The following is a 71,685-nucleotide window of genomic DNA, read 5'->3' as shown; positions in this document are numbered from 1 at the left end:
TCATCATTAGTCATTTGGGTCAACATTGGATCATTCAGAGATCCTCACTAAACTTCTGGAGAGAGTTTGCTGCACTGAAAGTAAAGGGGCTGAATAATTTTGCACGCCCAATTTTTCAGTTTTTGATTTGTTAAAAAAGTTTCAAATATCCAATAAATGTTGTTCCACTTCATGATTGTGTCCCACTTGTTGTTGATTCTTCACAAAAAAAATACAGTTTTATATCTTTATATTTGAAGCCTGAAATGTAGCAAAAGGTCGCAAAGTTCAAGGGGGCCGAATACTTTCGCAAGGCACTGTAGATAACATATGCCAGTCCTGGCTGCCTCGTGTTAATTGTATATTATTGTCATCAAAGTGGAGGACATGGACTATACCGGAACAGGTGACCATATTGCAGATAATGGCGGGGGTGAATAGCGCCTTAAATAGAGCTTGATCCTGGGACATCTGACCCTTAAACAGGGTTTCCCAACCCTGTCCACTGGCCCCCCCCAGAAGTTTCACATTTTTGTTTTAACCCTAAATTGCCACACCTGATTTAATTAGTCAAAGGCTTGATGATTAGTTGACTAATTGAACCATGTGTGCCAGTTAAGGGTTAAAACAAACATGTGAAACGTCTGGAGGGGCCAAGGAGAGGTTTGGGAAACCCTGCCCTAAAGGAACCCCAAGGGAGATGCCGAGACAGCTCCAGATACTCAACTAGTCTAAAGAAGGCCAGTTTTATTTCTTCTTTAATCAGGACAACAGTTTTCAGCTGTGCTAACATAATTGCAAAAGGGTTTTCTTATGATCAATTAGCCTTTTAAAATGATAAACTTGGATTAGCTAACACAATGTGCCATTGGAACACAGAAGTGATGGTTGCTGATAATGGGCCTCTGTATGCCTATGTAGATATTCCATTAAAAAATCTGCTGTTTCCAGCTACAAGTCATTTACAACATTAACAATGTCTACACTGTATTTCTGATCAAGTTGATGTTATTTTAATGGACGAAAAATGTGCTTTTCTTTCAAAACAAGGACCTTTCTAAGTGACCCCAAACTTTTGAACGGTAGTGTATATCTAATATAATGACTTAGATCAGGTATTCCCAAACTGGGGTATGAGTACGTGCAATGCAGTTTTCTAAAAATAATTGTAATTTTTCTTCACATTTTCAAACAGTACGTTTATATTTTCCAATGGGACTATACATTTGGGTGAGGTTTTTTTCTCGCCTGAGTAGCCTCATTTCACTGCCAAAAATAAAATTAAAACATCTAGTGTTTAGAGAAATAACAACACAATGTCAAATACAGGTAGCCTAGTCAAATAATTAACATCAAATCCCATTAACCGTTACTCTCTTGCGAGAAACCTTCCCTCTTGCTCAGACATTTAGACACAAAACATGACCATTTGAAAAATAAGCCACAGGAGTTTTTTGAGTGAGAATAAGGACAACTTTCGAGTAGTAAGACATATATAAAAGCAATAGATACCATTAATAAGAAGGGGCTAGAAGCGTATTTTATGGTAAGCTACAGAGTGGCTAGGACAGGCAGGCCCCATACTATTGTGGAGGACTAAATTCTTTCTGCTGCCGCGTATATGGCTGGGACAATGCTGGGGAAAAGGCTAAAAAAAAAATATACAGACAATGCCTTCATCAAACAACACGGTTTCACAACGTATCAGTGACATGGCAGGAGATGTTTTGAAACAATTACTGCTTCGCATCCAAGCCAGTGAATTATATGCGTACATATGGATGCTGGATGAGTCAACAGAGGTGGCGGGCCTGGCACAGCTCCTGGTATATGTCCATTAAGTTTATGGGGGGTCAATTAAGGAAGACATCCTCTTCTGGAACCAGGACAACATGAGAGGATATTTTTAAAGTACTGGACAGCTTTTGTGACATCAAATGGACCTTGGTGGCCAAGATGTGTTGGTATCTGTACTGATGGCGCGAAAGCCATGACAGGGAGACAGAGTGGTAACGCATGTGCATGCAGTTGCTCCCAACGCCACTTGGGTAGTACACTGCAGTATCCACCGAGAGGCTCTTGCTGCCAAGGGAATGCCTGACAGCTTGAAAGACGTTTTGGACACTACAGTGAAAATGGTTAACTTTGTTAAAGCAAGGCCCCTGAAATCTCTTGTATTTTCTGCATTATGCAATGATATGGGCAGCGACCATGGTCAGGGCGTGAGTTGGGGTGGGCAGTCTATGTTTTGGGTTTCTATGTTTGGGTTTCTGTTTCGGCCTAGTATGGTTCTCAATCAGAGGTAGGTGTCGTTAGTTGTCTCTGATTGAGAATCATACTTAGGTAGCCTGGGTTTCACTGTTGGTTTATGGGTGTTTGTTTCCTGTGTCAGTGCCACAGGAAATCTGCCATTACAATACTGAAGTGTGCTGGTTATCAAGGGGCAAAGTATTGACACGTTTTTTTTTAATTGAGTGACGAGCTTAAAGTTTTCTTTACTGGCCATAATTTTCACTTGTCTGACAGTTTGCATAGTGACGAGTTTATCACACGACTGGCCTATCTGGGTGATGTTTTTTCTGCCTGAATTATCTGAATCTAGGGACTCTGCAACTATATTACATTTTTCAATGTGCAGGACAAAATTGAGGCTATGATTAAGAAGTTGGAGCTATTTTCTGTCTGCATTAACAAGGACAACACACAGTCTTTCCATCATTGTATGATTTTTTTGTGTGCAAATGAACTCAAGCTTACTGACTATGTCAAATGTGATATAGCAAAGCACCTGAGTGAGCTGGGTGAGCAATTACGCAGGTACTTTCCCAAAGCTGATGACACAAACAACTGGATTTGTTATATCTTTCATTTCCTGCCTCCAGTCCACTTACCGATATCTGAACAAGAGAGTCTCATCGAAATTGCAACAAGCGGTTTTGTGTAAATTGAATTTAATCACTGCCAGATTTCTGCGCTCAGAGTTTCTTGCCTTGGCAAATCGCGCTGGTAAGACACTGATACCCGTACCTAGGTGAGAGTGGATTCTCAGCCCTCACTCGCATGGAAACTAAATACAGGCACAGAATGTGTACGGAACATGATTTAGGACTGAGACTCTCCAATACAACCAAACATTTCAGAGTTATGTGCATCCTTTCAAGCACACCTTTCTCATTAACCGTTGGTGAGCTATTCACAATTTTTGATTAACAAATAATGTTTTATATATAAGATGGATAAATAAATAGCAAAATAATGAATTATTATTACATTATTTGTGCCCTGGTCATATAAAACTCTTTGTCACTTCCTACGAGCCGGGCTGTGATAAACTTGTGTTTCTTATGTTTAATACATTTATCGTATAGTGTGTGTGTGGCAGGCTTACAATTATGCCAACAACAAAAAAACATTTGAGAGTGCGCTGACCCTGGTGCTAGAGCCAGTACGCAGCTGGAGGTTGAATGTTTGAAAGGGTACGGGACTATAAAAAGTTTGGGAACCACCACCACTGACACATAACATAAAATGATAACATACAGTACCAGTCAAAGGTTTGGACACCGACTCATTCAATGGTTCTTCTTTATTTTTACTATTTTCTACATTGTAGAATAATAGTGAAGACATCAACACTATGAAATAACAGATATGGAATCATGTAGTAACCAAAAAAGTGTTAAACATATCAAAATATCTTTTAGATTCTTCAAAGTATTTGTATTTATCATGGATCCCCATTAGCTTCTGCCAAGGCAGTTTATACAATTTTAAAAACATTACAATACATTCACAGATTTCACGACACTGTGTGCCCTCAGGCCCCTACTCCAATGCATATCTACAGTACTAAATCCATGTGTATGTATAGTGCGTATGTTGTTGTGTGTGTGTATGCATGTGTCTGGGCCTATGTTTGTGTTGCTTCACAGTCCCCGCTGTTCCATAAGGTGTTTTTTAAAAATCTGTTATTTTGAATCAAATTTTACTGCTTGCGTCAGCTACTTGATGTGGAATAGAGTTCCATGTAGTCATGGCTTTATGTAGTACTGTGTGCTTCCCATAATCTATTCTGGATTTGGGGACTGTGAAGAGACCTCGTGGCATGTCTTGTGCGGTATGCATGGGTGACCGAGCTGTGTGCCAGTAGTTTAGACAGACAGCTCGTTGCATTCAACATGTCAATACCTCCTCATAAATAAAAGTAGTGATGAAGTCAATCTCTCCTCCACTTTCAGCCAGGAGAGATTGACATGCATATTATTAATGTTAGCTCTCTGTGTATATTCAAGGGCCAGACGTGCTGCCCTGTTCTGAACCAATTGCAATTTTCCTAAGTCCTTTTTTGTGGCACCTGACCACACGACTGAACAGTAGTTAAGGTGCGACTAAACTAGGGCCTTTAGGACCTGCCTTGTTGATAGTGTTGTTAAGAAGGCAGAGCATCGCTTTATTATAGACAAACTTCTCCCCATCTTAGCTACTACTGCATCAATATGTTTTGACCATGACAGTTTACAATCTAGGGTTACTCCAAGCAGTTTAGTCATCTCAACTTGCTCAATTTCCACATTATTTATATGAGATTTAGTTGAGGTTTAAGGTGTATTTATGTGTATTGAGTGTTTTGTTCCAAATATGCTTTTAGTTTTAGAAATATTTAGGGCTAACTTATTCCTTGCCACCCACTCTGAAACTAACTGTAGCTTTTTGTTGAGTGTTGCAGTCATTTCAGTCGCTGTAGTAGCTGACGTGTATAGTGTTTAGTCATCCGCATACATAGACACTCTGGCTTTACTTAAAGCCAGTGGCATGTCGTTAGTTAAAAAAAATTAAAAGCAAGTGGCCTAAACAGCTACTCTGTGGAATTCCTGATTCTAACTGGATTATATTTGAGAGGCTTCCATTAAAGAACACCCTCTGTGTTCTGTTAGACAAGTAACTCTTTATCCACATTTTAGCAGGGGGTGTAAAGCCATAACACAAGTTTTTCCAGCAGCTGCCTTGATGACAGCTTTGCACACTCTTGGCATTTTCTCAACCAGCTTCATGAGGTAGTCACCTGTAATGCATTTCAATTAACAGGTGTGCCTTGTTAAAAGTTAATTTGTGGAATTTATTTCCTCCTTAATGCGTTTGAGCCAATCAGTTGTGTTGAGGTAGGGGTGGTATACAGAAGGTAGCCCTATTTGGTAAAAGACCGTATTATTAAGACCGTATTATGGCAAGAACATCTCAAATAAAAAAATAAAAATGACAGTCCATCATTACTTTAAGACATGAAGGTCAGTCAATTCGGAAAAGTTCAAGAACTTTGAAAGTTTCTTCAAGTGCAGTCGCAAAAACTATCAAGCGCTATGATGAAACTGGCTCTCATGTGGTCCACCACAGGAAAGGAAAACCCAGAATTACCTCTGCTGAAGAGGATAAGTTGATAGCCTCAGAAATTGCAGCTGAAATAAATGCTTCACAGAATTCAAGTAATAGACACATCTCAACATCAACTGTTCAGAGGAGAACGCCAAGAGTGTGCAAAGCTGTCATAATAATAATAATAATATATGCCATTTAGCAGACGCTTTTATCCAAAGCGACTTACAGTCATGTGTGCATACATTCTACGTATGGGTGGTCCCGGGAATCGAACCCACTACATCAAGGCAAAGGGTGGCTACTTTGAATAATCTGTTTAACACTTATGTGTTATTTCATAGCTTTGATGTCTTCACTATTATTCAACAAGGTAGAAAATAGTAAAAATAATGGAAAGTCCTTCAATGAGTAGGTGTGTCCAAACCTTTGACTGGTACTGTATATCTGTCAGAGTGGATTCTCATCTCTTCACCAAATAAACACAGTTATACTAAAGTTATACTTAAGTTGCGTCGATGAAGAAATATAACACAATTTTTATTTAATAGTTTCCTGTACCGGTACCCATCTCCACTACACTCCATCTCCACTCCACTCCACTCCATCTCCACTACACTCTCTGATGCAGGACCTACAGGAGCTGATGAGGAGTTTCACTGGGCCATATTGTCATGTAACCCCAAAGGTAACTTGGGCAGAGAGGCAGGCCTTGTGTGCACAAAAGTGGGGGAAATTGAGAGGCAATGGTGGACAGCATGCTCTCTGCTGAAGGTACTGTGTTGGGCCAGTGTCAGTATTGCAACCGGGAGGATGCTGTTGTGCAGTGCAGAGATTGACTGCCGAGGCATCTTCTCTGTGCCGCATGTGACATAGCCACTCATAGCACCAAGATTTTGCACAACAGGGAGACTGTCTGGAGACATGCGCCAACTCCCGGTGCTTACCGTGGAGAGAGAGGAACCGGACAGGCACCGTGTTATGCCGTGAGCCGCACGGTGTCCCCGGTGCGCAGGCATAGCCCGGTGCAATACATAGCAGCGCCTTGTATCGGCTGGGCTAGAGTGGGCATCGAGCTAAGTGTCATGAAGCCGGCTCAGCGAATCTGGTCTCCAGTGTGTCTCCTCGTGCCGGGGTCTCCCGTCTGTCCTGAGCTGCCAGAGTCTCCCGTCTGTCCTGAGCTGCCAGAGTCTCCCGTCTGTCCTGAGCTGCCAGAGTCTCCTGTCTGTCCTGAACTGCCAGAGTCTCCCGTCTGTCCTGACCTGCCAGTCTCCCGTCTGTCCTGACCTGCCAGAGTCTCCCGTCTGTCCTGAGCTGCCAGAGTCTCCCGTCTGTCCTGAGCTGCCAGAGCCGCCAGTCAGCCAGACTGGAATCGCCCTTCACTCCGGAGCTGCCGGAGTCTCCCGCCTGTCCGGTGCTGCCGGAATCTCCCGTCCATCTGGTGCTGACGGAATCTCCCGTCCGTCCGGTGCTGACGGAATCTCCCGTCCATTTGGGACCTGTGGCTTGGGTCCCCAGTCAGAGGTCGGCAGCGAGGGTCGCCACTTAGGCAGGTAAAGAGGCGGAGAAGGACTATGGTGGAGTGGGGTCCACGTCCCGCGCCAGAGCCGCCACCGCGGACAGACACCCACCCAGACCCTTTTCGGTTTCGGTTTTACGGCCGGAGTCCGCACCTTTAATAATAATAATCACAGTAGTTGTCGAGGTGCAACAAGTGTTCTCAACGCAGGCAGCAGCACAGCCAGGTGGAATGGTGGCAGCAAGGAGTCATCATCCATCCAATTTGTAAGTCGCTCTGGATAAGAGCGTCTGCTAAATGACTTAAATGTAAATGTAATGAGGCATGGTCCTAGGGCTCAGGTCCTCTGAGAGAGAGAATGTGTCGGAGTCACTAGTTCGCAATAAGACAAGGATATCCCTACCTGCCTAACCCGGACGATGCTAGACCAATTGTGCGTTGCCCCACAGACCTCCCGGTCACGGCCGGCTGCGACAGAGCCTGGGTGCGAACCCAGAGTCTCTGGTGGCACAGCACTGGTGGCACAGCACAGCTAGCACTGCGATGCAGTGCCCTAGACCACTGCGCCACCCGGGAGGCCCTACACACAGCTTTTAGGAAGGAATCTCCGGACACATCTTTTAGTTTTGAGATAAATATTCACGCAGGGCTATTGCAAGTAGCTACATACTATTAAGTTTTAGTTAATATCAATTTTTGCCCATTTTTAGATTAGTATTTTTGGGGTTTGAGTTTGAAATTGGGATCTTTTTCTTCGGACAAGGGCATGGAAATGTATAATATTGAAAGTATTTCTAAAATTAAAATAAGTATTTCTGAATCTTTTTCAATATAGGAGTTATTATTAGGCAAATTTCATGCAACCCATTCAAAAGTGTCCAAAGCAACGACAACCACCTCTGACCAAAGAAGAACCCAGGAAGGTGCAAGAAGAACAACAGGGCAAAAGAAGAGAAGGACAAGAACTCCTATCCCATCTTGCAATGCAATCACGCTGTGTGTGCTGCGCAACAGGAAGTACAGCTGTAGGGAATTGGGGAACCCTGCTTTAGAAAATAGTTGCAGGGGGACTGTGAGACTGTACTCTGCCAACAAATAAAAAGCTTTATGTTCATTGTAAGTCTCCAATCAAACAAATCAAAGGTTTGCAATCCAATGCTACTCTGGTTCAACTGCCCATAATTCATGATTATGAAAAATATGTGGAGATAAATTGTTATTATTTGTAATAAATTTCAGAGTAACATTAAAAAGCTTTCAGTGGTGGATCCGGACCTGGGCCCAGTTTACTGCAGTTTCCAGTGAGTGCAGCGGTACACAGGGCTTGTTCGACAGTGCAGGCGACTGAGTGATCTACAAATCACATTGCATCATAAATAACTACTCATTAGTATTTTTAGATCATCCAGTCACCATTTACCCACAATGCATCATGGATTTGATGCTCTCAAACATGGCCACAGACTCCCTCATTGGCTGCATATACAATCACAACAGATCTTTTCACATCAGCTCTTATTTTGTTCGTTTGATGTGTTGGGATTTTTTGTGTCGGTTTGCGCGAAATGGCGGTGGAAACGGCTTTATGCGCAAATATTGATACAATAACCATCATATCGAAGTAAACTTGGATTCACTCGTTGATATGGTGTGTGGTCCTCCCACTATGATTTGGGAAGCCATGCAGTTTATTACGCTACAGATGAAATAAAATGAACTTTCACGAGCTTCACATGTGAAAATGCATGGTGATGAGTTTGATGCTAATTTCCAATAAGTATCCAGGGTCTTATTATGGTGACATGGTGATCGATGCTTGACTGCCGTTTGACAAATAAAAATATTATCCATAATAATCTCATGTAGATCTCAGCACAGCCTACAGTACCAACACTAGAGCGCACGTGACAACACCAGAGTAGGCACAGTTGCTATTTAACGCAACAGTTTGTGACACAACTGTCGGTAGGCTCGAAAATGTAATGGAAACACATTGAACTTTATGGTTTTTAATTAGGGACATGAAAACTTAAGCAAAAAATTACCTTGTGTGTGTACTACGTCATCAAGCACTGATTTTTATCTGCAACAAGTCGGTTTGCTGGCAACACCACTGGTGGAAAAGTGTGCATATTGTCTTCACGCTTTAGAGTGCATGAAAATCTGTCTTCAGTTGTATTGAAACCTTGCTAATGTCACATATTTTATTTCACTGAGATGTCATCTCAAACCTTATCTACCACCACAAACTGTGCAGCACACATATGAAATTACTGTCTTGGTCATCATTAATGGAAAGCCCTGTCAAATGAGACCAAGATAAGTAAGAAGCATGTTTTGGCATAAGGCTGTGGTCTATTATAAATGTGTTCTCTGTGATTTACATGATTGAGCAAAATCTCCAAACAATTAATGAACAGTCAATGAGAAAAACAACATCAATGCTTTATTTTAGCCACTTCAAAAGAGTTAACTGCCTACAGCTGCAGTTCTTTGAAATTGTTTATGTAAGTACGTAGCCGCAACAAGTAGATGAAAGACATGTTTATTAAAATAATACTTGTGTATGTATCTAGAGAGAACAGGAAGATACTGGAGATACCAGACTGACAATCGCAGCATTATATCCTGTGTGGGATGTATTCTAGGTCAACTCAAAGGCTTCAAAATGATGCTAGTGTACCTTTTTTTAGTATGGACTAAAGTCTAATTCCTAAGCAGTCAGGCATTCATTATGCAGTACATGCAATTACAACAAGGACACAAGGGGGCGCTCTTACTATGTGTTGGACTAGGGATCAAGAGACTTCTGAGCAGGCTTGATGATTCAAAATCGAGTTATTTGATAAAGTGGGTATCATTCTCATGTGCTTCCTTTTCCCACTGCATTTCATTTGAGATTATTATCCTGGTGCTCTCAGATCACCATTCTGCAGATAGTAAAAGTAGATTAGATAAAGCACAAAATAATAGGTAGAGATATTTTAATGATATCTTTATCTGAATTTAAAGACATACAACTACATTTGAAAAATGGACATTTATATGAATTGGAAAATGAATTAGCCTAGGTGGAAGAGTCTTGACTTTTGAATTCCTAATAATCATTCTCAATCTTTTTGTATTCTAAACTGTAAACATAGCTGGGGGAAGTAGGGGTGCTGAGGGTGCATTTTCATAAAAGTAGTGCATTGGGCCTTTACTAGTCCTGTATTAGCAGACCAATATAGACAACTGTCGCATGGGCAAAAACATTTCCTTTTCCGACTAAAAGGTAGTTGTATAGTTACGAACAGTACCTTGCAGGATTCAATAGCTGGAGTTGTAAGAGTTGTTTCCCTGTCTCTTTCTCTGCGATCATCATTCTAATGGGATCCACAAAGAACAAAACCCAGTCCTCAAACATTTACATCAAAAGGTGCAATGTTATGGGCAAGACACAAAACATCCACATCAAATTGAATATTTTTCTTGATCAAATAACATAGAAAACAACCACATTTTGTGCAGTATTAATTTACCATCCTTACAAACCACTGAATCTAAATTGTACATTACTGTATATAGGCTGGTCATCTAGGTTTGTACCTGTAGACTTTCCATCACCATGAAGAAAAACAATTGCACAATACAGTAATTGAGTACATTGAGACATCATGTGGTTTGTGACAATGTAGTGTGATGGTAGAGCATGGTGCTTGCAATGCTAGGGTTGTGGGTTCAATTCCCACAGGGGACCAGTACAAAAAAGTATGAAAATGTATGCACTCACTACTGCAAGTTGCTCTGGATAAGAGTGTATATTAAAATGTAAAAGGAATGAACAGACTATTTCAGTTTTCACATAGAAAAAAGTTGCATTTGCAAAGTATTTCAAGAAACTGGATAACATATCAAGCAAGTATTTTTATTTTCCACAAATATTATCAGATTAACTGTTTTGTACAGATAATTATCAGACTCAAGTTACTAATGCTGTTAAATGTAATGTATTGTTTTGTATTTATGGTATTTGTATGTATATTTTTGATCCCATGTGACTAGTGAAATATAACCAACAACAAATATATAGCGTAATAAATGTGGAATAAATATGATATTGTTTTTTAAAAAATTATCAAAAGCAACAAAACAGAGATGATGCAAAACAAACGTCTGTAACTCATGAACGAGTAAATAAATGGTTTTAAAGCTGATCTTGTTAAATTAGAATATATTTTTGCCATTGCAGGCCAGAATCATATTACAGGATTATACATAATGTGTGTGACTGTTGACAGATATATCTACTGTAAATCACGTCCAGATATGCTACTCGTTATACTTTATTAACATGCACAGAAATAAAACCACATCCATGTTTTCCTTTTGTTAGGTATTTTCATTATTAAACATGCAATGAACTACACGGAGGTAAAAGTACACTGTGCATTCAGCACCACGGACAGAACTCTTGTTAACGCGTCTGCACAAAAACACAAGAAAGAGAGAGAGCTCAACATTACATTTAAACTACTCAAATCAGTGTGAGGAGTGAAGTCTCTGATGGGCATTGACTAAAGCAGTGAAGTAAGGTATAGTGTCTGACTAGAGCAGTGAAGTAAGGTATAGTGTCTGACTAAAGCAGTGAAGTAAGGTATAGTGTCTGACTAGAGCAGTGAAGTCCGGTACAGTTTGACGCTATGCGCAGGATTGCTGAGAGGTGAGAGTCAGTGAGAGATGACATGTGCCTTGACTTGTTATATTTCTGAAAATGTCTGTTCCTATACATAGGTTGACCCAAATAGTACAAACCTATTCGGAGCATGACTCCTAATCTTTGGAAAGTTTTGTCCATCGAGAGATGCATAGAACCTCGTCAGTGACATTGTTTTGAATAGTTCTCCAATCACTGCATCAGATTGAAGATCGATAAGCTCAAATTGCAGCTCAGTGGTCACGTTATCCATATTGAAGGTGAAAGGAGAGGAAACCAAGAGCAGGCCATTTTCCAACACTTTGAAATCCTCAATACGATGAGAAATCTCACATTTTAAAGCACGCAGTAGCGATGTATACTTCTCCTGCTGGTCATCTGATAGGAAACAGACTAGTGGTGTCGGAAGGTGGATGAGATTGTTGGCTTCTACTTGATGGTTTAGGGGGAGTAATTTTCCCTTGAGGGCTTTGACAAGGCTATACAATCAGGTGTGCAAAAAGGCCCTTCCCGTGTAGTTTGGAATTCAGTTCATTTACCATGATGTCCACGGTGAAGCAAAAATCAGCCAACCATTCTTTATTTGCAGTTGAGAGAAATCCACATATTTTCCATTCATTTGCAAAAACTCGACAATCTCCGACTTCAGGTCCCACACCTTTTTAAGCACCTTCCCCAAACTCAGCCATCTCACGTTTGTGTGGTAGGGGAGATCTGCATGACCCGAATCTGTCTCTTCCAACAGTGAGACAAACTGCCTGTGGTTTAAAGATTTAGCTCTTGTTTTATTTTTGGATTTTTTATTTCACCTTTATTTAACCAGGTAGGCTAGTTGAGAACAAGTTCTCATTTGCCACTGCGACCTGGCCAAGATAAAGCATAGCAATTCGACACAAACAACAAAGAGTTACACATGGAATAAACAAAACATACAGTCAATAATACAGTAGAAAAAAATAAAACAAAAAGTCTATATACAGTGAGTGCAAATGAGGTAAGATAAGGGAGTTAAAGCAATAAATAGGCCATGGTGGCAAAGTAATTACAATATAGCAATTAAACACTGGAATGGTGGATGTGCAGAAGATGAATGTGCAGGTAGAGATACTGGGGTGCCAAGGAGCAAGATAAATAAATAAAACCGTATGGGGATGAGGTAGATAGATGGGCTGATTACAGATGGGCTATGTACAGGTGCAGTGATCTGTGAGTTGCTCTGACAGCTGGTGCTTAAACCTAGTGAGGGAGATATGAGTCTCCCACTTTACAGTTTACCACTTTAGTGACTGTATCCACAACATGGCCCATTTTCAGAACACAGTTACAGAGCACCTCCCGTTGAATAATGCAATGCAGGAAAATGCTTTTTCTGATCTGGGTTCCGCTTAACTACTTGATCTTTTTCAAAAGGCCAAAGTTTTTTCCTGTCAAGTTTGGGCACCCATCAGTGGTTACACTGGATAACTATTCAAAACTCAGTCCCAGCTTTGCCAAACACTTATTAACCTCCTCCAATAAATATTTCCCTGTGGTTGTGCTCTACATTTACTACAGTGAAGTAAGCTCCTCTGTCATTTCAAAGTATGGGGTTATGCCTGGTAAGAATATCAACAACTGTGCCGGGTCACATGCATCACTGCTCTCATCCAAGAACAAGGAGAAATAGGTGAAATCCTTTACCTTGTCTTTCAACTGTTGTTCGATATTCTCTGCGATGCCCCCAACACGCTGTGTCACTGTTCATCTTGACGGGGAAACATTTTCAAACAGCTCTTTCTTCTTTATGTGATCTGAGTATGATTCCGCGGGCCGTATTGAATCAGGTCGCAGGACACATACGACCCCTGGGCCGGCCTTTACCAAGGCCTGACCTAGAAGGAAGGAATGTACCCAGCTAGCACTTTTGGTGTCTTGAAAGTTGTGGGAATGTATTTGGTTTTTCATCGTATGTGAAAACGAAGCCATACATTTCTGACCGGTAAAACGGAACTTTTTAAAAACTTTTTAAGAACCAAAGTTTTTCCGTTCTGAGAAAGTTTTTGTTCTAGGTTGCAGGGAGGATCTGAGAATGTTTTACTATGGTTCCTTGAAAGTTTTCCTGGGAAGTTTTATTAATGCTCTGATAATGGAAATGATAGGTTATTTGGAGGTTTTTGAACAATTTCCATAAAACGTTCAAACCTATAATCTTCTGTTCTTTATCCATGGAATTTATCCACTGCACCACCAGGATGGAGCTAGTATGCCATGTTATCTTATGTATACAAAGCTGTTAATTTTAGTCCATTCAAACAGACCCCATTTCAAAGACAACAATCACTCATTAAGATCAGGTGTGGCCAATAAGTGGGTGTGGCCAACACACCTGAACACACTTAATTAACAAGATAGATAGAAAGATTTTTGTTGGTAATGAGAACAGAATGTGTTTAGACCCACCCAAATCATGAGAAAACAAAATATAATTACTTTACACATTGGAAAGAATAAAAAAACAGAGCAAACTAGAATGCTATTTGGCCCTTAACAGAGAGTACACAGTGGCAGAATACATGACCACCATGACTGACCCAAAATTAAGGAAATCTTTGACTATGTACAGACTCCGTGAGCATAGCCTTGCTATTTAAGAAAGGCTGCCGAAGCCCTGGCCTTAGTTATCATTGTTTTCTTTATTATTTTGGTTAGGTCAGGGTGTGACATGGGGTTTTATGTGTTTTTTCACTTGTCTAGGGGTTTGTATGTTTATGGGGATGTTTCCTGTCTAGGTAAATTGTATGTCTATGGTTGCCTAGATTGGTTCTCAATTAGAGGCAGCTGTCTATCGTTGTCTCTGATTGGGAACCATATTTTGGCAGCCATATTCTTTGGGTATTTTGTGGGTGATTGTTTCCTGTGTCTATGCCACACGGGACTGTTTCGTTGCCAGCTCACTGTGTATATGTGTTCATGTTGAGTTTTCCTATTAAAAACCGTGAACTCTAACCAAGCTGCATTTTGGTCCGCCTCTCCTTCGACGGAAGAAAGCCATGACAGAATCATCGACCACAACAGGACCAAGCGGCGTGGTGACAAGCAGCGGCAGGAGGAGAAGCGATGTCAGGATTATTGGACTTGGGAGCAGAATCTTGACTATACGACTTGGGAAGAGATAGACAGGTGGGTGGTCGACCCAGGGAGAGTGCCTGAGCCCGCCTGGGATTCGCTGGAGCAGTGTGAGGGTTACAGGAGAATGGAGTTGGAGAAACGAACACGGCGGCGCGTTAGGACGCCCGAGACTCAGACCCTAAAATGTATTGGGGGGGGGCACACAGGAAGTATGGCGACGTCAGGTAGGAGACCTGCTCCAACTTCCTGTGCTTACCATAGAGCGACCGGGCAGGCACCGTGTTATGCTGTGGAGCGCACGGTGTCTCTAGCCCGGTGCGGTACATTCCAGCTCCTCGGATCGGCCGGGCTAGAGCGGGCATCGAGCCAGGTAAGGTTGGGCAGACTCGGTGCTCAAGAGCTCCAGTGCGCCTGCACGGTCCGGTCTATCCAGTGCCACCTACACGCACCAGCCCTCCGGTGGCAGCCCGCCGCACCAGGCTTCCTGTGCGTGTCCAGAGCCCAGTACTCCTTGTTCCTCCTCCCCGCACACGCCCTGAGGTGTGTGTCCTCGGCCCAGTACCACCAGCGCCGGCACCATGTACCAGGCCTACAGTGCACCTCGCCTGTCCAGAGCTGCTAGAGTCTCCCGCCTGTCCAGAGCTGCTAGAGTCTCCCGCCTGTCCAGAGCTGCTAGAGTCTCCCGCCTGTCCAGAGCTGCTAGAGTCTCCCGCCTGTCCGCTAGAGCCGCCAGGATCCGCCAGAGCCGTCAACCAGCCTGAGCTACCCCTCAGTCCGGAGCTACCCCTCAGTCCGGAGCTACCCCTCAGTCCGGAGCTGCCTGTCAGTCCAGTGGGGCCATTTAGTAGGGTTGCTAATCCTAGGTCGGCGGTGAGGGTCGCCGTTCCTAGGAAGAGATTAAAGCGGACAAAGACTATGGTGGAGTGGGGTCCACGTCCCGCGCCAGAGCCACCACTGTGGACAGACACCACCCAGACCCTCCCCCATGGATTTAGGCAGCCATATTCTTTGGGTATTTTGTGGGTAATTGTTTCCTGTGTCTGTGTTTGTGCCACACGGGACTGTTTCGTTGCCAGTTCACTTTGTTATTTTGTATGTGTTATTTTGTATATGTGTTCATGTTGAGTTTTCCTATTAAAAACCATGGACACTGACCACGCTGCATTTTGGTCCGATCCTTGCTACACCTCTTCAGAGGAAGAGGTGGAAATCTGCCGTGACAAAGAGAAGACAGGCTACGTGCACACTGCCCACAAAATTAGGTATGTGTTTTCAAATAACATTCTTAGGATTTTCTCTGAACGTTACTAATGTTTTCTAGTGTTTTTATGGATTATTTTCTTAACATTCTCTGAACAATTTGAGAACATGTCTTTAAATATAACCACGAGGAAACCTGTAGGAAATGTCATGTTGAAGTACTGAATTTCCCACAGAAGAACATTGTTTCTTAAAGTTCTTGGAACAATTTGAGAACCTGACTTTAAATAGACTTCAAACCGAAAGGAAATCAGTAAACTTTTTGAAACTTTGAAGTACTGAAATTCCCACAGAAGTATCTTGTTTCTGAACTACCTGAACATTCCCAATGTCAAACCAATTGGAGAACATTCTTAGAATATTACCAAAATAGATATTAAATGTAACCATGTTTGAACTTTTAGGAGAACATTCTGCTAAAGTAATGAAATATCAACGTCAAGTTCATTAAATATGCTGAGAATGTTCCAAATCCAAGCAACTGTTCTGCACCATTCCAAGAAAGCCGAGGAAAGGTTTTAGGCAAAAATAACCACAGGACAACCTCGCTCTCATCAAGCTCTAAGAAACCTATGGTTCTTAGAACGTTATGTGCTAGCTGGGTATTAGACGTTTACATTTTGGGGTATTTTTATATAACCATTTATTTAACCAAGTGGTATGCTAATAAACACTTTGAAATATAGACCTTTGGGGCTTAGAGCTAAGATGAGATCTGATGACATGGGACACTTCACAGAGTTTGACCTGGAAGTGATTAAATTGCTACTGTACCTTGACCTAGCCCTAAACAGAGAAGTTTACCTCCAGTATCATTGGGGCAGTGGGTCAGCTGCGGAGAGGGAGCCCCTCATGACATGTCTGTGTCACACTCAGACCTCAGGTCGGCCACTATCCAACCGTGGGAATGCTTGAATGTAAAAGGTATTCCCCCTACTCTAAAATTTTTCCCGAAAATGTGTACTACACATGAGTACGGCACACTCAGCATGAAACCCTGAGAACAATGAGGGGAGAGGCACGATATGAGGACTGTTTTAGTTTCGGTGAATCAATGTGCCACTGAAGTCATATAAATAATGTCATATGGCTTGTCCTTTTAAGGGAGGACATGATAAGAACAATATCTGTATTACCACAGTTATTTTACAAGAAGTCAGGGCAATTTGTTAATCAGGAAGTATACCTGTTTCTAGGTCAAATGATTTGTAATCAATTCTTTGTTTAGAGGAAACTGAAAAAGACGGGGGTGATGATCTAATGTATTTTTCCCCTACATACCTTGATTATTCATGTTGAGGTAAAACTTGCCTCATACCTATCCTATTAGAAACATGTCTTAATATTTATTCTACAAGGTGTCGAAAGCATGTTGTTGACTCCAATGCTTCTCACAGTTGTGTCATGTTGGCTGGATGTCCTTTGGGTGGTTGTCCATTCTTGATAAACACAGGAAGCAGTTGAGCGTGAAAAACCCAGCAGCGTTGTAGTTCTTCACACAAACCTGGCACCCACTACCATACCCCACTCAAAGGCACTTAAATCCTTAGTCTTGCCCATTCACCCCATGAATGGCACACATACACAATCCATGTCTCAGTTGTCTCAAGGCTTAAAAAGCCTTCTTTAACCTGTCTCATCCCCTTCATCTACACTGACTGAAGTGGATTTAATAAGTGATATCAATAAGAGATCATAGCTTTCACCTGGATTCACCTATTCAGTCTACATCATGGAAAGAGCAAGTGTTCTTAATGTTTTGTATACTCAGTGTATGTCCTCACTGTCTCCTCTAACTGAAACCCTGTTGTAATCTGTATCTGAGGATTACTCAGTCCAATTTACGTTGTACATATATATAGTGGGGCGAAAAAGCACTTAGTCAGCCACCAATTGTGCAAGTTCTTCCAATTAAAAAGATGAGAGGCCTGTAATTTTCATCATAGGTACACTTCAACTATGACAGACAAAATGGAGAAAAAAAAATCCAGAAAATCACATTGTAGGATTTTTAATGAATTTATTTGCAAATTATGGTGGAAAATAAGTATTTGGTCACCTACAAACAAGCAAGATATCTGGCTCTCACAGACCTGTAATTTCTTCATTAAGAGGCTCCTCTGTCCTCCACTCGTTACCTGTATTAATGGCACATGTTTGAACTTGTTATCAGTATAAAAGACACCTGTCCACAACCTAAAACAGTCACACTCCAAACTCCACTATGGCCAAGACCAAAGAGCTGTCAAAGGACACCAGAAACAAAATTGTAGACCTGCACCAGGCTGGGAAGACTGAATCTGCAATAGGTAAGCAGCTTGGTTTGAAGAACTCAACGGTGGGAGCAAATATTAGTAAATGGAAGACGTACAAGACCACTGATAATCTCCCTCGATCTGGGGCTCCACGCAAGATCTCACCCCGTGGGGTCAAAATGATCACAGGAACGGTGAGCAAAAATCCCAGAACCACATGGGGGGACCTAGTGAATGACCTGCAGAGAGCTGGGACCAAAGTAACAAAGCCTACCATCAGTAACACACTACGCCGCCAGGGACTCAAATCCTGCAGTGCCAGACGTGTCCCCATGCTTAAGCCAGTACATGTCCAGGCCCGTCTGAAGTTTGCTAGAGAGCATTTGGATGATCCAGAAGAAGATTGGGAGAATGTCACATGGTCAGATGAAACCAAAATAGAGCTCTTTGGTAAAAACCCAACTTGTCGTGTTTGGAGGACAAAGAATGCTGAGTTGCATCCAAAGAACACCATACCTACTGTGAAGCATGGGGGTGGAAACATCATGCTTTGGGGCTGTTTTTCTGCAAAGGGAACAGGAAGACTGATCCGTGTAAAGGAAAGAATGAATGGGGCCATGTATCGTGAGATTTTGAGGGAAAACCTCCTCCATCAGCAAGGGCATTGAAGATGAAACGTGGATGGGTCTTTCAGCATGACAATGATCCCAAACACACCACCCGGGCAACGAAGGAGTGGCTTCGTAAGAAGCATTTCAAGGTCCTGGAGTGGCCTAGCCAGTCTCCAGATCTCAACCCCATAGAAAATCTTTGGAGGGAGTTGAAAGTCTGTGTTGCCCAGCGACAGCCCCAAAACATCACGGCTCTAGAGGAGATCTGCATGGAGGAATGGGCCAAAATACCAGCAACAGTGTGTGAAAACCTTGTGAAGACTTACAGAAAACGTTTGACCTCTGTCATTGCCAACAAAGGGTATATAAGATAAACTTATTTTCCACCATAATTTGCAAATAAATTCATTAAAAATCCTACAATGTGATTTCTGGATTTTTTTTCTCATTTTGTCTGTCATAGTTGAAGTGTACCTATGATGAAAATTACAGGCCTCTCTCATCTTTTTAAGTGGGAGAACTTGCACAATTGGTGGCTGACTAAATTATTTTTTGCCCCAATGTATGTGTGTGGATAGGGGAAGGGTGAAGTCCCTTGGACATGGTGGCCATAGAATGAATCAGATGTGAGTAATTTCAGACTTGTCGATTCAGGAGCAGAAAGGTTGACTATTTAATACTGCTTAGACAGTGGAACATAAATGATGCCATGTCATTGCCATATTAAAATACCTTCCCTTTCTTAACCACACACTCATAAAACATTAAGCTCCTTCAATAGAAAGTGGAAGGCATTATTATCACCTGAATCAATCTGTGTGGTATTATAACACACACACACAACTGACCACTGACATATCCTATGGAAGAGTAGGAGAAGTTGCATATCAGTGATAGAATGCAGTGTGATCATTCTATTTTTCGACTGGAATATCTAATTGTTCCTACAAAGAGGACCTTGCCTTGCAGTGTTATTGGAAAACAGACAGGAAATTACTGGACAAAGTTAATAAGAATGAACTGCAAAATGAGGCAGTAATTTAACATATGCTGGAAAAACTAATGTGACTTATGTAACAATGAATAAAACTGAACCTACACAATCAGCTGAATATAAGATGTTATCATGTCCCATAAATAGATAGTTGAAGTTAAAAGTTGGAGTAAAACTAAATGTTAAAATGATTAGATCAGTGGAAACATCATAAGGGGACTAACTTTGCAAATGAGTGTAGGTGGTGCCTTGAACAATGATTTGGCTTGTGTAATTGTACATTATTGAAGTAGCTGTTACAACTGCAACCCAATAGAGGGCAATCTAGAGAGAGATTGGGGATAGAAATGGTGTGCGTGAAAAGCACAGTAAACACAGAACAAAGTGTTCAAAGGAAGGACGTTGCATTTTACTACAACAAATGAGTAGGAACTTCCTATTTACAAATGAATAGGCATTTCCCTTGAAAGAATCTCACCATCAACAGATATGATAGCATCAGGAAGCATGGTTACTCCCCTTCAGAAAAAGCACATAATGTTCCCAACCTAGACTCAGTATTGTGATACTTTACTTGGCAGAGATGAAAGAATGTGTGGAATTCACAGCCGACCAATCACAATCCCACAGATAGAAGAGTGTACCTGCCTGTTGCCATGACTCCTGGTGGTGTGATGCATATACTCACACTGAAATCCTTTATATGTCATCTGGCTTGTCCTTTTTAGGAAGGTGTGTGTAAGTGTTTATGTACAGTAGCGCCCAGTATCGCCCCACAGAGGTGTGAATGCTTACTGCTTGTGGTTACGGTTGCTATGTTGTTAAAAGCGTCCTTCCCTGTGCAAACAGGGAGTTTTCAGTACACTTGTCAGCTAGGGTGAGGCGAGCCCAGGTAGACAGTTATAATTGTTGTCACGCAAGGTAAAGCCAACAAAGTTGGAGAAACCCTTTTGTTGCTCTGCTTTTTTGACACCACACTCCAAAAAGCAAGTTCTGCAGGCTCTAGTTTAGTCTAATCTTGATTATTGTCCAGTCATGTGGTCAAGTGCTGCAAAGAAAGACCTAGTTAAGCTGCAGCTGGCCCTGAACAGAGCGTCACGTCCTGCTCTTCATTGTAATCAGATGGCTGATATAAATACTATGCATGCCAGTCTCTCTTGGCTAAGAGATGAGGAGAGACTGACTGCATCCCTTCTTCTTTATATAAGAAATATTAATGTGTTGAAAATTCCAAATAGTTACACACAGCTCTGACACACAGCTCTGACACACACACTTGCCCCACCGACATGCCACCAGGGGTCTTTTCACACTCCTCAACTCCAAAACAAATTCCAGAAAGTGTACAGTATTATATAGAGCCATTATTGCATGGAACTCCCTTCCATCTCATATTGCTCAAATGAACAGCAAACCTGTTTTTTACAAAAACAGAGAAAGTAACACCTTATGGCACAACGCCTCTCCCCTATTTGACTTAGATACTTTGTGTGTTTGTAATGTTATGTAGGCTGTGTGTGCCGTTTTTAAATGCACAGTATATAGTTCTGTCCTTGAGTTGTTCTTGTCTATTAATGCTCTGTATTATGTCTTGGTTCATTTTTTCATGTGGACCCCAGAAATAGTAGCTGCTGCTTTCACAACAGCAAATGGGGATCCTAATAAAATACCAAAAAAACATGTAAATATTACATTAGGTATGTGCAGCACATTAATGGTTTGTCCAGTAGGCTATATCTATATCCCATGGGGAAACACGCAGCAGTGTCCGTTTCATAGTGGGGTTGTCTCCATTTGGAAAGTGTAACTTTTTCCACCTCTGTACCAAACCCTGTGTTATTATTCTGCAATCAGAGAGTCCCTGTGGAATCACCTGAATCTCCCAGCTCCATCTGATTCACCTGTGAACCATGCAATAGCAAGATATCTTTTGGTTTTGTTTCCCCATACTGGGCTTTTGTTCCGTATTCCGACATGAAGGCTGCAAACATCCCTCAAGCATGGTATTCCAACCTGAATAAAACCTGGCCACCTATAGATATTAAATTGGCAATTTCTTATCCGTTTATGCTTGCAGAGATGCATTCTATCCATGTAGTTGTTCATTTATGAGACCAGGCGAGGTGCAGAAGTGTAATAGCAGAATAATAACAAATATGGTAGGCCTAATAATAAACCAATTCGATATTTCACACTGTGGTTGACCTTCAATTGACATTCCATTTAACACTGGTTCTGCACAGTTACCTGATGATGGCATTACAGTCAAAAGGTGCAGAACAGTTATGCCCCTCATATAACTTGTTATGACACATTAATTCCCCAAGTGAAAAGGGAATTCTTCAAGAACCAGTCAAAGGCACCTCTAATGTCTGTCTCTCATTCATATTCTATCTCATTCATTGAACTTATTTATGTCTGCATCACAGGTACGTCTAATAGGAAACTACAAGTTTTCATTCTTACTCGTGAGTATGGGGCTCATTCGAGAGGGAATTTTTCTCATAAAAGCCCGGTCTATGAGTTTCCCTAGTTGTGTCGAGATAACTCAACGTGGAAATCCCCCATTCTTTGTCTCCTCCCCGCTAGAATATTTAAGCCACTGGCACCTCCCTTCAACACGCACTCCATTCCAGACTTGAGAGGGAACAGAGTAGTGAGTGGACTTGTCAGTCAATCAGTCAGTCTATTCAATATGGATGTTTATAAAGTTTCAAACGACAACCAAATGGATTATAACGTCGATGAACGGGTATCGAAACTTGGCAAAATGATACCTAGCCAAGAAGACCGTTTTGATAGCGGTCTGGATTCGCTAAAAGATGATGAATATGGTAACCTTGTGAAGGAGCTGGAGGACTTGAGAGTGGCCCCCGTCGAAGTCAAGTCAAACTCCTGCAGTAATGAACCTTGGAGGAAAACAGTGACCGAGGACAGAGACACGTAAGTTCACTTTTATCTTTGGGTAATGTTGCATCGTTATGTTTTATGAATGCATATGATTTTGCATAAAGTTCTGTATTATTTTGGATTATAATTATACTATTTCAATGAGCTTATCTTCATTTGCATTGTAGGCCTAAATCACTTTTAAAACGCACAGATATGCGCCTGTTATCAAGTTGTGTCAAATTAGTCAGTTGATAGTCTGCATTGATAGTCTGCATTTGCAAGTAAACAAAAGGACTCTTGGACTCCGCTGTCCGCTGAGTGTGTACTTTGGCTCAGAGCTACCCCTGGGCGGCGCTAAAATCAGCTATGCGCAGTTAGGAAAGTCCCTGGCGAGTTGCCAGGAACTGATAATGTATCAGATGTGTCAAGCCGCAACTGGTGGAAATAACCCCCCAAAAAATCCATTCTTGCGCAATGCTCCAGTGCTCGCGCTTTGTTCTTTTTTTTCCAACCACTTCCTCACAGACGTGCGTATTTGAAGCAAAGCCGTTTTTAACTCTTTCTTTTACCCCTCCTCCACATAGGTTTCTCCACCTGGCCATTATTCATGAAGCCACAGAACATGCTGAGCAGATGATCAAACTGTCACACAATGATGATCTATTCCTGGATGCACAGAACAATCAGAGACAGGTAATTAAAGATAACCAATTAATTTTTGTATAATTGACTAATTGAAGATGACAAAAATAGAACAATTAAAACACAAACTTAACTGGGTTAATTAAAACAAAATGAATTGGTTGATAAAACAGTATTTTTGAAACAGGTGGTAAAACATCACTACACTTACATAGTTATAAACAAGCCATCTAAATGGTTGTATTTACACCTGAAATCAATAGCTTACCACCTTCGTATTCTTCTTTCAGACTGCGCTCCACCTGGCAGTGATCACAGAACAGCCCCATCTGGTAGAGAGGCTACTAAAGGCTGGGTGTGACCCGCGGATAGCAGACGACAGTGGGAACACCGCCCTCCACATCGCCTGTAAGAAGGGCTCTCTCATCTCCTTCAGTGTGATCACCCAGAACTGCCCCCGCCACCTCCGCTCCATCCTCACCTTCCCCAACTACAGCGGACACAACTGCCTCCACCTCGCCTCCATTAACGGATACCTCTCCATGGTGGAGAGTCTGGTTCAGCTTGGTGCCGACATCAATGCACAGGTAAGGTTTCATCACACAGGTGCTTTTATGCCAAGAATCAAGAATCCCCATTGATGAATTTAAACCTAAATGTATTCACAGACCAAAGGAACTAATGTTTGGTGTATTTTTGTTTCCCCCAGGAACATTGTAGCGGTCGTACAGCGCTTCACCTGGCTGTGGACCTCCAGAACCCATCCCTGGTCCACCGGCTCCTCTCCATGGGGGCAGACGTCAACAGTGTGACATACGGGGGCTACACGCCTTTCCACCTGACCTATGGGCGTCAGAACGCTGAGATCCGCCACCAGCTGTACGAGAAGACGGCCCAGGAACTCAGAGAGCTGCCTGAGAGCGAATCAGAGGAGAGTGAGGAGGAGTGCCTGTCTGGTGATGAACAGGTGAGATACTAAAAGTCACACTGGTCTCTCTTGTAAAAGAGATTTGATCTTTGTATAAATAAAGGTTAAATAAAAAAAAAGCTGCATTACTAGGGGGATTGGGAAATGGCTCTATCTGGACTAATGGATTGGCTATAGTACTAAAGGAATATTGTCTTCTATTTCAATTACAGTTGCGATAACAGATTCCTAATGTTGTTACTTTCGTTCTCCACAGATGTATGATGACATTACATTTGGGCAGAATTGAAGCAGTCGCATCACGTGGTGGTGTGAAGTCAAGTCGATGAAGCTGCTACTGGCCTGTCCAGTCCAATCAAAGCACAGTGGGAACTCCAGGTCCCAGAAGCCTTTAGGGGGAGAGCCACATAGAGCTGGCCTAAAGACAAGACATCAGAGAGACAAGGCTGAAGATGGCATTCGTTTGGGGTGGAAGCCTTGTGGTCGGTGAAAATAAAACGCACCGGAAAGCATAATATGAGCCCTGACCTCAGAGAGAATTATCCTATTTTCATGTATATATCAGACATCATATATTGTAAATACAGAGATATAATTTTTTATACTTGTGAATGTTTTTATTAAATGTGAGTGAAACACTATTGAAAAGAATCATTAAAATATGCATCTATAATATAAAATGGATTTTGACTGTTGTTTTCTACTCTTACGCCCTCTGGTTGTAGTTAATTTTCTGTCACACTCTAGTAATTCTTCATGGCCATTTTTACACAGCAATATACAGACTTGAACCCTTAAGTTAACTGGCTCACTTAGCCAACGCTACTCACTCACTGACATGGAAATCCCATACAAGAGTCATGTTCATTTTTCATAGACTTGCAAGACAACTGAAGTCCCCTTCCCCCACTCAACACAAAGGGAAAATCTCAATTGCATACTCTCTCTCAAAACCCATTGGATGAGAAAGCCTGGAGTATGCAATTGAGATCTTCCCTTATGCCGCGTCCATGTGCTAGTCAGAACTAGGAAACTGAAATTTCCAACATGCTAACTGGTTGTAGTTATATACAGGCCTCGTTAAACAAATTAGCAGGTTGGAAATTTCTGAGTATCCGAGTTCCGACGAGCATGTGAATGCGGCATCAGTACAGTCTGGGGTTTCCTGGTTGGGGCGAGGTCACTATCTTTGAGTCACATTGTTAAAAGTCCCCTTGAATTGGATGTGTAAGAGGAACTACTGTTCCGTATAAAACATTCCACCTTGGAAGTGCTGCTGAATAAGTGGGTGTGGGAATTGATGACTCCTGTAGAAGAAGAACCTACTGTTCACCAATATAAGAAATCTTTAAATTTACTGCACTACCCATGCCTATTATTAGTACTGCCAGTCATAAGGAGAGTTAGAGACAGCACAACATAACATGACTTACCTTCAGCTGAATGGATTTACCCAAGTTGTCAGAGGGAAATTGCAAAAGCTTTTATTGCTCAAACTAAACAATTTATCTTCCTGGACAGAATGACTCATGTATCTTCTACAACCCTTTCTCCCATTAGCACACTATTATAATCAGTGATAGAGAAAAATATGGTCCTTGGCTACTGTTATAATGGGAGTGTAAAATGGACCCTCTAATTGCAGCCTATTTGCTGTGAGCCAAATGTCAGTTGGCCTATTAACCTCTGGATTCTCAGGGGATTTCCTAAGGAATCTGACTCAGCCTCACTCAAAGACACAACAGTTCCAATATCTCTGCATGTGATCTATTCATATCCTCTGGACATAGAACTAACATGGGCCAGTAAAACAAATGCTGAGACTTCAGATGAGTCTTTTAGCCTCTATGATATAAACCTAATTTGATGTGATATTTCCCAATTCCCTCATCACATAGAAATATTGCACACTTCTCTCAAGTCAGTTAGCCTTTTGATTGTCACCAAAGGTGCATTTTATTTCTGACTTGAAGGAAATGGAAAATGCAAAAAAAAAATCATGATACAAGGAGACAAACAGGTCACAACCAGTTTTGACTGATTGTAGTAAAGAACCTTCACCACAGCTCTTCAATAGTATGTCATGTGATTAAATGAGCAGAACCACAACAGGAAGTCAATGTTTTACTCTGCAGCAATGTTCAAAAAGTCTCAGTCAGGTTACCCAATTTAGGTACAAACATTTTCAAGTTTGTACTAGGTCATATAACCAAGGCATGGTGCACATAATTCAGTCAAATCTATGATCACACATTGAGAATACATTTTTTTGTATTACAAAAATGAAAATGGCATAAGCCTACATTAGAAAAGGGTTTAAACTTCAAAAATACAAGGTGGAATAATACACACAGAAAATATTGTGCAGTCTGTTAACCTAGTGCCGGAGTGAAAACCCGTTCTGGCATTGAGCGATCAACCTGAAAACAAATGAATCAAAACTGGATATGTAACTTTTTTTTTTTTTATAGAACAGGGGGCAAATATACAGTAAACAAGGATTAACACCATTCTTCAACTTTCAAATCCCACAATTCTCTGACTGGGCCTTACACATCTCTCTGGGCCTCTGTAGTTTTTCTGGGCTCAATCTCTTTCCGCTAGGGACACCAGGTGGGTGTCCACCTCAGACTCTGTCAGAATCCTGCAAGCAGAAAAGACAGATTAATAGAACAGAATATACCTTTGTCCACCCAGGGTCGACAGTTTTCTTAGGCATTACCTTACAGAAAGGATTACTAAAATTCTAAATTTCTCACTAGTTTTTTGTTGTTGCAACAGTATGCTGGTGGTCCATTAGTGGGAGAGCCCAATATAGCACCACCACATCTAAACTAACTTTTGTACACACTTTCTAAACAACAAAGGTCTTCCTGTATTTTATATGGGGACTAATGATGTGTTCAGAGCAGAGTGGTGTTTCACCTGAATTTAGGGTCTTCTGTTGCGATGACTCCTATCTCCAGCTCAGAGGGCTTGAAATCAATGGACAGGACTGTAGACAGACAGGTGATGGCGGTCTGAAAAAAGAAAGAGACAACACAATCTCATCCACTGCTTTTTGTAGAGGAGAGAACCAAATTCTGACAGTACAAACTCGCCTACTGGTTCATTTCACTTTAATTTCAATGCACAGTACCAGTCAAAGGTTTGGATACCTACTCATTCCAGGGTGTTTCTTTACTTTGACTATTTTAAACATTGTAGAATAACAGTGAAGACATCAAAATTATGAAATAACACATTTGGAATCATGTAGTAACCAAACAAAGTGTTAATCAAAATGTATTTTAGATTCTTCAAAGTAGCCACCCTTTGCCTTGAGAGCTTTGCACACCCTTGGCATCACTAAACCTTGTACTGTATGTACTGTTAGCGGGTTAAAAGGGTATATCTACCTCAACAGTTTCTTTAAAGGTCAGGTCAAGTTTTTTTTTAACCTTCTTCTCCAGGAAGCTGGTTGCCTCTGTCTGTTTGACCCCTGCAGCGGTGGCCTTGAAGCCACAGTAGTATCCAGCAGGGTCACACTTATACACCTGGGGACCACATTCGTCATCCACACCAATCACTATCATGCCTGAGGAGAGACATGCTATTAGTCAAACAGGAAGTACAGTACGCACAGAATTCTTTGACAGTTGTAAATAATATTGGGAAAGAGATGCATTGTCTTCTATAATGTCTGAAGGAAAATTAAGAGTACAACACGGATCATCACTTTTGCGTTTCTTTGACCGTAGAACTTATATCCAGTGATGGTGAACATGAATAAACATGCACTTACAGCATCCCAGTGGCCTCATCTCAGCATTTTGTGTGTACACCTGAGAGATGTCAGCGATCCTCTTACATAGCATGTCCACTGGGATCTCATAACCATACTTGTAATTCCAGTTTGCTGCCTCGTAGCGTGCTCTCTGGACCTGGGACTTGCCGTCCGCTGGGGGTGGGAGAGACAAGCAGTTAGAAACAGCATTGGGACTTGTTCAGGACAAGGTAAAAGGTCATGCATATGCTAGTATGTGTTTTGAGATACACATGGAGTTGAGTTGTTGTGAGTAGCAACCAGAGTAGCCTGTCTGCTATGAAGCCTGTTGTGCTGGGTATTGTAGCCTACCTGTCATCCCTGACATCACACAGCCAATGTTCTCCGTTATCCTGAACAGGTGAGTGACTGTGGAGGAATCCAGTAGCTTGTCCTTGTGGAGACAAAACGAGGCGATGTCATTTCTAAGAAATACAATTGATGTACTAAATTAGTCCTCCACTCCACTGTTTACCTCTAATGAGGTAAACAGCCATGAGTTTTACAGCTGAACTTACTGGTACTTTCTTCTGTGTGACGACTACTGCACAGTCTTTACCTCTGACTGCTACTGACGTGAGACCACCTTGGTTTATGGCCTTGAAAGCATACTCTGTCAAAAACAACACATAAAACAGGGTTATTCAGGACATCACATAATTTTAACGCATACAATAAAAAAAAAATCACTTCAACAGATAAAAGCAGTCCCACTATATAAGACTGTCAGAGAAAAAACGGTATACCATGATGATAAACTGCGAGACTGGCTTGCTCGCAACATAATTAGCTAGTTAGCTATCCTCACTAGCAAGCCGTACTCGCATGCTATTAGGCTAGCTACTAAAAGAAAGCAACATGTTTTCAGTAGCTATCTTGTAAAAAATTACAACCAACTTCATGTTGACTAGTTAACTAACGTTATGTTCATTGTGTTTATTGAGTTTACATGTACCGGGTGTTAGCCTTGCTGGCATTCTGTTTAAATATGTGGATATTGAACTGGTGTAGCTTGCTAGAATATTAGCTCGTTCAAAATAACTTTCAAATTAAAAGTAGGCTTATTGCTAACTTGCAGCTTGTAGTTATTTACAGCAAAGATAGGTTTCCCCTTTGTCTGTGGTTACAGTTAGCGCTAACTTAGCTAGGAACCATGACTGAGCATTTAGCTAGCCGGCATACGAATGAAAATACACTGTACCAACCAACTTGGTAGAGTCTACCCTCTGGAGAGAAGATGGTGATGTGACGATCGAAACCTGCACTTGAGCCCCGCGACATTTTGGTTTTAATTTAGTTAGCTAAAAATCTAGCTAGTCCCAAATATTTAGCATGCGCAAATCTCACGTTATGCAAACAAAAAAATTATGTTCACCCGGAAGAAGTAACAAATAAATTGTAACTACATCCGAGGTCAAATAAGCAGTGATCCAGGGTTGTCATGGTAACGTATACTTTTTAAAATTGTATTATTGTGAATTCAAAATAAACAATAAAGAAAAAAACTAAGAGTATACAACGGATCATGCAAACATTACAAAAGTCAGGGGAATACAGACCTTGTAAAAAGCGCAAACATAACTTTTTCTTTATTTTCTTCACCTCAACATTGGCCACTTGCTCACTCATAGCCCCTATTGTTCATCATTTTTATATTGAGGAATATTATATAATATAATAGAGTATTATAAAATATAAGTTAAAGTTATTTAATGGGGTGGCAGGGTAGCCTAGTAGTTAGAGCGTTGGACTAGTAACCAGAAGGTTACGAGTTCAAACCCCTGAGCTGACAAGGTACAAATCTGTTGTTCTGCCCCTGAACAGGCAGTTAACCCACTGTTCCTAGGCTGTCATTGAAAATAAGAATTTGTTATTAACTGACTTGCCTGGTTAAATAAAGGTAAGATAAAAAAAATGATTTTTTTGTATTTGTTTGTATTTCATATTCGAGGCATTAATGACCAATTCTGGTGATTAATTGGACAAAATAAATGTCACCTTTTCCAACAGGTAAAGGTGAGACCACATTTTTCTGCTATGATGAGCAGCCCATTTTCTCTGTATCGATAGGCCTACTCACACTCTTCGTCATTCATCAGGTATTTACGGTATCTGGCCCTACTGACAGACTACTATTCAGAGGGGAGTGTCGTCATGATCCTCCATGTGCTTGTCTCTTGCCACGTTCACAACAACTGGGAACTCAGAAATCTCCTACTTCTGACTTCAGTGCGTTGAAGACAACTGGAAAATCTAAATAAAACAAGCTCTGACTGGGAAAAATCATTTTGAACGGTCATCTAACTCGGAAGTCGGGAACTCGGGCCTCTTTCTAGAGTTCCCACTTTCCAACCTGAAGATCACTTACGTCATGATATGACCTCTTATTTTTTCTGACTTCCCAGTTGCCTTGAAAGCACTTCTTCGGCCTCTGTGTGCTCCTCTAGAGAGAAAAGGGAGTTCCTGCCAGGAATTTTATCAGGCAAAGAATAAGGAAACAGCTTTTTCTTAAACGAGAGCACATCGATTCAGCCTGCATCGATCGGTTTAGAGAGCAGTGAAGTAATCTGATGTAAGACAATGATAAACAGTTTATTTGAAGGAAGCAAAGCACTCGATAGCTGAAGGGAAACATTTTTCAAATGAGATGTTTATGCGTAATCATCAATAAACAAGTTTACTCCCTGTGCCAGAACATGCAGTACTTTCCTTTTCCCTGTTCCTGGTCGGCTTGACTGAGTGTTTTAGAACAGGGATTATAATGGGTTAATAATTTGACTATTTGCAGATCTAGGATCTTCATTTTATCACTCTTTTGTTTCAGAGAATGTACCTGCACAGCAGGAAATGTAAACTTGTAGTGTATTCAAGGTTTAAAAAGGCTTCTAAAGTTTGTAATTTCCATTTAAAATGTCAGACTTGATTTGCCCTAATGAAAAATCTATCAACCCCTACAAATTCCTTATAATCCACATCATAATTCACATGTTCTGTTGCTGCAGGATTATTTTCCTGCTGTAGCCAGATCCTACATCTGTACTGTACTTGGCATGCAGGTTATTTCTCTTTTGTCCCACTTAACTGTTAGGCTCTTGGCTGGATTGAATTGCTTCCTTATCATGTATTACTAGTCTGGTACATTCAGATCAAATGACTCAGGTGACTGACTAGCTACAGTATAGTTTGACAACCAGTAAAACTATTAGGATTAAATATTTTGGATGCTTTTGATATGTTCTCAATGAATCAAATCCGTAAATCAATGACTAAAAGGAAATAATATATATATATATATATATATATATATATATATATATATATATATATATATATATATATATATATATATAAAAAAAGAAGAGTCATTTCATTGAGATGTGTGTCGACATCACGTGCCACTTGCTCACTCTTTCACACACACGCACGCATGCACGCACGCACACAGACACACACACACACACTGCAGCCTTATGTAGCAAAAAATCCCAAAGTGTCTGCCATTTGGTGTTGTAAGGCTGGTAATACACCATTCAATAGCTCACCACATAGGCCTATAGCCATAGTCACACCTTGTAACTAAATGGTGCCTTTGGTTGAATAATGTTGAGAGATAGAGCTTTATAGGGAAAGACTGAAATGCCCAAAAAGGATTTCATAACTCCAGACTCTTTATTGTGATTACTATCAGAGCATACAGTAGGTATAAACTTGTCAGACACAACTTTTCAGAAACAACAAAGAGGGTATGATGACAATAGGTCCTGTTAAAAAAAAATAATTGGAAAATACAAAATGACTGTTGAAAAGCACCACCTGTCACCTTGTTTTAATATTTCACAGTGTATACAGACAGTTCCCCCCACCCCCCACCAAACAGACCTGGTATCTCTCATTTTCTCTTTATTTCTGTATCAAAGGAAGCAGTATTTTCATTCATTGGAGGATATAGTCTACTTACCCTTTTTGAGAGGAAAGAACCCCACCCCCATTTCTCATGTAGTGATGTGTGGGACAGAAAGTCACCGACATATCCATGGGTTGCTGGGGGATCTCCACTTGCAGTGAGTGTATACAGTATGTTCATACAGAACCACCATACAGTAGTTTGCCTCATATTTCCCACTAAAGGTGAAGCAACAAGTTAACATACATTGTGAGAGATTCTTAATGACAGGGCCTTCCTTTGAAATCAGTGGGATCTGAGTCCATTCACATGTGTGAACTTATCTTTACACATAAGGATTACATTTTTTATAAATCTATAGCATACAGAGTTCTAGGAAACTCATAATTCTATGTAGTGACATGACATTTAAAATAATAATTTTGAAAATGTTTGTTTGACTTTATACCATCAAATGTGAATAGTTGTTCATAAATTCCTCTTGTTCATTACAGTGTGAGCAGAAATTAAGATTATTGAAGAAATCTCAAAATACTGAGATGATTTCTTGAGATAAGAATCTAATCGTGTCTGTTTGTGCAGTACACTTACCACACATTTTCTTAGAAACTGATCGCTGAACGAGTTTCTGAGAATGGCTTGAACAGAGATTCAAAATAAATATATAAGATTGTAATTTCATCTCACTTATTAACCAATGTAGTTTTTATTTTGATTAACGGGGACTTCATGTTTTTCCTTCGGCCTGCATCGCAGGGCGTCACTACAGATCCGGGTTTGAGCCCGGGGTTGTGTCGCAGCCGGAAGTCCCAATTGTGTGCGTGAGGCGGCACACAATTGGCCCAGCATCATCCGGGTTACGGGACGGTTTTGGCCCAGCGTCGTCTGGGTTACGGGACGGTTTTGGCCCAGCATCGTCCGGGTTGCGGGATGGTTTTGGCCCAGCGTCGTCCGGGTTGCGGGATGGTTTTGGCCGAGCGTCCTCCGGGTTAGGGGACGGTTTTGGCCCAGTGTCATCCGGGTTACGGTACGGTTTTGTCCCAGCGTCGCCCGGGTTAGGGGAGGGTTTGATCCAGTGTCATCCGGGTTAGGGGAGGGTTTGGCCGGCCAGGATGTCCTCGTCCCATCATGCTCTAGCAACTCCTGTGGCGGGCTGGGCGCATGCACGTTGACACGGTTGCCAGTTGGACGCGGTTTCCTCCGACACATTTGTGTGGCGTGCTTCCGGGTTAAGCCAGCAGTGTGCCAAGAAGCAGTGTGGCTTGGCAGGGTCGTGTTTTGGAGGACACATGGCTCTCGATCTACACCTCTCCCGAGTCCATACGGCAATTGCAGCAATGGAACAAGACTAACTACCAATTGGATATCACGAAAATTGGGGAGATATAAAACACACACACAAAAAAAACACAAAATAAAAAAAATACTTCAAAATGTACGTCCATCCCTTCACAACAGCGGCTGGTAGTTTGTTATGAGCAAGTTGTATGAGCAACTTGAGTAAAAGTCTAAAAGTATTTGGTTTTAAATATACTTAAGTATCAAAAGTAAATGTAGTTGCTAAAATATACTTAAAATAAAAAGTAAAAGTAAAAGTATGAATAATTTAAAATGTCTAATATTAAGCAAACAAGACTGCACAATTTTCTTGTTTTTTAAATTTAGCCAGGGTCACAATCCAACACATCATTTACAAACAAAGCATTTGTGTTTAGTGAGTCCGCCAGATCAGAGGCAGTAGGGATGACCAGGGATGTTCTCTTGATAAGTGTGTGAATTGGACCATTGTCTGTCCTGCTAAGCATTCAAAATGTAACAAGTAGTTTTGGGTGTCAGGGAAAATGTATGCAGTAAAAATGGCATAATTTAATTTAGGAATGCAGTAAAGTAAAAGTAAAAGTAAAAAATATATATAAAAAGTAAAGTACAGATACCCCCAAAAACTTAAGTACTTACTTAAGTACTTTACACCACTGCACTTATCTCTGTGGGATGGTGTGGTATGGTGTGGCTGTTGGTGCTGTGAATTCACCCGGTAGGGACTTCACAATGCCTGCTGCTAAGAATAATGTGTACAGCCACCTGCATGTTTTCAGGCATACAAATATTTGTTAGGTCTTCACTTTATAATGCATTCATTTTGATATCCAATATTAACTCATCCAAGATACTTGTAAACAAACAGAGGCTGGCATATTTGTCGACAGTCCAGCCAGAGTCAGGTAAACAGCACATTGTGACCTGGAGGATCTGTAGTGCAGTAAATCTCAGGGTTTTGTCTGTACTGTACCTGGTAAACCCAGCAAGGGTTTTGGGCTCCTTGATCTGGGCTAGTGCCAGCTGGGTCAGTGTACTGTGTTACGTCCATCCCATCCTCTAGTGTTTCAAGGGAGTTTCGCTTCTGTATCTTTCCTGTTAGGGCTGAATTTCAGCAGAAATAAGGAATGTGCTTGGGCTGGTACAGTCAATAGCCTCTTGGCAAATGTGAGATGCTTTATCAACAAAGACAGAAGATCATTTATGCTTAGGAACACAAATTGACAAAGAGCAAGTCCTGTCTGGGGTTTTAGGCAGTGGGCTTATGTGGCCCCATTATCAAAAAAGGACATGGCATTGAGCTGAACTTATGGCCTTCTGTGAAATATATCTATTACTCCCTCCCTCCCACCTCATCTTTGCTTTTTCCAATAGAAAACTGATCTAAAATACAGGTTTCTCTGAGAAATTAGTGTGTAAACCATGAATCATCTCTGAGCAGGGTTTCTGTTTGCATGCGAGTTAGAGATGCACCATTTACCATGCATGAATGAATGAGCAAATGTTGTGTATCATCTACCAGGTGTTGGCAGTAACAATAGGCCAGACATAGACAGGGATATATGTGGTTTACCCCACATATCCTACCATGAATGTCACAGTAAAACCTTTAAATAACTCCCATGAAAACCCCTCAGAAAGACATTGACACAACCCTTCAGGGAAGCTATCTACTGTATATCCACTATGGACTGATGGGCTCAGCATCATTGTAAGGTCCCAATTAAGAGAGCCTGTAATAAAATATCCAACACAAATGAGTAAAGCCACAGGAACACTAGACCTCAGTGTGGTGGGCGAGTTTAGTAGGCCATAGGTCCCGACCCAAATGGCACTATATTCCCTATGTAGTGCACTACTTTTGACCAGGGCCCATAGGGTAGTAGTGCACTATGTATGGAATAGGGTGCCATTTGGGATGCAGTATATGTATGGAATAGGGTGCCATTTGGGATGCAGATATATTGCCTGCCAATGCAGATATATTGCCTGCCAATGCATTTCCCTGTGTTAAATAATTCCAGGCCTGTACAGTGGGTTATACTGTATATATACGTATATACACACACGCTAAAAACTTTTAGAACACCTACTCATTCAAGGGTTTTTCTTTATTTTTACTATTTTCTACACAGACAGTGTCACCAGCAAAGCACCCCAACACCATAACACCTCCTCCTCCATGCTTTATGGTGGGAAATACACATGCAGAGATGATCCGTTCACCCACACCGAGTCTCACAAAGACACAGAGGTTGGAACCAAAAATCTACAATTTGGACTCCAGACCAAAGGACACATTTATATTGTCCATTGCTCGTATTTCTTGGCCCAAGCAACTCTTCTTCTTATTGGTGTCCTTTAGTAGTGGTTTCTTTGCAGCAATTCAACCATGAAGGACTGATTCACACAGTCTCCTCTGCACGGTTGATGTTGAGATGTATATGTTACTTGAACTCTGTGAAGCATTTATTTGGGCTGCAATTTCTGAGGCTGGTAATTCTAATGAACTTATCCTCTGCAGCAGAGGTAACTCTGGGTCTTCCATTCTCACGGTGGTCCTCATGAGAGCCAGTTTCATCATAGAGCTTGATGGTTTTTGCGACTGCACTTGAAGAAACTTTCAAAGTTCTTGAAATGTTCCATATTGACTGACCTTCATGTCTTAAAGTAATGATGGACTGTCGTTTCTCTTTGCTTATTTGAGCTGTTCTTGCCATACTATGGACTTGGTATTTTACCAAATAGGGTTATCTTCTGTATACCAATCCCACCTTGTCACAACACAATTGATTGGCTCAAACGCATTAATTCACTTTTAACAAGGCACACCTGTTAATTGAAATGCATTCCAGGTGACTACCTCATGAAGCTGGTTGAGAGAATGCCAAGAGTGTGTAAAGCTGTCAGCAAGGCAAAGGGTGGCTATTTGAAGAATTTCAAATACATTTAGATTTGTTTAACACTTTTCTGGTTACTACACGATTCCATATGTGTTATTTCATAGTTTTGATGTCTTCACTGTTATTGTACAATGTAGAAAATAAAGAAAAACCCTTGAATGAGTAGGTGTTCTAAAACTTTTGACCGGTGGTGTATATATATATATATATATATATATATATATATATATATATATATATATTATACAGTATGTATATGTGTGTGTAATATATGATATAACAAATTATTTTCAAAATGTCAACAAAATGCCTCACTGACAGATTTACATCAAGTGTCAAACTGCTTGAGGAAGTAAATAACACTGGCGCTGCTGTGCCAAAGGGCAGCAGGAAACCTAAAACCCTCTTCTGCTTCCACCCCCCCCCCCCCCCTCTCTCTCTCTCTCTCTCTCTCTATCTCATGCTCTCCACCCCTCCTCTCACTTTTTTTTTGCAGGATGAGAAACAACTTGTCAGAGTAGCAACAGAGCCTCTGATCCCCAGAGGGAGAATTGGATCTCAGGCGTATTCAGACAGGCCATAGTCCTGACAATCAGGCTCCACAGGTTCCTTTACTGTACCTCACCTCCCACCCTTCTGCTCACTGTGCTGCATTAAATGTATCATATCCCTCATAATTTGATAGCCGTCTGTAACACATTAAGTCACCATCCTACAGCAGATGCTGCAGGTCTAAGTCACCCTCTCTCTCTCTCTGACTGTTAGATGACTTCACTACCTGAGGGCGGTGTGATCACAATGAGCCCAGCCGTCCTCCCATTCTTCCTTCCACCAGCTTCTACTGCTTGAGGGTCTCTGATACTGAAGTCATTGCATTGCTCATCCAGTCCTGTGCTGAAACCAGAGAACAAAACCACATCAAACAATCCCATAGGGGAAGAGTAATACTCATGATCAGTGTGGTAATCTAATACATTTTGAGACTAATCATAGAGCACAGTTGTTCCTGGCTGGAAGGGTAATATATAGACCAAGTCCCAAATGGCACCCTATACCCTATATAGTGCACTGGTCAAAAGTAGCTCTGGTCAAAAGTAGTGCACTATATAGGGAACAGGTTACCATTTGGCCTTTGGGACTAACCATTTTCAGCGTCTTGCACGCCATTTTGTATTGAATCTAATAAGTTAGTGAATCTGACCTCTCTGGAATGAAAATGGATGGCCCTCCCTATAACCAAAATAATAATTAAAACATTAAGTGGATAGCAGAAAACAAGCCTACCGTGTACCCTCCCTTCTCGGACAGATCAGAGCCTTTTAGAATCCGTTCTTCATCCTGTAAGCATTACATGGCAACGCAGGATTTTTGATTCGTACAGGGCGGTGGGCCAGAAGGTTGTGGGTTCACAGAACGCTGTGGACAAGAGTAGGGGTGGAATTATCTCCTTTATAGTAAAAGCATTACATGAATGTATTTCCAGGTCCGAGAAAAAATTGCCTGTCATAAACATTTAATGCAATTTAATGTTATTTTACATATTACATATTTTAAAGAATGGACAGAGATAGGTCTATGTGTTCATCTGATCATATTTCTCCAATGCAAATCAGTGTGTCTTGTTTGCAACGAAACTGTCCCTGTTTGAAAATAATTAAATCTGACTTGTCATTAGGAATGTGAGTATGGTACTTTCAAAAGTTAGGCCTACCTTTCCACTCCAGTCAGAGTAGGCCTACTGAAGCAGAAAAATGTCAAATTTAACTGCTGGCCACTTCTTCCGTGGTTTAACCTAACAAGAGAAGGTCACAAGTGTTTATCTAAAAGTTGTCTGGGTTTAAACATCTTCTATTGTACAGAAAGTGAATAGCTTAATCAATTGGTAGTGACAGAATTAGTTTACTTCCCAAGCAAAGACATTTTTTGTCTCCTTAGCTATAGAAGGTTGTAGCTCAGCATGTCAAAGAAATGTCAAAGAAAGTAAACAATGATATCCCCATATGGATTGAAGTCAAGTCTTTCCCAGGTATTTCAAAGGTTGTTTTCTGCGTAAAGCATTGCAGTCCAAAGTGCTGTTATAGATCAAACCAGTTTTATTTTCTTCAAAATCACAAGCTAGCAAGGGGTAGGCCTGTGTTTTTTTCTTCCATTTTCTTAAAAAAAAGGTAGACCTATGGCATAGCCTCTCATACCAACCTCAATTTGAGTCCTGGTTTTAACTGAACATCCCTTTACTGGTAGGCTATATAAAGAGTGCATGGTGGGTGGTGGAATTGGCTGACAAATCTATGGAAATAACAGCCTATAACCTAATTTCGTCTGTCAAACAGGTAGGCCGACCTCTTATTTCTTAAATATGAATAAATGAGCTCCAACACAAAGCCATCTTGTTGTTAGTTAAGTCTAATTAACTGAAATTAATTATGCCTACTTGAATTTGCCTACGAGCTGTCTATTTCCGAGGTCAATAACTCTGATAACTACATCATAGACATACTTATATATATACTTGTATATATGTATGTCACGACTTCCACCGACGGTGGCTCCTTTCCCTGTTCGGGCGGTGTTTCGGCGGTCGTCGTCGCCGGCCTACTAGAAGGTGGCTCCTCTCCCTGTTCGGGCGGTGTTCGGCGGTCGTCGTTGCCGGCCTACTAAAAGGTGGCTCCTCTCCCTGTTCGGACGGTGTTCGGCGGTCGTCGTCGCCGGCCTACTAGAAGGTGGCTCCTCTCCCTGTTCGGGCGGTGTTCGGCGGTCGTCGTCGCCGGCCTACTAAAAGGTGGCTCCTCTCCCTGTTCGGACGGTGTTCGGCGGTCGTCGTCGCCGGCCTACTAGAAGGTGGCTCCTCTCCCTGTTCGGACGGTGTTCGGCGGTCGTCGTCGCCGGCCTACTAGAAGGTGGCTCCTCTCCTGTTTGGACGGTGGCGGTGTTCGCCGGCCTACTAAAAGGTGGCTCCTCTCCCTGTTCGGGCGGTGTTCGGCGGTCGTCGTCGCCGGCCTACTAGAAGGTGGCTCCTCTCCCTGTTCGGGCGGTGTTCGGCGGCGGTCGCCGCCTACTAAAAGGTGGCTCCTCTCCCTGTTCGGGCGGTGTTCGGCGGTCGTCGTTGCCGGCCTACTAAAAGGTGGCTCCTCTCCCTGTTCGGTGGGCGGTGTCGTCGCCGGCCTACTAAAGGTGGCTCCTCTCCCTGTTCGGACGGTGTTCGGCGGTCGTCGTCGCCGGCCTACTAGAAGGTGGCTCCTCTCCCTGTTCGGGCGGTGTTCGGCGGTCGTCGTCGCCGGCCTACTAGAAGGTGGCTCCTCTCCCTGTTCGGGCGGTGTTCGGCGGTCGTCGTCGCCGGCCTACTAAAGGTGGCTCCTCTCCCTGTTCGGCCTACGGTGTTCGGCGGTGTCGTCGTCGTCGTCGCCCCGGCCTACTAAAAGGTGGCTCCTCTCCCTGTTACGGTGTTCGGTGGTCGTCGTCGCCGGCCTAAAGGTGGCTCCTCTCCCTGTTCGGGCGGTGTCGGCGGTCGTCGTCGCCCGGCCTACTAAAGGTGGCTCCTCTCCCTGTTCGGACGGTGTTCGGCGGTCGTCGTCGCCGGCCTACTAAAAGGTGGCTCCTCTCCCTGTTCGGACGGTGTTCGGCGGTCGTCGTCGCCGGCCTACTAAAAGGTGGCTCCTCTCCCTGTTCGGGCGGTGTTCGGCGGTCGTCGTCGCCGGCCTACTAAAAGGTGGCTCCTCTCCCTGTTCGGACGGTGTTCGGCGGTCGTCGTCGCCGGCCTACTAGAAGGTGGCTCCTCTCCCTGTTCGGGCGGTGGGCGGTGTTCGCCCCGGCCTACTAAAGGTGGCTCCTCTCCCTGGTCGTCGTCGCCGGCCTACTAAAGGTGGCTCCTCTCCCTGTTCGGGCGGTGTTCGGCGGTCGTCGTCGCCGGCCTACTAAAAGGTGGCTCCTCTCCCTGTTCGGGCGGTGTTTCGGCGGTCGTCGTCGCCGGCCTACTAGAAGGTGGCTCCTCTCCCTGTTCGGACGGTGTTCGGCGGTCGTCGTCGCCGGCCTACTAAAAGGTGGCTCCTCTCCCTGTTCGGACGGTGTTCGGCGGTCGTCGTCGCCGGCCTACTAAAAGGTGGCTCCTCTCCCTGTTCGGGCGGTGTTCGGCGGTCGTCGTCGCCGGCCTACTAAAAGGTGGCTCCTCTCCCTGCTCGGTCGTCGGCCGGTGTGGCTCCTCTCCTGTTCGGCGGTTCGCGGTCGTCGTCGCCGGCCTACTAAAAGGTGGCTCCTCTCCCTGTTCGGACGGTGTTCGGCGGTCGTCGTCGCCGGCCTACTAAAAGGTGGCTCCTCTCCCTGCTCAGGCGGTGTTCGGCGGTCGTCGTCGCCGGCCTACTAAAAGGTGGCTCCTCTCCCTGTTCGGACGGTGTTCGGCGGTCGTCGTCGCCGGCCTACTAGAAGGTGGCTCCTCTCCCTGTTCGGGCGGTGTTCGGCGGTCGTCGTCGCCGGCCTACTAAAAGGTGGCTCCTCTCCCTGTTCGGACGGTGTTCGGCGGTCGTCGTCGCCGGCCTACTAGAAGGTGGCTCCTCTCCCTGTTCGGACGGTGTTGTTCGTCGCCGGCCTACTAAAAGGTGGCTCCTCTCCCTGTTCGGACGGTGTTCGGCGGTCGTCGTCGCCGGCCTACTAGAAGGTGGCTCCTCTCCCTGTTCGGACGGTGTTCGGCGGTCGTCGTCGCCGGCCTACTAAAAGGTGGCCGGAGTTCAAACCCCTGAGCTGACAAGGTACACAATCTGTCATTCTGCCCCTGAACAGGCAGTTAACCCACTGTTCCCAGGCCGTCATTGAAAATAAGAATGTGTTCTTAACTGACTAGCCTGGTTAAATAAAGATAAAATAAAAATTTAGTTGATTTCGGTGGGCTTATTAGCCTCCGCTGTCTGCTAGTCTTTGTGCGGGATTGTTTGCTGTGGTTACTTTGTTAGGGGTCCATGTCTGCACCACTGGGTTTTCTTTCTCACGGTAGTTGTACCGTTTTGGTATGTGTTTAGGAGTAGAGGTTTCTCCTCTGTGTGTAGCGTTTATTTCCCTGTGTTTGGCGACCTCGTTTGGGCGTGCCCCCCCTGGTCCTCCTTATTTTCATGTTCTCCTCAAACTGAAAAGAACATAGGCTACAGGCTTGTCCGTGTTCAACTATGCCTCATAAAAAGATCCAGAAGAAGCCTGTGAAAGGATCGAAGCAGGAGATCAGAAGCAGGTACAGGGAGTGAAGGTTTAAAAACTGATGGACATGAAACAGAACAGGAACACATAACAACAATTAATGCGGACACAGGGAACAGAAAGATATACAGGGGTAATCAACCATGAGAAGGAGTCCAGGTGAGTCCAATGAGCACTGCTGCATGTAATGATGGTGACAGGCGCAAGTAGAGACGGGTAGCCTGGCAAGAGCAGAGCAGGCCGGGGCTCAGGGTTGGAATATCCATTGCCATATGAAACGCAGCCTAGCTGTATTTACACCCTCCCAGCAGTTATCTAAGAAATATAACTTCATTGACTATAAGCTATGTATAATTTGATTGAGACCACACTAAATAGCCTATAGGCACACTTGCTATTGCGTGCCCAGCGGAGAATCAGAGATGAGGGGCGGCATCGGGCACACATCAATATATAGCCTAATAAGCAACTAATTCTAAAACACAGAAATATAGACATTTCATCAATTACAAATTACATGACACTCCCCTGGATTAGATTTAAGAAAAATACTAAATCCTTCCCATGACTGAAATTGAAAAAACTATGACACTCCCACATTTTGCTCCAAATTTCAATCCACCCCTAAAAGCCCAGAAGCAGTGGCTGGTGGCTGCAGTAATAATATAATGAAAGGAGATAAAATAGCCCAGAGGCTCCTGTGGGATTCATTTAGGGGGAACCTTACCCTACTGCGTCAATGTGTCACGCACTGATCTGTTTCACCTGTCCTTATGATTGTCTCCACCCCCTCCATGTGTCGCTTATTTCCCTGTATTTATCCCTGTGTTTCCTGTCTCTCTGTGCCAGTTCGTCTGTGCCAGCATGTATTTCCGTGCGCCTGCCTTTTCTATTCTCTCTTTTGCTAGTCCTCCTGGTTTTGACCCTTGCCTGTCCTGACTCTGAACCTGCCTACCTGACCATACTGCCTGCCCTGACCTTCAGCCTGCCTGCCACTCTGTACCTCCCGGACTCTGACCTTCAGCCTGCCTGCCAGTCTGTACCTCCCGGACTCTGACCTTCAGCCTGCCTGCCACTCTGTACCTCCCGGACTCTGACCTTCAGCCTGCCTGCCACTCTGTACCTCCCGGACTCTGACCTTCAGCCTGCCTGCCACTCTGTACCTCCCGGACTCTGACCTTCAGCCTGCCTGCCACTCTGTACCTCCCGGACTCTGACCTTCAGCCTGCCTGCCACTCTGTACCTCCCGGACTCTGACCTTCAGCCTGCCTGCCACTCTGTACCTCCCGGACTCTGACCTTCAGCCTGCCTGCCACTCTGTACCTCCCGGACTCTGACCTTCAGCCTGCCTGCCACTCTGTACCTCCCGGACTCTGACCTTCAGCCTGCCTGCCACTCTGTACCTCCCGGACTCTGACCTTGTTATGATCTTTTTGCCTGTCCACGACCATTTTCTTGCCTGCCCCTTGAATACTAATAAATATCAGAGACTCAAACCATCTGCCTCCCGTGTCTGCATCTGGGTCTCGCCCTGTGGCCTTGTACATAGCTCTGTGGTAATACAATCCAATAGTTCCCAAACCGTTTCTGTCTGCCGTGCTCATGACCCACCTAAACAAAAACTTGTCTTATGACCGAACAGTGTTTCTGGCCCACCTAAATCCTCAGGAAAAATGTGCATTATGGCTAAACAACATTTCTCTACCCACAAATGAATCTCACATCACAGGTAGATCAAGTCATGACCCTTCCCACTGGACACACACTGGATTAATCAACATTGTTTCCAACGTAGAATAGACGTTGCATTGACATCTGTGCACAGTGAGTTTAGTCTAGTTAGTAGATACAAAATACCCACCGTTTGAGGAACATTGGTGTTATGCCTAGGGTTACAAAGGGAGGATATATTACTTGCAAACTTTCAAAGTTTACCAGTAAACCACCAGAATCGTGGAATATTTCAAGGATTGTCCCTTTGAGGTACTATAGATTATCACAGGTGTCTGTCATTATCTCTGGCCCTCTCTCTGGCTTTATCACATGCAAAGTATGTCAAATAATTCAATAAAATGTACAAATAAAAAATAGAATGACAAAGCTGTAAAACTATCCTAAATAGAAACAATACATTTAGAGAATACCATTGGTGTTAAATATGAAATATCCTTTATATATTTTTACAGACTTGTATTTATTTTACAATGTAAATATGTATTTGTTGTCAATGTTTTGGCTTCAAACTGGTGGCAGTTATGAAAAAAGTAAATAGTTGGAAGAGCTATTTTCTCTCCCATATGGTCTATCTGCTAGAAACTCATGGACAATATGGACACCGATATAAAAAATCAATACTATATATGAATATTTTCTTCTTAAGTTATTCAAGCATAAATGACAAAAATTATCACATATCGGCACACAGTGGAGAACATGATGAGTCACATATCGGCACACAGTGGAGAACATGATGAGTCAAATATCGGCACACAGTGGAGAACATGATGAGTCACATATTGGTACACAGTGGAGAATGTGAGTCGTGTGGATACTGAACTTTACACTCCCCAAATCCCCCCTAGCATACAGTAACGTTTTCATTTAATTCAATAATTAAACCGGCAACAGTATGAAAGGAAAGTTTCCCTCAAGCATTTGGGTATGCACTGAGATAATCTTCCAGGAATAGAATCTGATGTATACTTGGCAGCGGTGGGCAGTGGGCTGTTTTAGCCTGGTTAAGGTCATGACTACTACATGGGAATACAAGGGGAATTTGGAGGGAGAGATCCTCCCGTCCACTCCCACAGTAAGGACAACAGAGTGTGTTGGTGATGACGAAGACCGCACTTCATGTGCCAGTAGTCAAACTGTGCCAGTCATCTCTTCTAGTCATTGTTGCTAGACTAGGCCTATACATGAACTATAAATAGGTATTTGGAGTGTAATCCAGTCGATTAATAGAGTTTTGATGACAAAGCAAACATTATATTCTTTATAGATTAGCATAATGGTGCAAATAGTTTTTTGGGAGGATAAAACTAGATACCAACTGAAGGTTTTCTTTGTCTTAATCCTCACAATGAACTCATCCTCCTTCTCCTTCTCTTCTTCTACCTACACTACAGTGCAAAAGTTTGGAGTCACTTAGAAATGTCCTTGTTTTTTAAAAAGACATTTCTGATAATGGGACTCTGTACGTCTCTGTAGATATTCCATTAAAAATCAGCTGTATCCAGCTACATTAGTGATTTACAACATCAACAATGTCTACACTGTATTTCTGATCAATTTGATATTATTTTAATGGACAAAAAAAGGTGCTTTTTAAAAAACAAGGACATTTCTAAGTGACCCCAAGCTTTTGAATGGTAGTGTATATATTTTCTTTTCTTTTCTGCTCCCACACATTCCTACTAAAGGGAAGGAGCTGCAGACATGGGCATCTATGTAAATAACATAGTTAAACAGGGAAGTTTTACAGTTTCTTGGTTGGATCTTCCAAAATCTTCTCCTTAACTGCACATTCAACGTTCTTTTTTGGACGATGTTTTAAAAAACACAGGCATGTGCACGGTCTCGCAAAGAGGAGCTCCGGAATTTCGTCGGGGAATTTCCCACCGTGTTCAAGGGTATGGCACATCTCCTTCTTGGAATTAATCGGGAGGGAAAGATGTTTATCTGGTAAACACTGTTTCTGAGAAAGAGGAACTTCTGTGGAGGTGCTCAGGTGTTCTTACTGTATAATGACCAAAAGCTAAGCAGATGTTCTTTCTATGGTCACATGGCTAACAACTACTAGTTAGGTAATGCCGTTGCACAATGCCGACACATATAGTTGTATGTATCATGAAAGCTTTGCCAGAATTCCTCTTTCCCACAGAATTATAGCAGTCTCTGGCTGCGTTTACACAGCAGTCTCTGGCTGCGTTTACACAATTCCTATTTTATTCCACTAATTGGTCTTTTGGCCAATCAGATCAGCTCTTTCGCCAATAATTGGCCAAAATATAAGAATTGGGCTGTATGTGTAAACGCAGGCTGATCTGACGCAGCAAAAGTGGATTCGCTGAACGCATAAGCCACCTCGCGTTTTGTCCCCATTGACCAAATGTTCCTGTGGTGGTTCAGCACATTGGTAGCCAACGTTTTGAGCGTCAAACAGATCAAGGATAAATTAGTTAAATGTAACTGAACTACCTGCATCAGACGTGTTTTTGCCAAAGAAATATCCGCAAGAGTCAGCATTGCAGATTCCTACTGACTGATAAATATACAGGTGACAACATGTCTGTTATCTAGGCTCTGAACGATAGATGTCACTACTAGATATAAATGTGTCGGCTCCAAAAGAATACAGCATTTTATTCTTATCTCCACTTAATACCTCCTTGTTGGCTACCTCACTTATATGTACATTTGGACTGGATCCTATTGGACTATCTATAAAAAAAAACGGATTTACAGTCACCTTTCTTCTAATCTCCCAGAACCTGTCACAAGAGACTATATTCTGTCTATGAGGGACACTGCACAGGAATTCAGAGTTAAGAAGCATAGGTCTACATGAATAGTTCCACTAGCTACTCACTAGCTACTTCATACTTGAGTAAAAGTAAAGATACCCTAATAGAAAGTGAAAGTCACCCTGTAAAATACTTGAGTAAAATACTAAAAGTATTTGGTTTTAAATATACTTAAGTATAAAAAGTAAATGGAATTGCTCAAATGTACTTATATATCAAAAGTAAAAGTAAAATAATTTCAACTTCCTTATATTAAGCAAACCAGACTGCACAATTTTCTTGTTTTTCATTTTATGTATGGATAACCAGGGGCACACTCCAACACCTAGACAATTTACAAACAAAACATATGTGTTTAGGGAATCTGGCAGATCAGAGGCCGTAGGGATGATAAGTGAATTAGACCATTTTCCTGTTCAAATATAATGAGTACATTTGGGTGTCAGGGAGTAAAAAGTACATTATTTTCTTTAGGAATGTAGTGAAGTAAAAGTAGCCATAAATAGTAAATGACATATACCCCCCAAAACAACTTAAGTAGTACTTTACATCAGTGGTTAGGCCTACATGAATAGTCCCACTAGCTAGGCCTACACAGCTAAACGAAATAGTACAGAGTGTCTGTTAATTGTGTTATACACACACACACACACACACACACACACACACACACACACACACACACACACACACACACACACACACACACACACACACACACACACACACACACACACACACACACACACACACACACACACACACACACACACACACTATAAGGGCACAAGGCGAGACCCAGATGCATACATGGGAGGCAGATGGTTTAAGTCTTGATATTTATTAAACAATCCAAAAGGGGAAGGCAAGAGAATGGTCATGGACAGGCAAAAGGTCAAAACCAGTTCAGAGTCTAGGAGGTACAGAGCTGCAGGCAGGCTCGAGGTCAGGGCAGGCAGAATGGTCAAGCAGGCGGGTACAGAGTCCAGAAAACAGGCAAGGGTCAAAAACCAGGAGGACTAGCCAAATAATTGAAGCAGGCGTACTGGAAAACCGCTGGTTGACTTGAAAAGCATACAAGACAAACTGGCATAGAGAGACAGGAAACACAGGGATATATACACCGGGGATAATAAGCGACACCTGGAGGGGGTGGAGACAATCACAAGACAGGTGAAACAGATCAGGGTGTGACACACACACACACACACACACACACACACACACACACACACACACACACACACACACACACACACACACACACACACACACACACACACACACACACACACACACACACACACACACTGTATAACACATACATTGCATTCAGAAATTATTCAGACCCCTCGTTTTTTTCCACATTTTCTTACGTTACAGCCTAATTCTAAAATGTATGAAATTGTTTTTTCCGCCTCTTCAATCAACACACAATACCTCATAATGACAAAGCAACAACTGTTTTTATAATTTTTGCAAATGTATAAAAAAAAACTGCATTTTCACATTTACATACAGTACCAGTCAAAAGTTTTGACACACCTACTGAAGACATCAAAACTATGAAATAACACATATGGAATCATGTAGTAACCAGAAAAGTGTTAAACAAGTAAAAATATATTTGATATTTGATATTTTCCAATAGCCACCCTATGGCTTGATAACAGCTTTGCACAGGGAAGGGGTCTGAATACTTTCCAAATGCACTGTAGACTGTATATAAATCTAACATTGGGCATATGGGCATATGATATGATTCTGACCCCTGTTAAATTACCTAAGTTTCCACTTGGGACAAATCAAGGATCTCAATAATTACGTTGGCTTTTACTCGAAAGACAAAATTGCCCATGTGTTTTCTTTTGTTTTAAAGGGAAGGAGTTTGTTCCTTTGTGAGAACAACTTATGTAATTGCTGGCTACAGTAAAACGGTAGTAAAACATCCTCTTGATCGTTCATGGGTGTGGTTGCGATAGTAGAGCCGAGGCCTAGGCCATAGTATGTGTGTGTGTGTGTGTGTGTGTGTGTGTGTGTGTGTGTGTGTGCGTGCGTGCGTGCGTGCGTGCGTGTGTGCGTGCGTGTAAGTGCTGTGTTTTCTAAATACACAAAAATAACCCAGTGTTGTTTCCTCCCTCCCTGACCTCACCCATAAGGCCATGTAGTGTGGGACATACAGTGCCTTCAGAAAGTATTCATACCCCTTGACTTATTCTACATTTTGTTGTGTTACAACATGAATTCAAGATGGAATAAAATGTTTTCTCTCTCTCACCCATCTACACACAATACCCCATAATGAGAAAGTGAAAACATGTTTTTAGAAATGTTTGCAAATTTAGTGAAAATTAAATACGGAAATATCTCATTTACATACAGTACCAGTCAAAAGTTTGGATACACCTACTCATTCAAGGGTTTTTCTTAATTTTTTAAAATTATTTTCTACATTGTAGAATAATAGTGAATACATCAAAACTATGAAATAACACATATGGAATCATGTAGTAACCAAAAAAGTGTTAAACTTAAAATATATTTTATATTTGAGATTCTTCAAAGTATCCACCCTTTTCCTTGACGACTACACTGCACACTCTTGGCATTCTGTGAATAAGCTTCACCTGGAATGCTTTTCCAGCAGTCTTAAAAGAGTTCCCACATATGCTGAGCACTTGATGGCTGCTTTTTCTTCACTCTGCGGTCCAAAGCATTCCAAACCATCTGAATTAGGTTGAGGTCTGGTGATTGTGGAGGCCAGGTCGTCTGATGCAGCACTCCATCTCTCTCCCTCTTGGTAAAATAGCCAGTACACCGCCTGAAGGTGTGTTAGGTCATTGTCATGTTGAAAATCAAATGATAGTCCCAGTAAGGGCAAACCAGATGGGATGGCGTATCACTGCAGAATGCTGTGGTAGCCATGCTGGTTAAGTGTGCCTGTGACCTCCTCCATGCTTCATGGTAAATAAATAACCGACAGAACCAAAAATCGCAAATTTGTCACCAGCAAAGCATTGCTCCCCACACCATCACAGTGGTTTCTTTGCAGCTCCTCCATGCTTCATGGTGGGAACCACACATGCTGTTGAATGAGATCACCAGAGGTAACTCTGTGTCTTCCTTTCTTGTGGCGGTCCTTGAGCCAATTTCATCGTCTTGATTATTTTTCAACAAAGACACGGCAGTTGGAACCAAAAATCAAATAGGGCTATCTTCAAATTTTACTCATCAGACCAAAGGACAGATTTCTACCGGTCTAATGTCCATTGCTCATGTTTCATATGTGTTATTTCAATTACATGTTAGAATCACCTTTGGCACAGCTGTGAGTCTTTCTGGATAGGTTTCTAACATTGGGGCGGCAGGTAGCCTAGTGGTTAGAGTGTTGGACTAGTAGCTGAAAGGTTGCAAGATTAAATCCCTGTGCTGACAAGGTAAAAATCTGTCATTCTGCCCCTGAACAACGCAATTAACCCACTGTTCCTAGGCAGTCATTAAAAATAAGAATTTGTTCTTAACTGACTTGCCTAGTTAAATATAGGTAAAATGAGAATGTTGTAGATTTGGCCTTTTGTTTTAGGTTATTTTCCTGCTGAAAGGTGAATTCATCTCCCAGTGTCTGGTTGAAAGCAGACTGAACTACGTTTTCCTTTAGAATTTTTCCTGTGCTTAGCTTCATTCTGTTTATTATTTGTATCCTGAAAAACTCCCCAGTCCTTAACAATTACAAGCATACACATAACATGATGCAGACACCACTATACTTGGAAAGTGGTACTCAGTAATGTGTTGTATTGGATTTGCCTCAAACATAAGACTTTGTATTCAAGACAAAAAGTTAATTGCTTTGATTTTCTATTTTTTAAATTACTTTACTGCCTCATTGCAAACAGGATGCATGTTTTGGAATACTTTTATTCTGCACAGGCTTTCTTCTTTTCACTATGTCAGTTAGGTTAGTATTGTGGGGTTACTGCAATGTTGTTGATCCATCCTCAGTTTTCTCCTATCACAGCCATCATTCATCCTCCTCCTCTCCCCTGTAACTATTCCTCAGGTCGTTGCTGCAAATGAGAACGTGTTCTCAGTCAACTTACCTGGTAAAATAATGGCTAAATAAAAAAATATAAAAAATAAACCTCTGTAACTGTTTAAAAGTCACCATTGGTCTCATGGTGAAATCTCTGAGTGAATTCCTTCCTCTCTGGCAACTGAGTTCGGAAGGACGCCTGTGTGTTTGTAGTCTCCATGCTCAAAGGCATATTCAATGTCTGCTTTTTTACATTTTTACCAGTCTACCAATAGGTGACCTTCTTTGTGAGGCATTTGAAAAGCTCCCTGGTCTTTGTGTTTTAATCTGTGCTTGAAATTCACTGCTCAACTGAGGAACCTTACAGATGTGTGGGGAACAGAGATGAGGTAGTCATTAAAAAACAATGTTAAACACTATTATAGCATACAGAGTGAGTCCATGCAACTTATTATGTGACTTGTTACGCAAAATCTTTACTCCTTAACTCATGTAGGTTGCCATAACAAAGGGATTGAATACTTATTGACTCATGATATTTCAGCTTTTCATTTTTTATTAAATTTTTGAAAAACAGGATTCCACTTTGACATTATGGGGTATTGTGTGTAGGCCAGTGACCCCAACACATATACATTTAATACATTTTTATTCAGAATGTAACTCAACAAAATGTGGAAAAAGTCAAGGGATGTGAGTACTTTCTGAAGGCACTGTAGCTCTCCCTCCCACCCACAACTCCCTGACCTCACCCATATGACCATGGGGTGGCAGGTAGCCTAGTAGTTAGAGCATTGGGCCAGTAACCGAAAGGTTGCTAGAGCAAATCCCCAAGCTGACAAAATCTGTTGTTCCGCCCCTGAACAAGGCAGGTAACCCACTGTTCGTAGGCCGTCATTGTAAATAATAATTTGTTCTTAACTGACTTTCCTAGTTAAAAAAAAAATGTAGTGTGGGACATACTGTAGCTCTCCCTCACACCCACAACCATGGCTTGGAGTACTTCCTGGTCCAACATTTTCACAACACCCAAATCTCACCATTCCCTAGCCGCAATCCAAACCACGTGTCTTCAACACGACGGTAGACCTACACTACCATGGTATCACCATGAGCCTGGCAAGGAAGGTTTCATTCACCCAAACTATTTACCTTCAATTTCTTAATTATCTTATTTTCATAAGTCTGGTGGCCAGGGTTTTTTCCTCAGTTGATTAGAATTATTGCAGAGATCAACAGAACACAAGCCCAACAGATATAGATATAGATATAGGAGAATGTGAGGAGAGGAACACTTTTCTTTGTAGAGCCAGACCATGTCATTGAAGTGCATTTGAGAGTTGGACAATCGGAACATCTTGTCCAGGGCAAAAGGATGGTGAAAAGGACTTACAAACCTCCTGAGTGGGACAGGAGGAAATTCCCTGCTTTTGTTGTGCCTTACAACAACCCATGCAACATGGGGCGGTAAAACCATACATATTTTTAGTGCAGGTGGGTATAATTACCTGCTAGCCACACTCATTAAAGTCTAAACTGTTATTCACATTTTTTGTACTGGATTTTCATGGCGAGTTAAGGCTTTGAGTGGCTGTGTTTGTAGCTGCATGCAGCGAGGCTCTGCGGTGAGATTATTTTCATTCTTCCCTAACCAGAGTGAGGAGAGGACACGTGTTGAGGTGTAAGACCTTGGGGTATTGCACTTTATACTTCTGAGCTGAAGACAGAGCTTGTCTCTCCCTCAGATGCAGTATATTTACCTTGACTGGTGCTTTTATATCTGGCTCTTTCAACCTCCCAACACAAAGGCATTGGTCCGTCTGTCCATCTGTATGTCTGTCTCACTGTCTGTCTGTGAGGAAGTGAGGATAGATGCATAGAATTGGGGGAAGGATGGGGAGATGAATGATTAACAGAGGAAAGCGAGCACCTCCCTTTGTTCTGACTTCTTCAGGGAATCATTATACTAAACAACGTGTGGCGGCACAGAGAGGAATTCCCCCTGTTCAAACTATCACAGATGTGCATCTGGTCTATTTGTACTACATACAGCTGGCCCAGAACTACCCAGAACCCCCATCCTTCTCCATGGTATAGTAGTGCTATTGGCCTCCGCTCTGCCCTGCTCTGAATCTGGAAAATCACTTTAGCTGGACATAAACAGAGCCAGTACCAGCCCTAGGCCAATCCTACCACACACAGACAGAGGCAGAGCTAGCACCAGCTCAAGCCCTACTTCTAGCCAGGCCACCAATTGCAGACTCAGAGCAATTGGCGGATGCATGGGAGTCAGTCTCAGTCTCAGTCTGTGAAGCACATTATCTGCTGCAAGCTGGTATAAAGGATGAAAGGTGGTGGAGGGAAAGTCTGGGGGATTTCAGAGAGATCTCCGGTGGCCAAATCAGGAAGTAAAAGTCCTACTAGAGGTCAATGGTCATTTGGCACCTCGCTCTGTGAATTAGTGAAGTAGTGTTTCTCATTACACACTGCGGAGTGTGCATCCCAAATGGAGTGTGCATCCCAACCCTATTCATGACACCCATAGGGATCTCGGTCAAAAGTAGTGCACTATATAGGGAATAGGGCACACACTTAGAATTTCTCTGCCATGTCTGATGAGAAACAGTTTAGCCAGGGCTTTAGAATTGGTTTCTGGTTTAATGGACATTTGGCCCATGAATATGTCAGCAGCTGCAGGTCAGTATAGTTTGTGAATGCATGGTTGCATATTATGTGTCTGCTATGGTGGCACCTACTGTATGTTATTAGCAGCCTTGCTGCTGTGTGTAGGCTGTGCAGAAAGGAGGCCGTGCAGATCAGTGGTGTCTGGGACTTTCCAGACCAGGGTTGTGTGTGTGAAGTGCACTAGTACAGATTGTGTCATTAACGCTACTGAAGAACGCACTTAGCAAGTCTGACCAGACAAGCAACATTGACCTATTACAAAACAGCCTGCTCACTCGACAACAAAAAAACAGCCTATATGGTACTCATTAAGGATCTAAAATGATCCCCATTTCATTTAGCCTTTGATGCCATTAACAATTGTTTGAAGTTATAAGAACTATTAAAGAAATACCACCATGCGGTGTAGGTTGCTACTTTATGCTGTTTTATGGAATGTGCCTCATGTTACTAAAAGACCAGTCTTCTCCTAGCAGTATGCAAAGTATACAATTCAAAGCAATAAACTTCAGATTATGACTAGAATGTAACATGCAAAGTTGAGAAGTTAGACACAATAACACTTTGCATGAAACTGCGCAATACCAACTAACATGCATGTTGTCCCTTTCCTCCATTTGGTCTGTAGGAATGTGTTAAAATGTTCTTGAAGGGTGTTCCTTAGCTCCAAGACTTCCATGCCATGCATTCCAGGTTTGTAGTATTCTTATTCTATGTTGTTTTGCCCCAGGAGAGACAGGGAAGAAGAGGAGACCATGATTTTAGTCAGGCTGTTAGTAACCTTATAAGGAAGCATTCACACACATACACACAGACAGACAGACAGACAGACAGACAGACAGACAGACAGACAGACAGACACACACACACACACACACACACACACAGACAGACACAAAAAGACAGACACACACACACACACACACACACACACACACAAAACACACACACAAACACACACACACACACACACACACACACACACACACACACACACACACACACACACACACACACACACACACACACACACACACACACACACACACACGACTGAGTGGTGTGGAAATCCCCTTCTCCTCTGACTGACAGTAGGGCCTAAATAAGAGGCTTGGCTGACCGCAGCAGAGCCCCACTGTGGAGGAGGCAGAGAGGGGGATGGCTGCTGCTATTCTCATCTCTCAACTCAGTGGGCGTCTGGCTGGGCTGGTTGGCTAAGCAGGTAGCTGTTCAACTCTGCTATGCCCTCCTATTAAAGAGTCTGCTCTAGTGATTACTGTGCCATCTGGAACTAGAGGATGTAGTTACATCAGCTATGAGAGCTAGAACCTGGACGACTGTGTGTTTCCGCTTTAGCAAAGTCGCCAGGCCTTGTCTGACAGACTCAACCAGCCAGGTACCATTCGTCTGGTCCTATACTACTCTATGTGCTGCAGCCAACTCCTTTATACTGGAGTTGTCATGCCAAACAGTGGGACCAGGCTAAGGTACAATGGCTGGATGAGGGAAATGAGGAAGATGCACGCGTTGTTCCCAGATTGAGATATATGTAAATATTTGAGATATAAAGTATAAGCAAATATTTGACGCATGCATGCAAACACACACGTACACACACAAGAAATGGCATTGTGGCGTTAATCTGGATTTTCCCTCCTTAATCACACCCATTATCACACACACTGTCCCAGATGACTGCTGTGTTTATCAATGTCTGCCAAGCTCAGGCCAGGGAATAAGATGATCTTCTCTTCTCTTCACACACAACTGCCAAAAGACTTCCAACAGGCTTAGAATATTTTAGACGTATTGTTCTGAGATAATCTTCCTCAGCTATCACTTTTTGTGAATTGTGAAGTATTTGTGTAATCAAAACAAGCACATAAAGGCTTCATAATTCATAGAGGTCATGTTAACTGACTGATATTATCCTAAACCCGTGTTAACCTCAGACCTTATTTTTGGCATTTATCCCAAAACCCAATTCATTACCCCCATAGCAATGGCTGAACGAACCAGAGGTAACTAATTTCTGTTTTTTAGAACTACAAGATGGCGAGCTCTATTCGTTGTCTCACCCCTCAGCCTCCTTTATAATTATACAATACCACCCTCTAGTGGAATATTTGTGTATTGCTAGTCTTTGGTCACTGGATTAGAATTTCTAGAATCTAGTGGAATGACAGTGTAGCGTCTCGAGTTGGTCACCCAATAGTTACAGAGCTGTTACTCTAACATTTCATCTAAACCCAAAAATCCATCATGATCCACTGCCAGTCTCAGTCTGGTGTATGAGTGCCACTCTGTCTGTCTATAGCTTATTTTGTTGCCGTAGTGAACTGTCCGTGAGTGTCACTGTGTCCGGCCGTGCTGACTGGACAGTGGGATGACTGAGGGTTTGTTTGCAGTATAAGGCTGTCCTTGTGTAGTTTGGCTGGATGCTTTCATGGCACAGACCCCCATATGCTACGCAACGCTGAGTAACGATGAACTGTCTGTCTCACCATGGTACAACCACCCAGAACTACAGTGCCATAAAGTATGAATAAGCTTAGCCTAAAACGGGTGAATTGCCAATATGGTGTATAAATTAAATATACAGTTACTTTTGGCTATTATGATCCATAGAGAAATCACTCCTACATTCTCCTATGAGACACTATATGTTCTATGGTAAGTGAATGGAGATCAGCAGGTCACAGTGTATGGGTTTCTAGCTATCTCTTAATGTTGACAGAGAGGTCATAGCTGTAGGTCATTCTGGACTAGAGAGAGAAGCCCACACACTGACCTGACCTGGGATTGGCTGCATTGGGAGGTTAGCCAACAGAATGTCACCTCAAGCAGTTCCAGAAAAGGACACAGAAGTCTTTGTTAACCAATAAAGACAATCACGTGTCACTCACTGACACAGTACCACCACATGAGCCAGAGAGAATCCACCACAGATCCTAGCTGACTGGCCAACATGACAGACAGATTAGCAAATACTGTAGTTAAAGCATAGTTAAGTATATTTATTAACAGTTTATCAAGGTGTTGTTACATAAAGTACGTTGTAAAAAAGTGCTCAGAAAATACAAAAATAATAATAAATATGTGAATATCAAAATAAAAGTTTAACATACAGTTCCTTTACAACAAGGGCAACTGTGCATTAGGCCAATGGACTAGTAAAAACAAATATGACAGATTATACTGCCTTTACAAAATCTCAGCTACACCAACAGCCTGAAAAGATGTTCCAAATTACAACTCACCAAGTGACCACAAGCCAGTAATTCTACACAGGGAAACAACACACCATGTTTAGGTCAGTGCTCAACAACGTATTTAAACAAATGTTGTCTAAATGAAAACAAAGTGAGTGGCATGCTAGTAGTAGTGTATAAAGGAGGAATGCTTCCTGTGTTCGAGTGCATTAAGGTTTAGGCTACTACTTGGCTCTGTGGTTTAGGTTAAAAAAACACAGCCCTTCAGAGGCACCAGATAGATAGACACGAGGTTGGAATGTTAGGACCAGCCTCCAGTTAGGGGTAAGGCCACTGGAGACACATAGTTAAACGACACAGTACTACTACCGTACCACACTGTGCCTGTACTATAGGACTATAGAAAGGACAGTGGCACTGCCCACTGAAGGCTAGCCCTGGTAGTCGGATCACTGAAGGCTAGGCCTGGTAGTCGGATCACTGAAGGCTAGCCCTGGTAGTCGGGTCACTGAAGGCTAGCCCTGGTAGTCGGGTCACTGAAGGCTAGCCCTGGTAGTCGGATCACTGAAGGCTAGGCCTGGTAGTCGGATCACTGAAGGCTAGGCCTGGTAGTCGGATCACTGAAGGCTAGGCCTGGTAGTCAGATCACTGAAGGCTAGGCCTGGTAGTCGGATCACTGAAGGCTAGTCCTGGTAGTCGGATCAGCTTCTGCTTCAACCGACTAACTTCTTTGTCGCTACTCTGTCATCGTCCTTCACTGGTTGTTGTCATAGTTCTTTGTAGTCTGGTATTAATGACATGACAGAGGCGTGGGCTAAAGCAGTAGCAGGTCTGACTCCCAGGTTTATAGATGGCTCCTTCATATCCACAACCAAATGTGAGCTCAGAGAGTAGTGCTGAGCGATTAGTGTTTTGAGGTCGGTTCTGTTTCGGTTCGATCATTCAAAAATAATCATGGTTTTCAATTTCAATAATTTTTGCAAACATTAAATGCAATATGCATTATGTGGGTTGAATGCTGTAACACAGAATACAACTATTAATAAAAGTACCGTGATGGTAGTGACGGCCCATTATACTTATTAACCATCATTTATTCACATGACTTTAATCAAATATTTCAGTTGTGTATATTACATTTGTTTTATTTGATTCATTTATATTCAATTCCAAGTCATATGTATAGAGCTGCTGCTTGACAAAATCACTATTTAATAATGTAGTTGTTAAAATGTAAATAAGGCATACTTTTGACGGCTGAATACCAAGTGATTCCTATCAATCACTTAGATCATGCATTTTCAGGTAGATACCCCGCAACAGCTGCTCTCTAGATCACCTCACAATCTCGCATTCTTCTCTCTTCCGTAGAAGCAGTAAAAGAAACAGACTGGACAAGTAGATGCGCAATGGATTATGGGTATTATAGTTAATTACAACATTTTACACACTAAACTATGTAGAATATTGGCCTGTTGGAAACTACAACGCCGTACTACATCGCACAGTTCAGTCTGGATCTGATTTATCTCTAGAGAAACTGTGCAATATGCACACAAAATTTCAGTTAATCGTTCAGCACTATCAGAGAGACAGACCCCAGAGCGCCTCCACCTCCTTGACAAATTAAAACATAACAAACATGGACAACACATAATCATCTCTCCAGAAGTTAGTTAGGTTGTTGTCGTGACAATGGCTGGGACCCTGATGGCAGTAGGCGTGGCCTTGGCCTCTTTCTCAACCTCATAGGTGTCCGTGGAGTGGGGGGTGGTAGCGGTTCCCTCTGGCTGATCCGTCATTGGTCCATGGATCTCCTCGTCCTGATTCTCGACAAAGTATTGCTCTGCCTCCTCTGATAACCGGTTGTCCTCATCTTCCTCCTCCTTCTGCAAAGAAAAGAAGTTGTTAATGGAACGCACATAAACATGTGAACCATCAATGCCCTTTAGGCATCCATTTCAAGTGAATGTGGCTCCGTGTTAGTGATCTCATAACCGAAACCCCAGACAGATGTGGTGTGATCAACGTGAGACTAGTAATTTCATACTGATTTAAACAACTGTAGAGGCCTACCTCTTACCTCATCCTGTAATACTCGCAGAGCAGTGGTATTCAAACTTTTTCAGCGGGGACCCCCATTTCTTTTCAAAGGAATTGTCTGTAGAGCTTCGAGACAATTGTGTCGAGGCACAGATCTGGGGAAGGTTACCAAAACATGTCTGCAGCATTTAAGGTCCCCAACAACACAGTGGCCTCCTGCATTCTTAAATGGAAGAAGTTTATAACCACCAAGACTCTTCCTATAGCTGGCCACCCGGCCAAACTGAGCAATCGGGGGAGAAGGGCCTTGGTCAGGGAGGTGACCAAGAACCCGATGGTCACTCTGACAGAGCTCCAGAGTTTCTTTGTCGAGATGGGAGAACCTTCCAGAAGGACAACAATATCTGTAGCACTCCAACAATCAGGCCTTTATGGTAGAGTGGCCAGACGGAAGCCACTCCTCAGTAACAGGCACATGACAGCCCGCTTGGAGGTTGCCAAAAGGATTGAGGGAAAGATGAACAGAGCAAATTACAGAGATCCTCGATGAAAACCTGCTCCAAAGCACTCAGGACCTCAGACTGGGGTGAAGGTTAACCTTCCAACAGGATAACGACCCTAAGCACCCAGCCAAGACAACGCAGGAGTGGCTTTGGGACAAGTCTCTGAATGTCCTTGAGTGGCCCAGCCAGAGCCCGGACTTGAATCCGAGAGAACATCTCTGGTGAGATAGCTGTCAGCGATGCACCACATTCAACCTGATAGAGCTTGAGAGGATTTGCAGAGAAGAATGGGAGAAACTCTCCAAATACAGGTGTGCCAAGCTTGTAGCGTCATACTCAAGAAGACTTGAAGTTGTAATCACTGCCAAAGGTGCATCAACAAAGTACTGAGTAAAGGGGCTGAATACTTACGAAAATGGTATATTTCAGTTTTTTTTGTCAATATGGGGTATTGTGTGTAGTTTGATAAGGTAAAAAAACAATTAAATCCATTATAGAATAAGGCTATGACCAAATACTTATTTTCCACCATAATTTGCAAATAAATTCATTTAAAAAATCCTACAATGTGATTTTCTGGATTTTCCCCCCTCATTTTGTCTGTCATAGTTGAAGTGTACCTATGATGAAAATTACAGGCCTCATCTTTTTAAGTGGGAGAACTTGCACAATTGGTGGCTGACTAAACACTTTTTTGCCCCACTGTATATATATAATTTTTTTAACCCATTGCAATTCCCCGGGTGGCAACACCAATTTTGAATACCACTGTCGTAGTATACTAGAGTGTTTTTGACCTGACCAAGATGACCAAGATCTGTTTCAGTTTGAAACGTAGTCAATAAAGTGGTGAATTGGGAGCTTTAACAGTGTGAGGGCCTTCTTGTTCTATACTAGTATTCTTTATTAGCATTTTTCAAAGTCCCATCTAATACACCTGCAGCAGGCTCGCTCTCCCACCCTTTCAATTCCCACTTGTTGCACAGTGTTTCCAGGCTCTATATGCAGTAGCAATTGAGCCTGGGGATTAGGTTACTGTTACTACAACACTCTTATAGACATTCAAAGCATCTATGCCCTTCTATAATTATATACACTTTAGGCATCCCTTCCAAGACGTAAGCCCTCTTAGTGATGGCCCTCATCAGCTTGTTGTGTACATACCTCTTTCCTCATCCTGTAATACTCGTCGATGGCGTACTGGTATTTGGCCGATGTGATTCCAAAGAGCGAGGCCATCCTCTCCCCGAGGTAGTCACAAGCTGAAATACACATTCTGGAGTTTTACCAACAGCATAGTATTCAAGGCAGTATCAATGTAGTGTACGGCAGGAGAAGGCCATCAACCCTAGAGGTTTATAATACATATTGTCTCATATCAGGCACCCACCTGAAACAGTGGAGGTAGCTGCTCTCCACATATGGAACCAGAAGTACGGGCCCCAGGTCAGCTTGTTCTGACACACAAACGTGGGTTATTAACAGGTTTTGGAACACATATTATAGGAAGTACAGACGTTAATCATACATTTCAGTAAAATACACACAAACTAAAAACACGCACACACACACACTTCTATTTAACACACTACACACCCTCACCGCATCGACAGGGGGGGACAGTAGGTCCTTCTTCTCTGGTTCCTTGTCCTCCCCCTCCTCCTCGTCTGTACTGTATTCTTCCATGGTTTCTCCACTAGAGAAATGGATGATCCTTCGTGGGGCTTTCTCTTCTTTCTGATCCCCCTTCTCCAGGTCTCCCAGCTCGACACTCTCAAAGTCCTTCCCTGTGTTGGGGATCTGGGACACACACACACACACACACACACACACACAGCTTGTTGATGACAGGCTGCTGCTTACACACAATTAGATACTCAACCATTTCTATATTTATCAATGTCCGAATTTTACATAGGCCTACCCGTAGTATGGCCTACGTTTTAAGCGTCAGCATGAGACGATGACAGGCACGAAAACATAGATGCACTAAATGGTAGTAGCGTTAACTAGCTAACGCTAGCCAGCTGGTCTGAAAACACCGAAATATAAAGGACCGATAATAAACATTTTTCATAATCTTGACCTGCCGAGCCTACCTTCTCTACGTCCATCGTTTGGCCCAAAGACACATTCACGTTGGTGAGATACAGAGATATTTCGGCCATGATGCCTCTTTCTTTGTATTCTCGGATGTTTAGTCTGCCCTACACACCCATGCTTGTGGGCATTTAAGCCCTGAACGATGCCCGACAGGCAGCTCTGTCTCCTACGCTGCGTGCCGCCCCCAAGAACACAGCAAATCGCATGCAAGTAACACTGTAGCTAACTCAGCTAGTCTTGTAAGCAAACTAGCTAACTAGTTATCTATGTAGTCTTGTTAGCAAACTAGCTTGTTATCTGTACTGGTTGTTAACTTGCATAACTGATTTGTGTATAATTATAAGAGACAGTTCATGTTTTGTGGATTACATTTACAGAGTAAATTAGCTCCATTCCTGATCAGATTCAATTTCAGCCTTAGAAATTTATCAGATTCAATAGCAGCTTCAGAGGCTGATAAATCAGGATTCTGCCTAGATACCATAGACAGCAAGATCACCTAGTTAACTAGCTAGCTCACAAGATTAGCCAAGTTAGCTGCTATGTTCCTTGAATGCGATTGGCTGTGGTCTTGGGGGCGACGTGCAGCCTGGGAGAAGGAGTTGCCTGTCAGGCATTGTTCAGGGCTTAAATGCGCCATCACCTTCTTCTTCAACAATATATTGCTGTTCGCACAATTGAGTGTGCATGTCGCCACCTACTGGCTAGGAACATAACAATGGCAGTGCATTTCTTGCCATCTGTAATCTTGACTTCAATTTGTTAGGTAGCTGTGTGGTCTTAGAGACCACCAGTAAGGTCCTTCTAGTGTTTTGATACTGTGTTCATTTGCAGGTTAAATGTAAGGGTTTGCTAAATGTATATTCATGCTTTGTAGTATTGTGTACACTTTGCTTGTGACTCTTTTTATACTAGTTAATTGGGCTTTCACCTGTGTGCTGTGCCATTGAGATACATTGAGAATTAAAACTGCTTGTGAAGACTGATTGTACTAGCCTCTTAGTGAAGAGCCACTAACAAGACCTGTGGATCTTTGTGGAATCCTGCCAGCCCCGTAACCCGTTTCAACAGGTTAGGCTGTTGATGCAGGGTGATCCTGTAAGAGCATGAACATCTCCAAATGGGATATTTTTGTTGAAATAGAAGTATCCTGGTCAGGGACAGAGGTTGTTTCTCTGTTGAAGCAGAGAAGTGACCATGGGAGGATATGACAGGGTTACGAGTTATGTGATCCCAGGGCACAATCCTGAGATAGAAAAAAATATATATTCCTGCAGGTAACATTTTTTTATTTTTAAGAAAATGTATTAATCAGTGTACTGGTAAGATTTTGAAACCAGCTATAAATGTAAACCTACATGGGAAATTTGCATAACTTCCATGTGGGTATAAAATGTAAAATGACATAGAATAATAAAAAATAAAAAAATGATCTCATTTGAATGATAAGAAAGGAAGACGTTCTTAATTAAACACTGTTGTTTTGCTCAAGGCTATTTGCCACAGATAAAATGACGTCAAATCACGTTATATCTACAGTAGCTTTGATTGGACTGTAAAACAATTTTTAATCCTTGTCATATGAAGAGAATTAATGATGAGAAATTATAGATAAAATGTATCGGTGCTCACCAGCCATTGGACAATAACATTACACAACAAGTTGGAAATCGCTAATTCAACAATGAGTGTTTGGGAAAGAATCAGTGACCGTGGCTAACTGCAAGCATTGCAAAGCAATCACTAGCCTGCTATTCAGTGGAGTGGTTGTGTGGTCCCAAATCTGGGATTGTGTCTCTTTTCCAAGTTTAAAATAATAAACGTTCAACATTGGCCATGCTGTCAATGAAGCATGATATGTGCTTGACTTCAGTGAGTTCAAGACAACTGGGAATTCCGGAAAAAATTAACTCCATCTGGGAAATGTGTGGCCTCTTTCTAGAACTATGACTTGAAGATCAATGACGTCATCATGATTCAACCATGTTTTTTTCAGAGTTTCCAGTTCTCTTGAAAACACCATAAATCCAGAGATTGCCAGACTTTGATGACAAAATTTGCCCATGAAGGGGCAAAATGGAAAGGAAAGGGCAAAATTTGCCCTTTCCACTTTCCTGTTCAAGTGAGCACAGCATCACAAGGTGAGTCCAAAAATGTCTTGTATGCTGCTGAATTGATGTAATATGCCAGGGAGATATGTATACTGTAGCTAAGAAAGTAATACTGTGTATGTTGTGTAGTAAGCTGTTAGTAGCCCATTTGCCTCACCCTAATAATTTGGTCTATTTACCCCTCTTAATTTCGCTTACTGTTGACTTGGTGGTGCACATGTAACCAATAACCTGTTTTAGAGAAATGTAATCATCAAATTTTGTAAAGCTTTCATTGTCTGCTTATATGCCTCATTTATTTATCCTACGGTTCTGACTTGGTGTACAGGAAGAACACTGTAAGAACAGCCCATGTTCTGAATTCTGTCACTGTACATTTCAAAAGTGCTTAACAAATAGTTACATAGACTACTTCTGTCCTAGCTCGCTCATTGATGTCTTACTTGAAATTACGGATTGCCTCTTATCCGCTTGTTGTCCCATTATGCCATCATTTGTACATCACAATTGGAAACCACATTTGTTTAAGCAAGTCAGCCATATCAGCTATGTTTTTTGAAAAGGCAGTAAATGAGGCTGAATTAACTGTTTCGCTGCCAGACAAGGCTCCTCCAGATATAGCAGTGGTAAGATTTTGGGACTGCTGTTAGGACAGCTTTATGTAGGCCCTAACAGCTTGTGGGCACCTGTTAAAGTGCAATTAATGTATGGTTTAGTGTTTTGTTGTGCAGTTCTGCTGGCATGCATCCCAATTATTATTATTTATTTTCCTTGCCCCACCAAGATTTACATGCTAAAATCTCCACTGGTACCACTCTGGCACAAGGTAGCAGATTCTCCATTTAAAGGCATTGAGTGAAATGTTATTAGCAGAATCTAGAAATAAGTTAGAGAAGGCAAGACATGTCAAATAGAATGGGGTAAGTTTAGAAAGTGGGAAAGGGAAGCCGAAAGACAGTCAGACAGGAAAGTTAAAGGAATATTGGTGAAAGAAAGTAAGAAGAAGAAACAGACGGAGGAAGATAAGAAAAGGAGAAACAGGGGTGATGATGATAATAATGACTTTCCACCCCCCTATTATACCCTTGTATCAGACTTGGTTGTCCGACAGCAACTTGCTCAGCCATCTCCCCAGCCGCAGCTCTACCCCCAACAAGACCTGATACAACTGGGGTACCAGCAGACCCCTAGGAGGCGGCCCATGAGCAGTGGAAATCTGTTCCGTACACCGCCCACATTGACTCTGTTTTAAAAAATCATTGATGGGGCCAGCAGTGGCAGGCTCAGTGAGCTACTCCAAATGATGGACAGAGGGGAAGAGGAAGGGGTAGAGAAGGGGAGGGGGAGCCAGTGCTGACGGATGGGCTGGACGACAACCACTACAGGGTAGGAACTTTGCTTGTTACAATGGCGGAAAGGAGGGATGTTTCGCATGAACATGTCGAAATGAATCTACCAAACAGAGGGCTGCGGGGTGAGTTAGAAAAACCAGACCTCCACTGAAAACAACTCTCTACAACCCACATATGGACTGATGTGAGGAAGAGACAGTTGACACTCTTGGACAGCAATTAAAGATTTTTTAAAACCCCCATGAGGAGCTGATGATTCGTCTCTTTGTCAATGGGGAGTCAATCGATTTTCTAGTAGAAACTGGCGCTGCAATGTCTGTCATAAATTCTAAATCTATGTCCAAACCTCCCATGTCAAATGAATCAGTCACCGCTGTGGGAGCCTCGGGAGTGACTATGAAAGAGTTGCTCACGATGCCCCTACCTGTTAAAGTTGATAACGTCAAATTATTTATTCTGCATGTTGTCCTGTAAATTGGTCAGGAAGAGATCTTCTCTGTAAATTGGGGATTACATGCGATTGGTACTATGCATAGGACGTACAGGATATTGATGGGTCACATTATGACCCTATAGACACATTTTCTCAACTGCTCGCAGTTACAGACTGGCTTACATTGCACCGCAAATTTCTCACCATTGACAAGATATGTATAATATGAACAGAATTGGCTGACAGGGACCATACCCCAAGAGAGCTTACTGTGCAGTGATACCCCAAAGAGCTTACTGTGCAGCCCCCATGTATAGTGGGCCTCAATTTTGTGCTCTGATTGTGAAATTGACTAAAGAACAGGCTTTGTTGTATTTATTTAGTTGAGGGTGCCACATGTTTCGGTAGCTAAGACAGATATAGAAAGAGAAGCTATTGTGCCTTGTCCAGACTCTCGTTTTGTTAAAGATCTCAGACCTGTTAACGATGCAGTTTATGCAAGGACTGCTGTTGTGCCGAACCCCACGATTCTATGTGCTGTGCCGACATCAGCTAAATGATTTTCAGTTGTTGATTTGGCTAATGTTCTTTAGCATTCCGCTGGCATTTATGGTCTGCCAAAATCCATCTCGTTCCATCTTCTCCCACTGCCTGCCGGTGGGCTTCCACTCACTACATTCTGCAAATGTTTTCATCAATTTAAGATTTGATTTGAGTTTTCTGTTCCCAAAACTAGAATCAGTGATAAATAGAGTGGATAAAGTTTTGTAGACTTTCCCCTTTGGAAAAGTTTTAAAAAAGAGTGACTTTTCAAATAAGTTACAGTACGTTATACATGACAATTTGTACTGACAATTTGTTAGTAAAGCTATCCCTATGAACCATTTAGTGTACAGCAGTATGTACTGGTAATATATGTTAGCTAGCTATCTAACGTTAGTTGGCTACTAATACATTGAACTTGCCATTATATTAACTATATGCTCTCTAACTACCCAACGGTTATTGACTTGATTATTCACATCATTCTTAGCTTAGCTAAATGGTATAGTCGTTGTGCATTCTCAATGGACACTGTTAAATCGACTGCTTTGTAAATTCGCAGAATAACTGATGAATTTAGGAATGCTCAACACCCGTTGAATATGGCCGGTATGTATGGGTATTCCAACACAGCGTGGGTATGTGAGTATGTTGATAAAATGTGTAGGTATGCTTTGATGGCAGGTTGGAAACCTGTTATCAAAATGGGTATTGTCCCTGACGTTAGAGATCCTTTTTATGTCTCTACTTTGGTTTGGTCAGGGTGTGAGTTGGGGTGGGCATTCTATGTTTTGTGTTCTATGTTTTCTATTTCTGTGTGTTTGGCCCAGGTGTGGTTCTCAATCAGAGTCTATCGTTGTCTCTGATTGAGAACCATACTTAGGTAGCCTTTTCCCACGTGTGTTTTGTGGGTAGTTGTTTTCTGTTTTTGTGTCTGCACCAGACAGAACTGTTTCGGTTTCGTTCGTTCTCTTTGTTATCTTTGTTATTTAATTGTTCAGTTTAAATAAAATCATGAACACGTACCACTCTGCATCTTGGTCCTCTCCTTCGAACAGCCGTTACAGAACTACCCACCACCAAAGGACCAAGCAGCGTGGAAGAGAAGACTGGACATGGGAGGACATCCTGGACGGCAAGGGATCCTACACATGGGAGGAGATCCTGGCTGGAAGGAATCTCCTCCCATGGGAACAGGTTAAGCCAGCCAGGAGAGCGGAGGCAGCAGGAAAAGGGAACCAGCGTTTTGAGGGAACACGGCTGGCAAGGAAGCCCGAGAGGCAGCCCACGGGGAGTGTGGCAGAGTCAGGTTGGTGAGGATCCAGCCAGGCGTGATTGTGCCAGCCCTGCTCTCCAGACCTCCAGTGTGTCTCCTCGGGCCAGGATATCCTGCGCCGGCTCTAAGCACGGTTTCCCCAGTTCGCCAGGAGAACCCAGTGCGGCCTGTTCCAGCTCCCCGCACGTGCCGGGCTAGACTGGGCATTCAGCCTGGAAGAGTGGTGCCAAGGCTACGCACCAGATCTCCAGTACTCCCCCACAGCCCGGTCTATCCCGTGCCTCCTCCACGGACCAGGCCTCCAGCAGGTCTCCCCAGCCTGGTGAGTCCTGTGCCTGCTCCCAGAGCCAGGTCTCCTGTGTGTCTCCCCAGCCTGGTGAGTCCTGTGCCTCCGGCCTGTCCGGAGCTGCCAGAGTCGCCCTCCTGTCCGGAGCTGCCAGAGTCGCCCTCCTGTCCGGAGCTGCCAGAGTCGCCCTCCTGTCCGGAGCTGCCAGAGTCGCCCTCCTGTCCGGAGCTGCCAGAGTCGCCCTCCTGTCCGGAGCTGCCAGAGTCGCCCTCCTGTCCGGAGCTGCCAGAGTCGCCCTCCTGTCCGGAGCTGCTCGCCCTCCTGTCCGGAGCTGCCAGAGTCGCCCTCCTGTCCGGAGCTGCCAGAGCGCCCTCCTGTCCGGAGCTGCCAGAGTCGCCCTCCTGTCCGGAGCTGCCAGAGTCGCCCTCCTGTCCGGAGCTGCCAGAGTCGCCCTCCTGTCCGGAGCTGCCAGAGTCGCCCTCCTGTCCGGAGCTGCCAGAGTCGCCCTCCTGTCCCGGGCCCACTGCGAGGGTCCCCACTTCAGAGGAGCCACCTAAGTGGGCCAAGCCTAAGGTGGAGCGTGGTCCACGTCCCGCACCAGAGCCGCCACTGTGGATAGATGCCCACCCAGACCCTCCCCTATAGGTTTAGGTTTTGCGGCCGGAGTCCGCACCTTTGGGGGGGCGTACTGTTACGCCCTGACCTTAGATATCCTTTTTATGTCTCTATTTTGATTTGATCAGGGTGTGAGTTGGGGTGGGCATTCTATGTTTTTGTATTCTATGTTCTCTATTTCTGTGTGTTTGGCCGGGTGTGATTCTCAATCAGAGGCAGCTGTCTATCATTGTCTCTGATTGAGAACCATACTTAGGTAGCCTTTTCCCACCTGTGTTTTGTGGGTAGTTGTTTTCTGTTTTTGTGTCTGCACCAGACAGAACTGTTTCGTTTGTTCTCTTTGTTATTTTTGTTATTTCAGTGTTCAATTTAAATAAAATAATCATGTACCACACTGCATCTTTGTCCTCTCCTTCCAACAGCCGTTACAGTTATTGCGGGGGTAGTGGACCAACATTTTTCAATGGGATGAAATTGTAAAGGAGGTTTTGAGAGTGGAATCCAATACCGCTGCCTTTGCAGCCGTGCGTGTGATTAATACGGTCACAGTGAAAGCCACCCTGTTTTAGGTGTGGGGCCGTTGGTCATTGGTCATTCGAAAAGTGAGTGTAGGGCTAATAGAGCTCGAAATTGGCAAAATGTATTACTCAGTTCCATAGTTTGGGTAGCACCAGGGATTTAAGTAAGAAGGTAATGTCTTCAAAAACAATCTGTTTCTATTACGTGGAACTGTGTAAAGAATTGAAGTAGATCCAAGTAAACATTTTTCAGTACCGAATATTTAACTGATAAGCCAGCACCAATTTTTTGATGGTCCTAGCAGATTTGTTCAACAATCGGTTTAATATTTTGACTAGTTTACGTCCCAGGAACAGTTTGATTACAAGAGGGGCTCTGGGATTGTTTACTTTAGAAGGTGCCTATTCAGCTTGATGGGACTGTTTCATCTTATGTGTCTGAAGTATATTTCTATATAGGACTGATGGAATGTCCTCTAACACGTTTTGATTTTACATGTTTAACAATGATTCTGGATCTGACTCTTTGAAATGTTTCCCGAGACGGTTGTCTTAGGGAAATTCTGCAGTTTTATAAAGTATAAAAGTATCCGGATTCTGCCGTAAAGGGAGCTCCCAAATAATTAAGGCCTGGCCATTGGTTTCTTTGTTTTTGCCCTACATTTTAACACACACACCAGCACAACTCAACTGTTATGAATACCGTGTTCAATTTATTGTGTAGAGTCTTTTTAATCTGGTTGTAAACTGGGTACGCAGAATGATGGAAATGTTTGAAATGTTTTAAAATGGTTTCTGAGGTACAGGGAAAGAAAAGAGAAAGAAAACACTTAATGGATTTGAATGACCTTTGTTCTGACTTCCTAGTGAAGCCTGATCACCCTCACTAGAAATACTGGAGACATTGGGTGAGATTTAAATGGACTATGTAAACACTAATAATTAGGAAGAAGTTTATAATTTAGCAATGTCCTGTGTGGGATTTGGAACACAAGAAGAAGGCGAGAGAGCACTGTCCCTGAATGAGGGAGACCTGTCTCTAGTCTATTTTACCAAATATATTTTACCAAATATATTTTATGGGATATATTTCTTTCTTTTTGGAGTTATTAAGAGTTGTAATTCTAATTTGATTTGTTATTCTAATTAGTTTATTTTTGATTTAACAGGCAGTGTTGTTGTTTTTTAATAGGGCTAAGCCCCTTTTTTTTCTCAATTTCCGCCTGAATGACATGCCCAAAGTAAACTGCCTATTGCTCAGGCCCTGAAGCCAGGATATGCATATAATTGGTACCATTGGAAAGAAAACACTTTGAAGTTTGTAGAAATTAAAATAATGTAGGAGAATATAACACAATAGATATGGTTGGAGAAAATCCAAAGACAAACCAACCAGAATACATTTGTTTTGAGAGACCATCCTCTTACAATGGCAAGTATACGGTCATACGGAAAATTAGCTCCCTGGATGCAATTCCTTTCTCTTCCACGGGGTGTCAGCAGTCTATGTTCAAGGTTTTAGGCTTGTAACTTCAAAAAACAAATAAGAAATAACAGTTTTAGTAGAAGGACACAGTCTTGGAAATTCTGGTTTGCGCGCACCATTAAGACAGGACGCACCTGCTAAAATCGGTTTCCTATTGAACATACTTCTTTCCGTAAGAAATATTATAGTTTGATTACATTTTGGGGTATCCGAGGAGTGATTACAAACTTTTAACTTGTTGAAACAAATTTTAGGGGTAGATTTTCGGATTCCTTTCTTTTTTTGTATGTTGAACGAGTGGATTACTCAAATCGATGGTGCCAACTAAACATACTTTTTGGGATATAAAGAAGGATGTTATCTAACAAAACGACACTACATGTTATAGCTGGGACACTTTGGATGACAAATCAGAGGAAGATTTAAAAGATATCACTTTAATAGCTACTGTAAATCAGACAGTGCAGTTAGATTAATAAGAATTTAAGCTTTCAACCAATATAAGACACTTATATGTACCTAAATGTTTAATGTCCACAATTTGTATGATTATTTAGCGGGACGCCAAGCCCTAAAAGGTTATATATGCGGTTGGGGCCCTTTGGGAAAAATGCAAATTTGTTTTCTTCACGTCTGCCGATAAAAGGAAAAATATATGTTGGTAATGGTTGACAGTTACTCCAAATGGGTTGAAGTTTTTCCCACCTAGAGTGATGTGTATTGTTTTCCCCACCTCTAGTTTTATATAAAGAAGTGCATTGCTGTTGTTGTGTTTTTTTGTTTGTTGTTGTCTTGCTTCCTTAACAAATCTCATCAGATTGGGTCTGCTATATCTCCCTAAGATTTGGCCCTCTAACTCCCTGACCCTGTAACTGCAGTGAGATTGCCAAGATGGTAGGAGAATATAAGCCAAATTCGTAAAAAATGGTTTCAACTGTGTATTCTTATTCTCTTTGACATTTGTTTTAAAAATTTGTGTGAATAATATAGATAGATGTAATAATTTGTCATACAGTAAATAATTTGTCTGGATTTCCAGATTCAGAAATGCCCTAAACTAAACTGTTGTTCTGGTCTGTCCTCTCTCGAGGTTATGGTGAAGGTGACCACAGATGGTATAGATGCATGGAAGGGCAAATTTTTTACCAAGAACAGTGAACCTCAACCCTCCCTAACCGGCTGAAGCAATGGCGACAATGGCGTTCAGTATGGTCCTGCACCAATTCTACCTGAGTCCGAGCCAACAACCTGTACACAGCATCGAGTCAAAGCTATCAACTGCCTTTTCTCTCAGGAGTGCGACATTAGTCCACTTGGAGTGAGTATAGAGAGAGATCCCATCAAAGCTTCTTTGAACATGTGCCAAACAAACTGAAACACTGTCTGAAGAAGAACACGAAGAAGTGCCAGAAGGATGAATGGTGGGAGGGAGGGGGGCTGGTCAATTGTTAAAGTTTTCTTGTGCTTTTTATGGAGTTTTCTTAATGTTCTCTGAGCAATTTGAGAACATTAATTTAAATTTAACCATGAAGTAACCTGTAGGAAGCGTTATGCTGAAGTATTGAAGTTCCCACTGAAGAATGTTGTTTTTTAACAGTCCTCACTATTATATTTGAGCACATTCCCAATGTAACCTTGTTTGAACTTTTAGAAAACGTAATGAATGACCAAGAAAATAACTTGTTTGTCAAGTTCCTTAAATGTGCTGAGAAAGTTCCAAACCCAAGAAACTATCCCGCACCATTCCCAGAAAGTTGTGGGAAGGTTGTATGCAAAATAACCATAGGATAGGCACGCTCTCTGTGCTAGCTGTGTAACGCTCGTCTGTGGTGGAAGAAGAGGAGGACCAATGTGCAGCGTGGTAAGTGTTCATATAATTGAACACTGAACAAAACAAATAAAACGACAAACGAAAACAGTCCTGTATGGTGCTGAAAAAACACTGGACAAAAAATAATCACCCACACCACACAGGTGGGAAAAGGCTACCTAAGTATGATTCTCAATCAGAGACAACTAACGACACCTGCCTCTGATTGAGAACCATACCAGGCCAAACACAAAAACACCACATAGAAAAAGGAACATAGACAACCCACCCCAAACTCACGCCCTGACCAACCTAAAACAAATACATAACAAAAGAACTAAGGTCAGAACATGACAAGCTGGGTATTTTGCGATTATACTGTGTGGTGTGTTTCCAGTTCAGTGCCCAGTTCAGGTCTACATTAACTCCACCCTACCTAAAATAACCTTCTTGTTACATTAATTCATAGCCTTGGTAATGAATATATACAAAGCGAGACATTTCTACAGACTATTTTAACTGGGATACCTTCTTTAGGTATGGTGATAGATGGGAGACTGTGGACTGGACAGACCCAAAAACGTGGAGGTAACATCTGAGCTCAGAGTTTGGTACATGCTGTAGAATGGACTTGCAGTGGGGCAAGAAAGTATTTAGGCAGCCACTAATTGTGCAAATTCTCTCACTTAAAAAGATGAGAGGCCTGTAATTTTCATCATAGGTACACTTCAACTATGACAGACAAAATGAGAAAAACAAATCCAGAAAATCACATTGTAGGATTTTTAA

At 42.4% G+C, this 71,685-nt stretch overlaps 3 protein-coding genes and 1 long non-coding RNA gene across 6 annotated transcripts; 1 reads left to right on the top strand and 3 right to left on the bottom strand.

The window, feature by feature from the left end:
• Window positions 1-22,404: 22,404 nt before the first annotated feature.
• LOC118372419 (NF-kappa-B inhibitor alpha-like) lies at window positions 22,405-24,934 on the top strand. Its single transcript, XM_035758285.2, has 5 exons — window positions 22,405-22,735; window positions 23,269-23,377; window positions 23,617-23,913; window positions 24,036-24,293; window positions 24,511-24,934. The coding sequence occupies exons 1-5, from the start codon at window positions 22,488-22,490 to the stop codon at window positions 24,541-24,543; spliced, it is 945 nt and encodes a 314-aa protein (XP_035614178.1). The 5' UTR covers window positions 22,405-22,487; the 3' UTR covers window positions 24,544-24,934.
• A 1,245-nt stretch (window positions 24,935-26,179) lies between these two features.
• LOC118372420 (proteasome subunit alpha type-6-like) lies at window positions 26,180-29,452 on the bottom strand. Of its 2 annotated transcripts, XM_035758287.2 has the most exons (8): window positions 29,265-29,452; window positions 28,578-28,672; window positions 28,372-28,453; window positions 28,039-28,194; window positions 27,653-27,831; window positions 27,180-27,274; window positions 26,808-26,898; window positions 26,180-26,674 (listed from the first exon to the last, which is right to left on the bottom strand). In XM_035758287.2, the coding sequence occupies exons 1-7, from the start codon at window positions 29,338-29,340 to the stop codon at window positions 26,841-26,843; spliced, it is 741 nt and encodes a 246-aa protein (XP_035614180.1). In that variant the 5' UTR covers window positions 29,341-29,452; the 3' UTR covers window positions 26,180-26,674; window positions 26,808-26,840. The 2 variants fall into 2 exon arrangements, with proteins under 2 accessions (XP_035614180.1, XP_035614179.1); XM_035758286.2 differs by having other exon boundaries at window positions 26,180-26,898.
• Window positions 29,453-36,687: 7,235 nt separating this feature from the next.
• LOC127909635 (uncharacterized) lies at window positions 36,688-38,005 on the bottom strand. Its single transcript, XR_008072233.1, has 3 exons — window positions 37,895-38,005; window positions 37,468-37,599; window positions 36,688-37,077 (listed from the first exon to the last, which is right to left on the bottom strand). It is a non-coding gene; the product is annotated as an uncharacterized LOC127909635 (long non-coding RNA).
• Window positions 38,006-55,601: 17,596 nt separating this feature from the next.
• LOC118372418 (protein FAM177A1-like) lies at window positions 55,602-61,003 on the bottom strand. Of its 2 annotated transcripts, none has more exons than XM_035758284.2 (5): window positions 60,463-61,003; window positions 59,966-60,163; window positions 59,754-59,820; window positions 59,528-59,625; window positions 55,602-57,706 (listed from the first exon to the last, which is right to left on the bottom strand). In XM_035758284.2, the coding sequence occupies exons 1-5, from the start codon at window positions 60,529-60,531 to the stop codon at window positions 57,494-57,496; spliced, it is 645 nt and encodes a 214-aa protein (XP_035614177.1). In that variant the 5' UTR covers window positions 60,532-61,003; the 3' UTR covers window positions 55,602-57,493. The 2 variants fall into 2 exon arrangements, with proteins under 2 accessions (XP_035614177.1, XP_035614176.1); XM_035758283.2 differs by having other exon boundaries at window positions 59,960-60,163; window positions 60,463-61,000.
• Window positions 61,004-71,685: the final 10,682 nt, after the last annotated feature.

Source organism: Oncorhynchus keta, chromosome 19 (genome assembly GCF_023373465.1).
Source record: "Oncorhynchus keta strain PuntledgeMale-10-30-2019 chromosome 19, Oket_V2, whole genome shotgun sequence".
NCBI classification, from domain to species: Eukaryota; Metazoa; Chordata; class Actinopteri; order Salmoniformes; family Salmonidae; genus Oncorhynchus; species Oncorhynchus keta.
This window is presented reverse-complemented; position numbering and strand designations above follow the sequence as displayed.

What these genes read in the sequence shown, in the direction of transcription:
- LOC118372419 (XM_035758285.2), top strand. Translation starts at nt 22,488, where the DNA reads ATGGATGTTTATAAAGTTTCAAACGACAACCAAATGGATTATAACGTC. An exon ending in GTGACCGAGGACAGAGACAC is followed by an intron (nt 22,736 to 23,268) that starts GTAAGTTCACTT and finishes TCCTCCACATAG; the next exon opens with GTTTCTCCACCTGGCCATTA. An exon ending in GCCTGTCTGGTGATGAACAG is followed by an intron (nt 24,294 to 24,510) that starts GTGAGATACTAA and finishes CGTTCTCCACAG; the next exon opens with ATGTATGATGACATTACATT.
- LOC118372420 (XM_035758286.2), bottom strand. Translation starts at nt 29,340, where the DNA reads ATGTCGCGGGGCTCAAGTGCAGGTTTCGATCGTCACATCACCATCTTC. An exon ending in TCACACAGAAGAAAGTACCA is followed by an intron (nt 28,454 to 28,577) that starts GTAAGTTCAGCT and finishes TGTCTCCACAAG; the next exon opens with GACAAGCTACTGGATTCCTC. An exon ending in CCTTTAAAGAAACTGTTGAG is followed by an intron (nt 27,275 to 27,652) that starts GTAGATATACCC and finishes TTCTTTTTTCAG; the next exon opens with ACCGCCATCACCTGTCTGTC.
- LOC118372418 (XM_035758283.2), bottom strand. Translation starts at nt 60,531, where the DNA reads ATGGCCGAAATATCTCTGTATCTCACCAACGTGAATGTGTCTTTGGGC. An exon ending in AAACGATGGACGTAGAGAAG is followed by an intron (nt 60,164 to 60,462) that starts GTAGGCTCGGCA and finishes TGTGTGTCCCAG; the next exon opens with ATCCCCAACACAGGGAAGGA. An exon ending in CCCCTGTCGATGCGGTGAGG is followed by an intron (nt 59,821 to 59,959) that starts GTGTGTAGTGTG and finishes TTTGTGTGTCAG; the next exon opens with AACAAGCTGACCTGGGGCCC.